The following is a 72,089-nucleotide window of genomic DNA, read 5'->3' on the forward strand; positions in this document are numbered from 1 at the left end:
TGAAATTGGAACGACTGCGAGTGTGAGTTCGCCAGACCCCAATTAAAAACAAAAGAACCAATTAGTAGCGCTTTTTCCATACTCCGCGACGGACATGTTGTAGTACTCTGATACCCATTTTATTGTGCCACCGACCAAGGACAACCAATCGAGAGAAAATCACCCTGATCCCAGCGCTGGATCAACTACCAAACGAGCATAAGATGTCAGTTCTTTTATTTCATCTAGAATACGAGATTCTCCCTGTATTTCGAACGTGTCGGTACCACGTGGTGGCCAATTATTTGAAGACACCTGGTCCTTAAATAATTTAGTTCGCACTGTGGCGAAACCATCGGTCCCACGTGTTTGTTCACACGTGCCAAACAAAGGTCCTTCGAGCTTTCAGCTTGTTTTTTTTTTTAGTTTCGTACTGTGGCGAAACCACATGAATTCCACGTTATATTGGATTGACTCAAAAAACGTTATTCAACGATTAACGTTATACTTTTACAATTTTTTTATTAAAGGTTTATTATTAAGGAGTACGAATTCCTATTCAAATATAAAATAATAGAAAAATTGTTATTCTAAGGTAAAGAATTTTGTTAATTTTCCAAAAGGATGAGTTCATTCGTAATTGAAATTTAATACATTATTAACTTTTGAAATTAGGCGTAGATACATACACAAATATAAATACACTACAGATGATACAAAAATACTCTTTACGTGATATATATGTGTGTATATGATTATGTATACAGATTTGAACATTTAATCCAGATAATCATAACTGTATACAGAGAATATATTTATAATATTTACAGGATTCACACATGCATTTATATTTTCGTATTACAGTATTATTTTTGCCTCATAAAGTGTTAGATATTGATTAGGCATAAAAGATACGGACTGTATTGTCATTTTAAATTCACATTTTAAGTAGATTTTATTTAGTTAAGGTACTGCAAAAAGGTACCCACCAATCGTTTAAAAATTGTCGTTTTTTTAGACACTTTTTTCTTTGAATCATGCTATATGATTATATAAAAAATAATGTATGGCAAGAAAATCGTAAAAGCCTAATCCGAAATTCTTTACACGTAAACGTCAACATGAAATTATAACAACGTTGACCAATTTTACTTTGTATATTTTAAAAATACAATGCTATATATTTTTTTAAAAAAATACTGCGACAAAAAATTTGGCCACTGATATTGATTGTATTTTTTTGTGTAAAGATACTGTTCCTATGATCTAAAATACAAACATTAAATAAACAGGAAAATAAGTTTTGTTCTTGGATGTACTTTGACATTATTGGCTGACCTTTTTATCCTAGAAAATTTATTCAGGCCTCTAGAGGTAAGTGAAAAAATATGGTGATATTAATTTACTCATAAATATTTGTTATCCATCCTTGAAATATTTTGAAAAGTAAAATAAAATGATTATTATAGAATTACAAAATAGGTGACAGAATCTAGTTGAGGCACAGAGTATACGAGTATTAATGATTCACTTGATTGGTGAGAGATTTCCAATATTCGTGATTCAAAATAATTATAACCGTGTCTGAATCGACAAAGGGCCCTTTAACGTCAATAATCCACAACACAGGAAATTGTTCAACGGAAGATCAATCTTTAATAAAGCCCACAATATGTATAAGAGGAACGGTATACGCCGAACTATGTCTAAAGCTCAGAAGTAGCCCGAAAAGGTTATTTGGAAGTGGCAAGCAATGAACTACATAGACAAGTATCTAGTAATGGTGTTGAACTAATTGTTTAACTACCATAAAAATAATCTGAAAAATAAATTCAAAGCTGTCTAATACTCGTCTGTCGAGCTCTTTGCCTTTCTTTCACAAATACTTATTACTACACTTTAGTAACTGTCGGGCAAAATACTGCTATCGAAAACACAATCCAATTATACGCACTTGAAATATTTCTGGAAAATGTGTGATTCAATTCAATATTACCCTCAATTTAAACCAATTTGCATCACCCTTATCATGACTTTACGAAAAAAATGATTGGTTTTGGTATCCAATAGTATTATTGATAAACATAAACACCTGAAAAGACTGGCATACGTAAGTTTACTCAAGCTTATACGACTACGGGTATAACAGAAGCCCTGGTGCCCTAGACATTGCTGCTATTCTTATGTTCATTCATAATCTTTCTTTTTCATTTATCAAATAGCAGCACGAAAGATTAGAAAACGCAAGTTTACTCAAGTTTATACGAGTACGAGCATAAAAGAAGCCCAGTACCCTAGACATTGCTGCTATTCTTATGTTCATTCACACTCTTCCTTTTTCCTTTATCAAATAGCAGCACAAAAGATTACAAAACGCGAGTTTACTCAAGTTTATATGAGTACAAGTATAATAAAAGCCCAGTACCCTAGACGTTGCTGCCATTCTTATGTTCATTCCTACTATTCCTTCTATCTTTACCATAAAGCAGCACAAAAGACTCGCATACGTAAGCTTACTCAAACATGTACGATAACGGGTATATTAGATCCCATAGTGCCGTTGTTGCTGTTATTATTTTCGTTCCTTCTATTATTTTTCGTTCAATCAAATATCAGTTAAATCTTTCACCCTTAATTCCTTCACTTAAGTCATCTGTATTTGATCAAATATGTTATACCCCTGAATCTAAAAATTTCTCGAGCGGGACTGATCACATTGCTTTTATGTAACTGACATTTCAGTGAAGGTCGCGGCGATCCGGTGCGATGCCCTTTGAGCACAAAAAGATATTTAGTTAGTAATATTACGTGGCATTTCATAATTTTCGTGTCATCGTTTGGTAATAACAATTACTTGATGTGATAGCTGCTTCACCTTGCAAGGACATAAACAAACAGACTATGCACTTTCAAAGGGCACATGTCTGATAATTTACTTCAAATAAATTTTCAGTACAAAAAAATCAAATTTTTATTGCGAAATAAGTATGTAAAACTAAGATTTTTGTGCCATTGTACTAAAAAAATGGGCGTTTGAAGGTTAAAAATAAAAACCTTTGTATTTATTGATGTAAGAAATGGCATAAATACTTTAAAATCGTGAATTTATCAGGTATGACGTCATATCTTTTAGAATTTACTAAATTTTTCGAATTACTGAATTGAATGTGCAAACAGGTGGTAATGCAAAAGGTCACCCATTGTCGTTAGTAAAATGTTGTTAAAGAATATTTAGAAAGCGTATGTATATTAAAACCGATGGTGATTCTGAGTGTAAAAATCCTTTTATGGTCAATATTTAAAATAAAAAAATACCACTGTTCCATTAATAAATGGCGATGTTAAACAGAAAGGTCTAGGAATTTGGATTGTTAATTTTTTTGAAGTTTTAAATAAGTAAATAAACAATTTAATCAAAAGGTTTTATTTATTTTAATCACCCTTGTAAGTCTTTTTAAGGAAAAATGTTTTATGTCGTATTCCGTTCGATATAATTTTAATGATAAATAGTATTGATGAAGCAATATAAAAAAAACACACTGATAACCAAATCGATTTCATACAAGAAATGATATTTTAATATTATTTTTAAAAGTAACACCTTGTAAATAATAGATAAAAAAAAAACAAAACTCAAATAAATATTGTTTAAATAGAAGACACGATATACTAGTTTTTGTACTTATTAAATAACAATATCACAGATATTAAAATTGATTTAGTACAAATTAAACCTGGATCTTTCTTGAAAATTAAGTAACGTGGTGATTTGCAGTCGGTACTCACCTGAAACAATGAAAAAAACAAAATTAGTCACACACAAAACTAGTTTTCATTAATCTAATTAAAATAAAATAATTTGGTTAATCCAAAATATGAAATTCAACAATGTTATTAAAATATAATAATATAATCGGTTATCGATCAATTTTGTAAGGAAGTTAATGATACCAAACTGAGAATTAAAAGGTAATTGTTTTTTTACCGAATATAAGTAAGTTATCTACACTACGTAGCTAAAGCGTTATTTCTTTATTTAAATTCTAGGCCTCGGAGGTATTTATCTCTCGTACAGAAACGTCCTTCGGTGCGACAATTTTAATAAATTGGCCAATAACAATTATATTAAGTATAAAATGCAAGCATATAATGAAACAAAATTATAATTAGCCAAACCAAAAAAAGTATTTATATCAATATTTTCAATTTATAACACTAAAACTCAAAATTTAATACTTGAGGGCAGGTACAAGCACTTCCGTCTTAAAAGAGACGAAGTATATTTTCACATAAAAGGGAATATAAAAAACCTAGCATTCACAGGGCTCACGACCTGTTATTGACTGACTTATTATGATTAATTGATACAGTACGTAACCTTCTCTTTCAATCAGCCGATAGAACCGTAAAAGTGAGGTTATATCAAGATGGTATGAAATCATAATACTAAAATAAAGGTGCAATAAAGAGTATTGGAAGAGTATTATGTTAAGACACCAGAAAAACCAAAATTTGATCTGAGAAAACGGATCGTGTAACGTATTAGATACCTTTTTACATTCACATATGTTTTTTTTTTCAACTTATATTTGATCGAACATTTCAAAATAAAATTATCGAGACTAGCTATAATACGTATATCGGGGTAGCAGGAATTATGATCAATTGAAATTTCTCAAATACTAGCTAACGAATTAAGCTAACTAAAGCTAACTAAATTAAGATTGAAAATATTTCGTGCAAAAGATACTGACCGTTTATCGTAAAGATATATTAATATTAATTTTTAAATTTACTTAATACCTTAAAACTTAACAGTATTCATTTAAAATTATTCAAATTCCATAAACAATATTTAAACCTTAAAATTACAACATAAAAATAACTTATGGTGATGTAATTTCAAACTAAAATCGAAAAACACTTTAATTTTGTGAATATTATGGCCAAATTACAAGAGTTCAATTTAACGTTAACTAATTTATAATAAATTCAACCTAAAACCTTTCAGGTGCTAGAATCACGCTAACGATTTAAATTATGTTTTTCGTTTATAAGTGAAATTTAATCTGTTCATTTTACCTATATTATCGCAATAATTTCATAAATTTGCGTATGATGGACTAAACTAGATGTTTAATCTTTATAAGTTATATAAATTTATTACAGTTTTGCAGTGTTTATATCGTTGTTAGTCACTCGTAGGTGCTAACATCGAGTGTCGACAAGGGCATAATTAAATACGTTTTGCCTAGGAAACATAACTGTCTTAACTATATTTAATAAGAAGTATTAAAAGTACACGCAGAATGTTAAAGTGTTGAAGCTGATGGCCTCTGCTCTCTCTAAGTGTGGTTGTGCATGAAGTCAATCGATAAAAAAAATACTTGAAAAGTGAAAAGCGAAAGTCTCCCTAAACTGCATAAAGTAGTAGAAGCAATGCGAATCAATACATACTAGAATAACTTGAATAAAAAATACTCTCCTTATCATCCATTGTTTACTTTGTGTAATACCACTTTTATAAACACTCATTCGTGACTACCTTACCTTAGAGTTTAATAACCATACCACAAATCAATGCTTATCAATGCTTTTAATATACAAAATATAGAAGAAATTGAATTAAAAAAAAAAACACTTAATTCTTCATTCCATCTGACTGTTTAGTTATTAAATTCGAATAAATAACTGAAATGAATCAATGTAACGAAAATATATTAGGTAAATTCCTCAAGATCAGGTTACCCGGTTTCGAAAAAATCATAAGACGAACTCGGTTGAAGGTTTCTGGATTTAATCTTATTAAAATAGCGTTTTAAAAGGACAGATTAGTAAACGTTTTATCATTAAAACGTTTTGCAGATAAAATTTGGTAACCTTTATTACAAAACTTAAGACAAAAATCGTTAAAAATAATTTAATCAGCGTCTTTTCAATTTGAAACCTTTATAGTAAGATTTAAAATTTAAATTAGATCATTTTGATTATTCACTACTTAATTTTTTTAAAATTAAATTTGAAGATCTTAACTAGTTGCATCCAATATCAATATAAAGCAGACACTAGAAGTAAAACTGAAATTGTGCATTTAAATTAACGATTTAAATGTCAAAATAATGTTTGAGTTATAATAATAATAATAGATCATGTAAAATAATAAATCTATTAGTATTCTCGTGCAAGTAAGAAAGCTTCAACGTTATTTGAAATTCTTGAATTTACTAAAAATTCAGAAATGTGACAAAAAAGTAAAATCCCTAATATAAAAGAATACATTTTATATACTAAGAATAAGTAGGTACTCTAAATCACAAAAAAATATTAGTATTAAATCCTTAGTCAGAAAAATGTGTCTCACACGATTTTCCCGTGCCCACGACACATTTTAAAATACTGTTTCAAATTAATTGTGAATGTTTTGTCACTCATGAGTCATGCAATTGTAGATGAAGTGGCCGAACGACTCCACATGTTTTGTATATTAAACATTCCCATTTTCTAATTATAAATAAGTCGTTTGAAAATATTTCGATTGATTAAAGATTTTATATATAATGGCAATGGGTTGAGGATCTTTATTACAAAGCACTCAGTTTTATTGACAAAAATGTGATTTTATGAATGTTGCATGTGTGTTAAGGTTATTTCTTGTAATTTTTGCGAAGAGTAATAATATGTAAAAAGTATCCTTGAAAAAATCCTTCTTGCTTTCGAATTTTATGGCTTTTCGATACTTTATCTGAGTAAAAACCATAAAAAAGCCTTCTCTTCTAGATTTTTTGCAAAATGTAGTTGAAGCTTCTGTTATAATCTCTACCACCCTTTCAACCATTTAAAAGTGATATGAGAGGTGCAAAAATGAGTTATCTTCTCCAAAACGTTATGCTTTGCAAGAACTATTCAGAAACAAATTTCATTTTCAAATTCATTAAAACATTCAAACGTAGAATCTTTATGACAAGAAGTTATCTATTGGGTGTGAGATATTTTGTCTGCTGATTTGTTTCATAAATCCTTTAAAAACCGCTTTTCTGTATAAACATTTTTCTTATGTGAGTGAAACACTTGGGTAACTCTGTTGAATTTGGTAAAAACTGAATTACGGGCTTCTTTTCACGCATTTAGAAATAATTACTGATTGTCTTCCAAAATGTCAAGGGTCCAGATATACTCATCATCACAATTTGTAGAAACCAGTGTCAAAAGGGTATTTTTTAAATACGTAGTAAAGCAAACAATCTGCCGTAATAAATGAAATGTTTAATATTAATTGACTGACAAAGCAAAACTCTTCTAACTTCTTCTATAGTATTGTAGGGTGTGTTTTTAGAGTTTTAAGAAAAATTATAAATAAGAATATTTTTTACTCGTTTATGTTGGATTGTACGAAAAGAATTACTTTATTATTATTTTATTTAATATATATATATATATATATATATATATATATATATATATATATATATATATATATATATATATATATATATATATATATATATATATATATATATATATATATATATATATATATATATATATATATATATATATATATATATATATATATATATATATATATATATATATATATATATATATATATAGTTTTTAATATCACTTTAATTACCAAACGACTGGCATTTTCACTTTGTGCGAGTACGATCTATGTCAAAAATGATGAAAACGGCAGCAACACAATTTCTACTTTTATTAGTCTGAGCTATAGTCGAAACGTGTGCAGGAAGTGTTCGCACGTGTGCTGGTGTTCCTCGACTCGGCCTACCCACCCAGTAAATACCCTTACATTGCATTGGTCTGAAATTATGACGCACGAAATTATGATGTACGAAAAAAGTCATGTTTCATAGATGGTATATAAACTGGAACATACGTTGAAAACCACAAAAAAATTAACCTTGACTTCAATCCGGAGATATAAATCAGATTAAATTAATTATTTACACATATAATTTAAGCGCCATTTGGCATCTTTATTTGCGGTACCTTAAAGAAATAAAAAAAAAATAAAATGGGCGCCTAGTGTAGAGTATGATAATAATTCCTTAAATTAATAGTTAAAAAATGATTTTTAAAAATTATGTAACCCGTTAAAGACTTGTTTATTTCTTGGTCACTGGGTGATATTCTGAGTTATTCAGCTGCGTCCTCTTAGGATAGTTATTGCATGAACATCATGATTCGGTTAACGAATCAAATATCTCGCAGTAGGTATTAAATTCGTCAGCCGAGATAAGCCTATGAACATATTCGTATATCTATATATGTACATACTATTTTACATATACATACATATTAAAACGTATTGTTCGGGAAAATAGTAGACAAGGGAGTTAGTCTCGGGAATATTAATTGCGGAACTCAGAACGGCTTCATTAATGTTCCGTGTATGTATATGATAAAATAACTTTGTATGGGACCTTTGATGTGAAGAACGTTTAAATCTTTCTAAAGAAAATGGCTCAGATGTAGTGGTGTGCTGAGAAAACCGCAGTGGAATGAAATTATCGGAGGAAAATATGTTTATATACTCTTGCCAATTGATTTTAGTCTTTTCATACTAAAATCTATCGTACAATAGTCGTATGTGTGTCGTAAAGATATTGTTATGTTTATTTCAATTTCATGTTTTGAGTTTTTCCATGTCTTTGTCAAATACAGTTAAAATTACAGTTGTTTTATTACTTATTTACTTTAAAATCCCAAATTCTTAATATTCATAAGATATGTTGAATAATTTCATTTGTTGATTTTATCAAAAAAATTGAATAAAGGAAACATCAATTTGTTTACTTTATAAAATAATTCAAGAAAGTTTGGTTTTACTTTATAAAAAAAACGCTGAATTTCAGAGTTCCTTTTTACATACTGTTTAATGGAACTGAACATATCATTTTAAATTATTCACAAAGCTTCTGCTGTACGACGTTTAATATTTTAAAATATTTCAATACATTTGTATTGTATTTTTATCCTATCAATTTGACGAAACCATCGGAGATTTGCCAAGTCAGCTGTGTAAACTCTGAGTCGTTATTCCATCCAATATTGGCATTCTACAGACTACAAGATATTGTATTCAAAATTTTAAGAAAAATTTAGATTTTGTATTTGTAAGAAAAGATATTTAAAATCATAAAATTATTCTATTATTTACTATACATAATTGGGCATAAATATATTCAAGTTTTTTTTTCAACTTTTACATGATTTGATTGAATACAGTTTTTGAAGAATTTATCCGCCTTTATAGAATAGGTAGAGCGTTGTGTTGTTATAAAGGATAGTTAAAAATCGTAGTTTTTTTAAAAAGAATTGCATTCATTTTTTCAAAATATAAACGCACAACATAGGGTATGTTTTTAGAGATTTGGTGTTTACACTTGCAACATTGTTTCTATAGACTGTCAATTTGATAGTCAATAGTTGATTTGTAGTCAGTACGTTTTGAGATTTCACCATGAATAGACTGAATGACCATAATGCACGTCGTAGGTTCGGTGAATGGGCCGAAAAAAATATTCAGCTTGATCATCTTTTTCAACGCAAAATTTTGTTCACCGATGTGGCATATTTTTGGTTAAATGGCTTTTTCAACAGGCAGAATTACCAAATTTGGAGTGGAGTCAACCCAGAAGCCTTTTTCGAGACACCCTTCCATCCATTTAAAGTCACTGTTTGATGAGCAGGCAGAAGATGCCGGCTAGAATGTATGGTCAATAGGGAGCGCTACAGAACCATGATTACTGACTTCTTCGTACCGTAATTGAGTGGAATTTAACAGAGTTGTGGTTTCAACAATATGGTGCAACATGCCACAGGGCAGGTGCTACCATCAATTTTGAAATTTGTATTTGTGTGCCTCTAAGAAAAACACCCTGTTTTTATAAATACATCAACATTATTTTTTTTGCGGAGTCCCACTAAGGCGACGTGACTGCATACCTGTCCTATTAAGTTATATTTGCGAAATTACAAAAAAAAAAATCTTACGAATTTTGATTCCCCCCGTCTGCCGATACGAAACCGCTTATAAAAATGCTCACCCTTTGAAGCAAAACTCAATCGATTCACTCTGATCGAACATTTCTGTCAGGGTGTAAATGTGATCTGTTTCAGTCGTTGATTGACATGAAATGCTTTAGATTTTACTAAATCAGATTAGTTATACGCCGCCACCCTACAATTTTCTACACTAAACCTCGTTTTATATATATACATATATATATATATATATATATATATATATATATATATATATATATATATATATATATATATATATATATATATATATATATATATATATATATATATATATATATATATATATATATATATATATATATATATATATATATATATATATTCGAAACCTTTTAAATTTTCTTTTATACCATAAGCGTATTTTTCTGCTTTTCAGTTTTATGAGATTTGTTTATTTACAATGTAAAAAAATAATGAAAACGCGGTTTTTATATTCAAAGAAGAGTTTTTTCATGTAATGGGTGGTTTTGTTTCCTGCGCATTAAATTAAATTAACAAAAAATAAATAATAAGCACTATCGTAATAATTAATATGTATGAAAATAAAGATAAATTCAAATAAACTTACGAGTATTCTTCAATAACGTCAAAATTACTCACGGGTTGTGATACTGGTAACAATTAGATTCTAGTTACCTACAAATAAGTAGAACTATAGGTAGATATGAAGGGTCCAATATGCTAGTGTGTGTATGTGTAAGACGGAAAACCTTATTGATAAAATTATCAGACTTATAAGACACGAATTTGTAACTCGATACATACGTTACAGTTTCCTGTTTACGAAATGGAATTAGTTTTCAGCGCATTTAATGTGACTGGTAATCATGAAATAATATACCCATCACGGCACTGATATTTCCCTGGTAGGTTTTACATTTTCGGCTAGAATGTGAAAAAATATCACCAATAAGCCAAATTTGTTATTTTTATAATATTTTAACGAACCTGTTTTTTTTTCTTTAAGACTATGACATAAAAAAATATTAGCTTGAAAAAATGACAAATCTAGTACTCCAAATTAAATATTCTGAAACTCGATAGTCAAAAAATCTAAAAACTTCAAGGACCTGCTTTAGTTCACCCTATGGGCTGACCTATAAAGGTGAAAATAAAAGTTTACTCTTGTTATGCCGGAAGGTTTTTTTCTTTTTCAGTCTTCAATTCAATGTAGCCAGTAAATTATAAACCTGTAAATTTAACGTTTTTTTAAAAGTAAAAATGGTAATGATTTCTTAAGATACCTTAGCGGAAAAAGGAAATATTATATTTAATTTCCCTTTTTTTCTTCCAGTTCGTAATTCTACTGAAACCCTTTATGTTTCGGAGGGATAAACTCGCCGATTCAAAGTGACTCTTTAATTCGTAAAATTTTCCACGTCTGTGAATTCAGATTTATCTGACACGTCCTGAAAATTGTAACATTTATTTTTCAGCTCGTGTTATTTTATACACATTTATTTTAGATTCATAAATATAACTCGTAAATGTATTTGTGCTAACTCATAAACATTAATAATTATTCTCAGATTGTTAATACAAAACACTCGTAATTTTCGTGGTTTTTGCCTCTGTAATGAAGTGACTGATGGAACACTCTTTTTTATTTTATCATTACTCAGTTTTTTATTTTTTTTTTATATATATATAATACCATAAATCGCTCACTCCTTTCAAGAACGTCATAAATCGAAAATCGTCAATTTTCACTTGTGCATGTTTTCGGAATGCCCAGAAAATGTGCTATATCCCAGCAAAAGAGGCATATTTTTAACTTAATATTTACCCGCTACAGGGCAGAAAGTGTTGTTTTTTCATTTTGAAGAAAAGGTATTGTTTGATTATTTTTTAAAAATAAAATATTATTTTTCAAATGGAGAAAAAACCTTCAGGTTTAACCTAAAAAGATCTGTTGCACAGTAAAAAGTTTAATAAGTGGCTTGATATTTATTTTTAATAAATTGTTTTATATTTATCAACTTTAAAAACGTTCTCCTGAAAAATCAACTTTTTTGATTTATGACGTTCTTGAAAGGAGTGAGCGAAATATTACTACTCACAGTCATTTGCGACAAATTTTATTTAATTTTTTGTGCTGAATTCCTCTTATATATCGTATAAATCCATATTTTATTTCAGTATTAGAAAACTCATCTAGTCTTAACGCGATTTGAAAATATATTTGGTGAAACTTAAATTAAGTTAAGAATAAAAATATTTTAACGCCATACGATGTCGAGAATTTTTTTATCAGCGTTCATCATTTTTGCGAACAATTTTTATAAAATTTCTAATGACTTTTTCAGTTGTGTAAATAAAATTACATAAATAAGGTGTCTTTTTTTAAATATGGTGATTAGTTGCGAAACCGCAATATTCGTTTATTTAAGATTAGAAAGCGGTCTCTTTCCATCTTACAGTTAAATAAAAATAGTAAAATATATACAAATTATATAAATTTATTTAATTTTATGAAATAAATACGTTTAAATCTGTTTACAAAAATCTTTGATTTCTATATGTGTTCTAGAAATATATATATATATATATATATATATATATATATATATATATATATATATATATATATATATATATATATATATATATATATATATATATATATATATATATATATATATATATATATATATATATATATATATATATATATATATATATTTCTAGAACACATATAGAAATCAAAGATTTTTGTAAACAGATTTAAACGTATTTACTTCATAAAATTAAATAAATTTATATAATTTGTATATATTTTACTATTTTTATTTAACTGTAAGATGGAAAGAGACCGCTTTCTAATCTTAAATAAACGAATATTGCGGTTTCGCAACTAATCACCATATTTAAAAAAAGACACCTTATTTATGTAATTTTATTTACACAACTGAAAAAGTCATTAGAAATTTTATAAAAATTGTTCGCAAAAATGATGAACGCTGATAAAAAAATTCTCGACATCGTATGGCGTTAAAATATTTTTATTCTTAACTTAATTTAAGTTTCACCAAATATATTTTCAAATCGCGTTAAGACTAGATGAGTTTTCTAATACTGAAATAAAATATGGATTTATACGATATATAAGAGGAATTCAGCACAAAAAATTAAATAAAATTTGTCGCAAATGACTGTGAGTAGTAATATTTCGCTCACTCCTTTCAAGAACGTCATAAATCAAAAAAGTTGATTTTTCAGGAGAACGTTTTTAAAGTTGATAAATATAAAACAATTTATTAAAAATAAATATCAAGCCACTTATTAAACTTTTTACTGTGCAACAGATCTTTTTAGGTTAAACCTGAAGGTTTTTTCTCCATTTGAAAAATAATATTTTATTTTTAAAAAATAATCAAACAATACCTTTTCTTCAAAATGAAAAAACAACACTTTCTGCCCTGTAGCGGGTAAATATTAAGTTAAAAATATGCCTCTTTTGCTGGGATATAGCACATTTTCTGGGCATTCCGAAAACATGCACAAGTGAAAATTGACGATTTTCGATTTATGACGTTCTTGAAAGGAGTGAGCGATTTATGGTATTATATATATATAAAAAAAAAATAAAAAACTGAGTAATGATAAAATAAAAAAGAGTGTTCCATCAGTCACTTCATTACAGAGGCAAAAACCACGAAAATTACGAGTGTTTTGTATTAACAATCTGAGAATAATTATTAATGTTTATGAGTTAGCACAAATACATTTACGAGTTATATTTATGAATCTAAAATAAATGTGTATAAAATAACACGAGCTGAAAAATAAATGTTACAATTTTCAGGACGTGTCAGATAAATCTGAATTCACAGACGTGGAAAATTTTACGAATTAAAGAGTCACTTTGAATCGGCGAGTTTATCCCTCCGAAACATAAAGGGTTTCAGTAGAATTACGAACTGGAAGAAAAAAAGGGAAATTAAATATAATATTTCCTTTTTCCGCTAAGGTATCTTAAGAAATCATTACCATTTTTACTTTTAAAAAAACGTTAAATTTACAGGTTTATAATTTACTGGCTACATTGAATTGAAGACTGAAAAAGAAAAAAACCTTCCGGCATAACAAGAGTAAACTTTTATTTTCACCTTTATAGGTCAGCCCATAGGGTGAACTAAAGCAGGTCCTTGAAGTTTTTAGATTTTTTGACTATCGAGTTTCAGAATATTTAATTTGGAGTACTAGATTTGTCATTTTTTCAAGCTAATATTTTTTTATGTCATAGTCTTAAAGAAAAAAAAACAGGTTCGTTAAAATATTATAAAAATAACAAATTTGGCTTATTGGTGATATTTTTTCACATTCTAGCCGAAAATGTAAAACCTACCAGGGAAATATCAGTGCCGTGATGGGTATATTATTTCATGATTACCAGTCACATTAAATGCGCTGAAAACTAATTCCATTTCGTAAACAGGAAACTGTAACGTATGTATCGAGTTACAAATTCGTGTCTTATAAGTCTGATAATTTTATCAATAAGGTTTTCCGTCTTACACATACACACACTAGCATATTGGACCCTTCATATCTACCTATAGTTCTACTTATTTGTAGGTAACTAGAATCTAATTGTTACCAGTATCACAACCCGTGAGTAATTTTGACGTTATTGAAGAATACTCGTAAGTTTATTTGAATTTATCTTTATTTTCATACATATTAATTATTACGATAGTGCTTATTATTTATTTTTTGTTAATTTAATTTAATGCGCAGGAAACAAAACCACCCATTACATGAAAAAACTCTTCTTTGAATATAAAAACCGCGTTTTCATTATTTTTTTACATTGTAAATAAACAAATCTCATAAAACTGAAAAGCAGAAAAATACGCTTATGGTATAAAAGAAAATTTAAAAGGTTTCGAATGGCGTGTATAAAGAGGTTGTAGTATTTTATAAAGTCGACTACATGGTTAAATTATGTCGCTCATATAGAATACTTTTAGCCATTACCCATGTGAAAATAGCATTAAATCTATTATACATGTACATTTATGGCTTTTACCATAGAGTACTTACGCTTAGGTACAACAAGCGAAACAATAAATCTGGCTGATTCCACGGTCACACATATGTAGGTTGAAATTTTATACCGACAAGGCTGTTGATAATGAAGTGCAAGCGAATCTCGGCTCAAAACACGATTGAAATAAACGATCATTTTACAAAACCCTTTTTACAGATTTTAAATCAAGGTTTCATCCTCATCGATACAAATATCACTTTGTGAAAAGTATAGATTTTGAGAGATTCCGCTTTGAAAATTGTAGTGTGTATGATAAATCAGACGTTGTCCATTAATTTTAAAATTTTGATTAAAATTTTTAAAGACATTTATTGATTGATTTGGTCAAAATTATTTCTGGTAGAAATTTGAGAGAATATATACTGATTTATTGTATTATTATTGTTGGCTTCAAATAATTGAAGTTTCACAAGGTATGTTTGGCAATAATAGTTAAGGGAGTTAAAGGATGTTATTTTTTATATGTTTCGATTACTGCGCAATGTGATCTTGAAACTATGCGGAACATTGGCTTGGTGCGCTTTACCTTTCCTGACAGAAAGCGACGGCAAAGGGGGTTTCACATTTCGATATACAGGAATAACCTGCCTACGGTGATAGCTGTTGGAAGAACTACCGCACTGGTAAGCAATATCATTCTATTCCATTAGTAAAAATCTGTTTCGTGCTCGTATATATTTTTTCAAATAAGCATACGAATTAAAATTAATGCAATCTTTAAAGTTTTATTTTTTCCTCTGCTCAACTGAAAAAATACATTTTGGAAGGAGTGTGACATTTGGTTTAATGAGAATTATATTAATTAATTTCCATGATGTTCCAGTTCTCATTAATTTCTCATTCTTTTATTAAACTTCTGTTCGCTTTAATTGCTGTAGGCGTGATGTTCATTGTTTTTAGTGCAAACATTATCACTATTTACGTGAAACCCTTCTAATCAGCATTTTCATTCAGAAGTTATTCAAGTCTAATATATTTATTAACTTATAAAAATTGCCTTATTTCTATCTGGACCGAACGCATTGTAGCAATCGTTATATAATTTTCATTGCACAGGTTAAAATAATGAAGTTATTTTTTTTAATTATCTTAATTTGTATAAAAATAATATTGGATAAGAAGAAAAGAACTATTACAGGACTGGTAAAGTACCTCAACCGCTTTGTCCGTCGCATTATATTAACCATAGTATTGCATAAAACCTTTGCACTGTCGAGTATTACGTACGTTATTTATTTATTGTCTTACAATATATTTTTTTTTAGTATAGACAATATTTCTGTTATGCATTAATTTTGAATTGTTGAGTGAGACCATTATTTTACTGCTAATATTATGTGAAAAAGATCGCAAGGTTAGTGTTTCAGGAAAGTGTTATTTATTTGGATCATCATTTTTGTGCTTAATTTTACTAGTTATTCTATTGTATTTGTATATTTAACAACATTTAAAAAAAAAATTAACTTTTATCCTTTAGTTTACACGGATTATGGAAAAAACACTACGAGTAAAAAAAATGCAGGTCGGTTTTTAGTAAATTAATATAATGCAATAATTTTAAAATCACAGTCAACATATTATTAAAAGTATGTCAACCTATTCAACCCAGTGATCCATAGGGCACCGCGTTGGATCAACGCGGTGTTAACTTGATCGTCAAAAACATGAAGACAAGATCAGTCAGTCAATGAATATGTAATTCAAAGTTGAGAATATAACTGGTATATAGTTAAGGAAATTGTGGAGAGTAATGATATTATGCAGGCAAATAGGAATGTAGCAACTTCAATGGGGCGCCATATATCTGCAACTTTTTTTTATGATATGTAATAATATTCATTTAATCCTATTTTTATTGATTTGGCATTAACTTTGTGGAATAATATGATGCTTTAAATAAAAAAAAAGGCCACTTCCTTGGGTTTATTTAATACGAATAGTTTCGAGACCATATGTACCTACATAGTTCTCGAAACATATTAATAAGCTCAAAAAGTTAAAGAACTTTAACCCTTTAAGTGTTTAATTTATGATATTTAAACTACCTTTAATCAATTCGTAATAAGAAGTCCCTTTATAAATGATAATTTTGATAAACGTTTGAGAGTAAGAATAGGTAATGTATCTCTTTTATTAAAGATAATACGAGAACATTGCGTCGTTCGTGTCTCGTTGGGTATTGTGTCTATAGGAGGATAAAGATTTTTATTCGGAATACTGAAATTGGAAATGGTAAACATAATAATATATTTACAGTCGATGTTTCGCAACATACGTACGGCAATCGAATCAAAAATTCTCTGAACGATTTGCTTGCATAAATTATAACGCAAAACTGACTCTCTTCTACAAATGGGATATTGATTTGCAAATTACGTATGCATGGTATTTTTATTTTAGTGTATATTGTTTATTCAAAATTTTAATTTTTCCATAAAAAAAACATACATGAAACAAAGATTTGTTTATAATAAAAGACATTTAAAATCAGGTATTTATCCTTACCACCCAATAGCTTCGTCTCGAAAATCGACGTAATACTGTTTTGTGCCTATTGTAAGCTCTACGCTTAAAAGCACTGTGGGTCTTTGCTTCTGAGAAAACCAATTACTTGTTTTTTCTTAAATAAACACTGACATCGTCTTTCTATTAATATCACTTTTTGACTATTTATGAGATTCTCCCAAAATCATCTTAAATTAAAGTACAATCCCCTATTTTTAACGTTAGAAGACTAAACTATCGTAAAAATTACGACGGCAAATTGACGATTCCGGGAAAAAAAACATTGTTCGCATTATTTCCGCGCCCCCTTCTCCACAGTGGATTCTTAATAAAACTTTATTTTTTCTTCATTATTAAGTGATCTCCCAAACCCAACGATTGTCACTATTACTTCTTGATTTATTATTAGATTAAAACCAATATTTTTACTACTACTACTACTACTACCATCACGCCGTTTCCCCGCAGGGGTAGGCAGAGAGGATGGAACGCCACACTCTTCTGTCCTGACATACACTCCTAGCCTCCTTCACATCCATACATCTAGTCATACATGCCCTCCGATTACGCAGACTTTTGACACCGCCAGATTTTAGGTTCTGATTGATCTGATCGTGCCAAGTCTTTTTCGGTCGTCCACGTTCTGTTTTCCCTCTCACATTCGCCACATATATTTTCTTAGTCATTCTCTCGCTATCCATTCGCTCCACATGTCCATACCACCGCAAAGAGCTCTTTCTAATCTTTTCAATTATTCCTCGTTCAGCCTTACATTCCTTTCTTATATCATCGTTTTTAATTCTGTCATACAATGATTTTCCACACATTCGTCTGAGGGAGCGCATTTCAACAGCATTCACTCTGCTTTCATCCTTCCTTTGCCAGTTCCATGTTTCGCTTCCATACATTAGAGTCGGTACTAGCACGCCGTTGTGAACCGCTAGCTTGGCTTCCATGGACATACTCTTATTCCCAATCACTCTGTTAAAAGCACCATTTATTCTATTCCCTGCATTCACTCTTCTCTCAATATCCTTATCCACTTTTCCATCCCTTGTGAACATGCTTCCTAGATATAAAAATTCTTGCACCTGTTCTAGGGATTCATTTTTAGCTTTCCACTTTTTTATTTGACCAATATTTTTAGCTTTCCACTTTTTTATTTTACCAGCGACCGGGTTTCGTCGTTACCGACATCATCAGACTGGTGAGAGGCTATACAAATTTATACAATTTGTATAGCCTCTCACCAGTCTGATGATGTCGGTAACGACGAAACCCGGTCGCTGGTCAAATAAAAAAGTGGAAAAGCTAAAAATATTGGTTTTAATCTAATAATAAATTAAAAATGCAATTCCATCACGAAGTGTCAGTGGATAGTATAAATCTATTAAAAAATTACTTCTTGAGTTGTATATGGGTTTTATTTAGAATAATGAAATAAACGTTTTTGATGGAAATTAGTCATATTTCTTTCAAATTGAATTAGCCAATATTTCACAAATTTGTGGTAACTAGGGTTTATTGAATCTTGAGATTGTACGTTTGTAGATATTTTGTTTTCCCTTTATCTTCTTTTACAAGATATTTTTGTAAATAATGCAGTTAGTTTTTTTTGTAATTTTCACATTTCACTTAAATGACACTAAACACATTGGACTTAAAACATGTATTTTCTTAATCATTCTTGTATGAAATAAATAATAAAATAAATAAATATAAGTTAATGTAAAAATAGTTTAAAAAATCCATTGTATTTTATAAGATTTTTAATATAGAGAGTTAAAATTAGACACGTGTACCTAAAGCGTATATCACAGATTTATTGTTGAATCTACATGTGCTTTTTTGTTAGTACTGTACTCTTGAATGATGTAGTATGTATGTAGTTACGTTCGGTATCTGATAACAATAGATATTAGGAAAATTTGGATTTCGTTTGATAAATGATTTAAGGCTTTAAACTTTAGATGGCTTTAAGCAAGGGGGCTTTAAAATAGTATCACATTTATGCTAACTTTATTCACTCGGTTTCGTAATCCGAAGTAAAATATAGTTATGGGTTTATACAAGATCTACTCATAGGGCACAGCGGATAGTTATGCTGTAATAAATAATGTTTTGGTTCCAAGCATTCGATTTCCTGTTTGATAAACATTATATATTTATGACAGACGCCATAGCGTAGTTGGGGAGACGCTCGACTGCAAAACTGCCGACGCGGGTTTGATTCCCATTTATTGCAAAATAAATTCAAGAAATATTTATTTTCAATTGATCTGGGTGTTAATGATGTATTTTTCACATTATCCTTTATTATCCTTACTATCCTAACTGCAAACAAACCTCGTAAAGTAGAGGCTTTGCGGGTTACTTTTTTATAGCAAAATGGTAATTAAATATTTAACAGAATTTGTTTTTCGCTAACATTCGAACATTTTTAAAATAAATTTTATGTTGCAGGTGAAATATTACTATGTATATTATAAATAATCTATTCCCAGCCCCTTGTTGCTGTGGCTCAATCTGATTTGGTTTTGTTAAGTAACACCAGCCATGCTGTCCGATATATCGCTCACTCCTTTCAAGAACGTCATAAATCAAAAATCGTCAATTTTCAGTTGTGCATGTTTTCGGAATGCCCAAAAAATGTACTATATCCCAGCAAAAGAGGCATATTTTTATCTTAATATTTACCCGCCACAGGGCAGAAAGTGTTGTTTTTGCATTTTGAAGAAAAGGTATTTTAAAATTATTTTTTGAAATAAACTAAATATTTTTCAAATGGAGAAAAAACCTTCAGGTTTTACCTAAAATGATCTGTTGCACAGTAAAAAGTTCAATAAGTAGCTTGATATTTATTTTTAATACAATGCATTATATTTTTAAACTTTAAAAACGTTCTTCTGAAAAATCAAGTTTTTTGATTTATGACGTTCTTGAAAGGAGTGAGCGATATTGGCAATATTTATTATTGCATGCCTAGCTATTACGCTCAACAGATGGAGATGCAATTGCTACCAAAAAAATGTTTTAAGTGTCACAAGTAAAAACACCAGTCACAGGTATATAAAAGAACGCGCGTACTCGACTTAAACAGTAGTTCTACTGACTAAAACAGTAAAATGTATGTAAACTATTTCTGACAAAAATAACTCAAATTACCTATAAATTACATAATGCGTTTTAATATAATATGTTCAGAAACATATTTAAACAAGGGTATCAGAAGCTATCACAATTAAGTTTCAGAATCAAAAAAAAAAATTTTGACATCAAAATTAAGTGCTAAAAAATCATCTTTTAGTAACTCAAAAATATATATTAATTTTCAACAGCATCTATCTAACTTTATAAGTTTTTTTGTGAATATTTCACAGGCCACTTTACTAAAAAATGTTTAGTGAAAACAATATTGATGGATTTGAGTGAGTTTTGTAAATAATATGGACAAAAATATTTCCCGAAGTATATTTCGTTCATAGTTTATTAAAACATATGTGAATGTTCCTCTAATTCATTTTGGGAGTTGTCGAAACAAACATCCTTTAATATACGAGAACGTAGACATTTATTAAGTCTATATTCTATATGATGACGATTTACTTGCCTCCAAGGAGTTTAAGATGCCGAGTAATAGTTTCACATGGACTTTAAAGTAAGTAATTTCGAACATGCGTAATTAAATAATGAGTTCTCTTAACTAAACCCTGGTTTTCGTTTTACGGAGTCAACTTTACGATGGAAAACTTTACCGTAGAGAAATCAAAATAAGGTACATAAACTTTACGTGTAATTATTTGTAAATGGATATCGTTAAAAATTATAAAGAGATTTTTTTGTCAAGTCCATTAAATATATTTATTAAAAAAAATCACAACTTGAAAGTTTGGTTTCGAAAGCTATTATTTTTTTATAAATTGGAAATATTAAATAATATGATGCAGATAAGGTATATAATATGTAGATGATTTATATTATAGTATTATATTATTTGATATTAAATAATATTATTACTCTGCGGTAAGTGCTGAAAAATTAATTCTTTTTCCTGAATCACATACCTCTATATTATTTTAAACTGTACTACTTAAACTATTAAAAACATGATATATAAAGGAAAAAAACCTTTAGATTTTAACTTTTCTCTTTTTCGAACCTGCTCTATTCACCGCATTAACTACATCTTTGAATTTATTAAGCTCGAATTGAAAAGATAAATAGTAAGAGGATTTTTTTTGGCCAATCAAAAGAATAATAAAAAAAAGAATAATAAGTATAAAAAATGGTCGTTATTGCTTGTTTTAATTACTTATTTATTTTTAGAAGTACACAAGCTCGTATGATTGAAGCACACACAATTGTACAATACATATGTTAATATGTTAGATTGTGTACCTTGGCTAGAAAATGTGCATGATACTACGTTTCAATAAATATCGCTATAGGGAACGTAAAATAATAGATTCAGCTCATTCAAATGGAAATGATCATCCTAAGTATTGAAATTTTATGTTGAACGTGTATTTTAAAAATTAAACAATAACCTTTATTTTTATTTTATAAAAAAATGTGCGTATTGAAGCAAAATAAATAACAATTATCAAACAAGTATTGGAATACAACAAAATATTTACATCGACTTAAAAATAATGAAAAAAAAATCTCTCGCGAAAATCTAAAAATAATAAACAATGTTTGTTAGTTGTGTAGTCATAAAAAATGTACTCACTCTAAAAATCGATGATCGAAGAAGACTTCTGATGCTTCAGAGTCACTCCTAGGAAGAATCAGTTTTGGAAGCACTATTCCTTTCTTTTTTCTGCCTTTAATACTCATAGAAGGCTGGGAGAAATTAAGCAGATCAGGAGTCGTGTGCGGACTATGCGGACTGAGAATCATAAGTTTTCTTGAGCTGTCTTGAGAAGTTCCCATTCCAAAGAATGGCCCGCCAGTCGGAGGAAGACTCAAATGCTGAGGAGTCAATCTTCTCTCCAAACCAGCGAACAATCCTCTTCTTCTTTCAGCTGTTATTTGACCTTCTTCAACATTCAGAGAGCCACCCATCTCTTCACCCGATAAAGCTCTTCTTTTCAATCTCATATCGCGATCATAGCTTTCGAAACTTCTATTTTCAGTGTGAGTTGTCAATATTTTACGAACATCTCTTTCACTCGATGTCAAAAATGATCCTCTGTGAGAATGTAATGTTTTTTCAGAATTAACGCTTAATTGATTGGAGGAACTTTCTTTCGCTACTCTGAGACTTTCCATAGATTTGGCAGTTTCCACCCGATCGGCCGTGAGATACTGAGCTGTAGAAGAACCCGTTTTCTGACCGAATAATTTTATTTCAGGTTCATATTCTTCTTGACTCGAACTAGAGGTACCACTTCTTGAAAATAATCCTAATTTAGCTGAAAATCTATTATCCGAAAATCTAGACGAAGAAATTCGTCCGTCAGATTCTTTAAGAAACGCCGACTGCTTTTGACCTCCTACTGAACCTTCGTAAAGTACTTGAGTTATTTTTTTGCCATTTATATCGGTTTCGGAAATAGTTTCAGCGGATTCTTCCGATTCGTTTGAAGCTTGATGAGTTATAATTTGACATTTTGGAATGACTTTTGATGTCTCATCGTCATTTTGAGTAGTTAATCTAGATATTGACGTCGATAATTCTCTGGAAACATTTTCTAATAAGCTCGACTTTTGGGAAGCTTGGCTGGTCTGCGTTGAAAAACTCATCCGTGATTTGAGCAAATCGTTTTCGATAGCTCCTCGTGTTTCGTTTCCTTCGTTTATTAGAGATTGGAGAGATCGCTTCATGGAAGAAAAACTTGTTGAGCTTTTTTGAGATGTGCTACTTGAAAAGGAAGTAACATGAGCTTGTACTTTCGTAGAGCGCTGTTTTATTACGCTATGTGAAGTAACCTGTCCTTCCAAAACTTGAGAATCGTCTTCTTCCTCCATTTTTACAATTTAATTTTGTTTGTTTTTCTCTGATTTTGAAAATACCTAAAGAAACTAGCAACTTTTTTAATATTTTAAATACTCAATATCACTTTAAATGGTTTAATTCGTTTATTATTTATTGCTTAGATTGATGATTTTTAGTAATCGTATCTTCCTGAAATATAAAAAACACAATTTTAGATTCACATTGCAGATATACACGTTGGAACACACTGAAAGCCAAGACGTTATTGCGAGTGCACAATATTTTTCACGGCGATATCACATCACTTTTTAGTTGTTATTTTAATATTATCGATTTTTATAAACTACCGATGGTAAGAAAACTACTCAATATTTAATGTTAAAAGCGTTAAACAGAGCGCTAGGAAAGTAAATTGTGAATAGGAAAAAGAAAAAAGAAAACACATTCATTATACAGTTTATATACATACATATATACAAAAGCCATCGAATCAAGTTGTTGGAGTAGTGGAATTTTTATATGAACGTATTTATATATACAATATTAAAGATAAATGTTAGTGTCGTGGTTTTGTGTTTAAGTGTAATCGTTTGTTAAATAGTTTCTAATAGTATTTAATAATAAGTGATGTTATATTTTAAATAAATGATCTTGAAAAATATGTAACCCTTCGATTGTCGCAGTTATATTTGAAATATGTATATGTAGACTCGAAGAGGTGAAACAGTGATCGGAATTCTATGATACATATGTTACTGTTAGAATTTTCAAAATATCACTTGTTATTGTATTGTTATTTCACATGGACTCGAATATAAAAAGTTAAGTGTATTTACGTACTCGGAGGAAACATGCAACTGGGAGTGAACACGTAACGACAAATGAAAAAGGAAATTTACTGTCTAAACGTCTTGAGTAATAGAAAGCTAGAGTGTCACTCCGACTTGTCCTGCAGAGCGAGGGTCTGGCCGAGCTCGTTAGACGCCTGAGTCAGAGCTTGCACCTGCTCTTCATTGAGTCCGGATGCTTTGACCTGAACTTTAGCGCTCTTGCTGGACTCTTGCGACTCGCTGGACTGTTCCTTTCGGACGGTCGACTCGTTACCGAACTGGTCTATGTGAGTTTCTTCTTCCCATTCTTCTTCGTAACTACTCTGAAACGTCTGCTTGAACTCTTGTCGAGCTTCGATACAGACTCTCTTCTGTTCCGTTTGTGTTTGCATCACCGTATCCATCGTCCTCTGGACCAAGTCCGTAGAAGAAGAGATTTTGTCAGACATTTTCCTTCTGATTTTATTTAAGATCTTTTGAAATATACTCGGTTTATTATCTAGAAAGTGTAAAATTAGCAAAATATTACATACAAATATAAACAAGGAGCGTTAATTACACTTTTTGATGAAGTAGGCGGTGGAAATGTTTGAATGTGTATATATGTAGATGGGTTGTGTGTGTTCGTGTTTTGTTGAAATTTAAACCTGCTACGAATTGCGTACTGTAAGATATCATTGTTTTATAAGTGACACCATTATCTGGGTAGATAGCTATGCGAGTTGAGAAATTCGTTTGATTTATTTGCGCGTATAATTAAGTATTTAATTGTTGACAGTAAACCTACACCGAGATCATGATTTAATACAATGGCATACAATATTTATTTATCACTGAAAACGAAACCGACTGAAATTTAATATTAATACATCTCATAAAGATTATGTTCCTGACCGTTTTCATGTATTTGAAATATTTGATCATGCCATGTTTTCTTCAGTCTGCCTCTATTTCTATTACCAACCACATTTGTGTAGTTAATTTATTTTACTATTCTTTCTTCACTCATTTGATTCAGATGCCTTAACCATCTCAACTCACCTTTTTTTAACTTTATCGATAATTCTTGCCTCAACCTTGCAATATTTCCTTATATTACCACTTGAACATCAACACAACGTTTTCATCACTGCATAAAGCAAAAAATTCATCGACACACCCTTTCCGATTCGTAAATTCACTCTGAACTTCCCACACTTAGTCTTTTGTTATGCTTTTACCCTTCTTATGAGAATTCCTCAATATATCTCACCAACAGCATTCAACGGTTTCATGACGGTTTGAATAAAGATTTCAATTGTAAAATAATATGCAAAAAAAAACTATACATTAAAATATCGGAAGGTAGTCATTTAAGATAAGTACGCTTACTTCAGTCGTAGAAAATTCTGAATAAATTACCGTAGTAATATGTAATAATTTAGTCGGTGATCTGTCATGCGTTCATTATTTATGAGCAGGTATTAACCGATTTTACACAAATCATTCGCCTCAGGAAATCTCCTAAATCATCAAAAATCAACGAGTTAAAATGAGTACACTATACATAGGTAAATTAAATAACAGATTTAAATATTTTTAAAGGTTTAATATTTAAAAAAAAATAACCAGAAATAGAGTCGCCCTCACATTCCGTATTTTTTATGAAATTGTAATTTTTATTTTATTTATTTTTCATAATACATAGATATATTCAAATGTACATATTCATTTCATATATATATTTATTATATGTATTACGGCTCTTTAGTTAATTATCTGATTATGTTTGCTTAAGCGGAATCAAGTTGTAAAAGAGTGGGGAATCAAACCACCAAACTTACACCACAATTATTCGTACTACTACGGAATAAAAACCTGCTTCAAATACCGCGTATTTATTTTTAAATATTTGGTTTAATAATTTATTAATTTTTTGTTTTTAAAACAAAATCAAAAATCTAATGTATAAAAACAACTCCATTCAAAAATCATTTGATGAAAGTCCCTACTTCGAAAAATTCTATCCCTGGTGATTAATTTGAAAATCCCATTCAAAACGTTAAACGGAAATTTTATATACCCAGCCATTTAATAATTTTCTCGTATAAACCAATATTTCAGATCTGCAGAAAATATATTCGAAGAAAATATTACATTAATCCTTTCGCCTTAACTGATATTCTTTTTCGTATAAATAAATTAACCCTCAGTGCCAGATCTAGCAACATATAGCTGGGTAAATTAACGTAAGCCATTCAATCATGAAATAAAACATTTACCCACCAGAAAGCAGTTCGTGAGTGGATTTGTAGACACGGTTTTTAATATAACTCAAATAACTTACGATTTCATATTTTTATTTTTCAAATACGATTTGGATGACTTATTTTTATTTATTGATTTGGCGTTTAATTTGTAGAACTCTATTTTAATTTATGTATTAATTTTAAATCAACTTAGTAGACTCAAAAAATCTGTGTTTGATTTAAAATTAACACATAGACTTATTTTTATTTCAATATAATAAATTTATACATGAGTACCTAAAAATATTGAAACAGAGAAAATCATGAAGTTGTTTTTATGATTTTTCTTTAAAAATATTCAAACTGAATATTGACTTTCTTTAGGATTCAATTAGTGTTCTAAGAATAAAAGTAACGTTGACTTATTTTATTTATTCAAGTAAAGTTAAATTTATTTAAATTAAACGTCTTGAAATAATAAAAGTTTTTTCGTTCTTTTTATACTCTTGTCTCGGCAAGATATCCTTGAGGAACAAGTACCTAATTTTCATGCAAAAGGACAAAGGAATATTAACCCTCTCGTTCTCTCGGTGGAATTAATGATTAATTTTAACTACGTAAATAACAAATTCGCTACCTTACATTTGCAATGTGATAAAAGTGTGAATTTAGTAAAATACAATTCTTCATAAATATTTATTACTTAGCCACATACATGAATTTAAATAAATTTAAACGATAGGAATTTTGAAGAAAATAAATAAATTTATATACTATCTATTATAATCTTTGATCATTGTGAGTGTGTTTTTTATAAGTAATAAAATGAAAATGTAAAATAATGATATGCAGTACATTTTATTTATTGTAAATAACAAAATGTAAGGCAAAAATTAAGTTTAACAATATTAATCAGACCCGCTGTTAAAAAATCAATGTACTAGTTTTAACAAAATACAATACAAACACACATATTTATATGTGCGAGGTACAATTTTTTCCCTGTACAAAGGTCATTTGAATGTACAATTTTTATCATGTTCAATAATAATAACTGTCAATTGAATAATAAAATGTTTAAGATTGGACCGCGATATAGAAATGTTTTCTTTTTTATGAAATGTTTCTGCAAAAGAGCCCCAAGCAAGAGCTGTAATTTTAGGGTAAAAGGGTAAATCTGGTACCCACACTTCTAACCATATCGCCAACCACTTCAAGAGACTGAATTCATATTTAATAACAAAAAGTTCTTCTTTATAAACATATATATATATATATATATATATATATATATATATATATATATATATATATATATATATATATATATATATATATATATATATATATATATATTTATATATATATATATATATATATATATATATATATATATATATATATATATATATATATATATATATATATATATATATATAAATATATATTATATATATATATATATATATATATATATTTATATATATATATATATATATAATATATATATATATATATATATATATATATATATATATATATATATATATATATATATATATATATGTATATATTTATATATATATATATATATATATATATATATATATATATATATATATATATATATATATACATATAAATAAACGTGTGTTTTTAATATGTTATATTAGCGAAAAAGTTTAAACTTAAACCAACACCTTATTAATTCATGTGAATATATCACAGTCTCTCTAGATAAGATTTGATATCAAGCATCCAAGTATTGGAATTCGACGGTATCCTAGCAACCCATCTCAACTTTATTCCATTTGTGACTTGGTCCAGCCAATGCTACTCCAACAAAGTGTCCGCTGGTCTAGTGTCTTTGGCCTACTACTGTCTGGGAGTCTACTCGGTATGTATTAAGGGGATTTTTTACTCAGAAAAAGAATTTAACGTTCTCTTTTAACGACAAAACACGTAATATTCAGTTGTTTTTATACTTGCACAAATGAAGTCATCCGTGGTGCTTATATAAGAGAAATGAATAAATTGGATTACCTACTGCGTATCCTGATAAGTACTTGTTAAATACTATTTTGTAAACGTTAATGAGTATTGATCTAATATTGTTCATTATAAACATTAGTCAAATGCTTAATATTTTATCAAATTGGCTTTAAAGCCGAAATATTTAACAACATTATATAAATATTTTCTAAATTATATGCCACGTTTAACAAAACCTTATGTAGTAACTTGTTTATTCTTACACTTAGGTACATAATAGTTATGTATTGTTCGTTATCGGTAAAATCGTGATTTATTAATGATGTTTAAGTTTAAAATAATGGCGGCCGCATTGTCGGTAGGTGATAATACTTACAATGTCGTACAAAAAATATGAGTTTCATTGTCAGCTGGGACCGTAAAAATATGCGTTTAGAAAAAAACTCTAATCCACAAAATCTCACCTGAACCCCTATATTATTTCATCACACTTCACAGCAAAAATTTCACAAAAATTTCATAAAAATGAGTCAAATGGACGTATCCATATTTAACTTTCCTCATATAAGCTGAAATGTGAATTTAAATATTGAAACTTTAACTGAAAAGGGAAAGAGGGAATTGAGTTGAGGTGAGTTCCTGACTTGTTTGCCCAAAGGGTATTGTATGTTTAGTGCAATAAACATTTATATCATACTATGTCAATGTAATCAAGTATATAATTTATCCATGAATATTACACAAAATTAGTTTTACATCTTACGTACGGGGAGAAGTTTTGAGCCATATTTTCATTACTCTAGTCGTGAGCCCGGCTCCATATAGGCCAGGACTCCGTGTATGTATATTTATATTTTTATAAATAGGAGATTTTATTGAATATTTTTCAAATCAAATAAAATCTTACTTCAAACTGATTTAAAATACAGTAAAAAGTATCAGGCGTTTAGCTTATTTTATTTAATAAAGATTGGAAATAAAATTAAAAACCATTTAGAGCAGATAGATTTCGGGAACTACAAAAATCTAGGACCACTCAAAATATTAACATTGTCTTTTTTGAGCAGTATTCGCACCCAAAGAGTGTAAAAAACGAACTATTATTAAATCTTCTATTTCATATAAGCGATGCCATCAATCCTGTTACCAAACTTTTGGGTAAATAAATGGAATTTATTTGATTGCAAACAGATAATTATATAAAAAAGTGGGTATAAAAAATTGCAGCTAAATGGAAAAAAATAGAGGAGGAATAGTAGGCTGGAAAAGGATAGTAGTGGTAATGGCTAGGGTACTTCTGATACTCGCTAGCTTGTGTGATTAATGCTTTACTTCACGAGTACTTTTAATATAAAATTTATTTAGAAAGGTACTTATTTATAAAAGTATAATTGTATTAATTTGTTCAATTTCAAAACATATCGGTTGCTGAATAAACAAAAGTATTGCTTAATAAAACATTGCAACTCAAATTTTATGTAGAAATAAAATTGGAGCACAAAGGCTGAAGTAAAATAACATTTTTTTTCAAGGAAAAGCATTGAAAAACGGCATAATATGGGTCCGAACGTTTATACAGCCGGCTCTGTGTAGTATATTCATAAATGATCTCTTGAGTTAATTAACCTAAAGTATAAATAATAAACCTTTGAACATTGTAACGGACTTCATTAGTTAATATCAATAAATTAATTAATAATCTAAGCGATTTATTATAATTGGTAAGTATATGACGATACGATAAGTATATGTAGATATATACGATAAGTTACTAACCGCAATTTAAACCACAAACCCGAATCAAACAGATTACATTTAACGTGATAACGACTTGTATTCATTAATAAATAAGGTAACATTCAGAAGGAAATTTAATGATTAATGATGGGTTAACATCATATAAACACGCAAATATTACACGTATGTATAATCAACCTAAAATTAAAACACGAGTTCAGAATAAGCTAAAAATGAAAGAATATATTCAATTATTGACATTACATAAAACAAATAAAAATGATTTATTTCAGTAAATCGTAGGATATACTGAATATGTGATGTATTTGATGGCAAAAAGCGAGAATAAATATTTTAGGATTTCAGATTTTATTTGTAGGTACTGATACAATATAAGGTGCGATCGTAAAAATAAAATGATGTTTCGAAGAAAAATCATAAATATGTGCTGGAAAGAACACTCATATTAAACGTAGATTTAAACAGATGGTGCGCACGAATTTCTCGGCGTGTGACGTAACAATGTTTGTTTAAGAAATATTTTTAATTGATGTTGATAAGAAGTTTCTTTATATTTCGGCAAGTCTTATCAATATTTATTTAATTATTTTCAATACACATGATTAAACTAAACATTTAATGACATTCAGAATCTTTCGATGCTCTGACGATTGGTACAATGAACCAATTTAAAACCGATGAATTAAATAATTAATTTGTGAATAGGATTACACCAAAGTTATTAAACATTTATGGAAATATAAGAAGGAAAAACCTATTGTATTTGATCGTCATTTTAAAATTAACATAATATATAATGTTGATTTATGGTCCCGTGGTAAGTGTCGCGACACACACACATACATTTATATATATATATATATATATATATATATATATATATATATATATATATATATATATATATATATATATATATATTTAAATTTGTCGAAATCCCAATCAAGTAAATTCAATTGAAATAGATTAACCTCATTTTTTCGTTTAAAAATGTCATATATTTCAAAGCGCTTACGTTGTGAATAGCTATTTGCTAGAGTCAACACAATTTAAGCGCAACTAACGAAAAAAAAAAAAAAATAAATAAATATATATATATATATATATATATATATATATATATATATATATATATATATATATATATATATATATATATATATATATATATATATATATATATATATATATATATATATATATATATATATATATATATATATATATATATATATACATATATATATATATATATATATATATATATATATATATATATATATATATATATATATATATATATATATATATATATATATATATATATATATATATATATATATATATTATATATATATATATATATATATATATATATATATATATATATATATATATATGTATATATATATATATATTTATATATATATATATATATATATATATATATATATATATATATATATATATATATATATATATATATTATATATATATATATATATATATATATATATATATATATATATATTATATATATATATATATATATATATATATATATATATATTATATATTTTTTTTCAGATAAAAGGGTTTTTGTAGATTGATAATAAAGCGCGTTTTAATGTTGAGGTAAATATTATATTTAATTGAATTTCTTAAGTCATCAAAACAAGAAAATCAGGAAAATAATGAAAAAGACAGACCGTGAAAATAGTGATGATTGATTATAAAAGATGCATTGTTGAGTGTAATCAAAAATATCTAAATATTTCATCACTGCTCTATTTACGACGTTCATGAAAATATATGAACATATTTAATACACCCATAATACAACCTCTTAAATTTATGTATAATAATACCTTACCGGATATAAAAAAGAGCCATCTGAAGAGGGCAATATCCAATGACAAATCATTTTCGCGATTAAAATATCATTTTCTTTGCAATAAGTTACTACTTTGCTGAATTGCTATTCTTGTAACGAGTTATTATAGTTACTTTGTAGAAAAATGAATTAATACAATAATAATTTGATTGTTGTTCTACCCTGACAGATCAGCTCACTGTTAACAGATCACGCTCGGGGGGTGCAATGTACGGTCCGATAATCTTTGGGAAGCAGTGATTTACACGAAAACATTACATTAGCCCAATAATGGACCCAGCACTACGGCCACCAATCGTGCTAATGACTCTTTGCGTTACAAACAAGTCATTAGTTAATTGGATTACTTTAAAACAAGATTAAAATACATTATAATAAAAAATGTATCTAACTAACTAACCATCACGCCGCTAGGGGTGCATCATCCCTACAGGGATGGGCAGAGAAAATAGAACGCCACGCCACACCATTCTGTCTTTGTAAGCTTTTTTCACTTCTTCCACATTTATGCATCTTCTCATACATAACCGCCGATTCAAGTATTTGTCATACTTGATCATGCCAAGTTTTTCTCGTATGAATTTGTTTAACCGTTAATTCTTCATTCGTTCTACATGTCCAAAAAATATTATCGCGTAATGAAAACAAAAATAAAAATATGCAAGTAGATTGTAGTAGAATAAATACCATAGTTTGCGGTTACTTTTAAATTTACATTACATAACTATTAGAATGTTAAATTGTATCTCAATATTATTGTTAACAGATTTGTCTACCATTAATAAGGCCCTAGCTTTCACTCCAAATAAAATTTAAACGTTTTAAATTTAAATATTTTTTTTGTACGTGAACATATGATACTTTACAAAATCATTAAGTTGATTCTAGTGTACCGTAGAACGGGGCTACTTGAACTTTGATGTGTTACGTGAGCCCAATACAATTTTTATTATTAAGATCTGTATTTGGTATATAATAATGAACGTATTGACATGATTCATTGTTTCCCTGACAGGTGACACTTATTGTCGCGATACGTTCATTATTGTAGACCAAATACAGATTTTTTTTGTACTGGGCTCAGTAAAACATCAAAGTTCAAGTAGCCCCGTTCTACGGTACCTAATGTGACTATCTTTGAAAAAAAAATTTTTCACTTAAAGTTAGATAAAGATAAAAATAAGATTTTTGAGTTTTTTTATGTGGCCCGCCGGCGTACCCAAAATACCTTATGCGGGCATTGGTGCCTTTTGAGTTTGACACCTTTGAACTAGACTAAATTTATAAAATAGACTATGTATATTCGATGTTAAGCTAGACTTACACTAAAATTATATAAAATGATGACTCATCGCTTGGCTTTGTATAAATAACGATCAAGATAACGCAACAGTGTCTTCTTCGAGTAGAGTTAGAGTTGGTAGATTTTCAAACAAAATTTGTAAGAGCTTGAATAATCGTTTTTGCTCAAATATTAATGAGAGACAAATTTCCATCTGACCGCAAAACATTTTGCGAAAGTTTTAAGGAATGAAAAATAAACGAGACAATTTCTTGACCCGAGTAATCAGTTAAAAGGCAGAGAAAATTTATTCATAAATAAACCAACGAGAATATCCAGTGAATTTAAGTATAAACAATATTATTTTAGACATCTCAACAAAGATAAAGAAAAATATAAATGTCTGGGCATTTACAGGGATAACGACCGATACTTTACACACGTATAACATTCACTATTTCTACCCATGATTGACAAAACCATACTACTCAAATTCTCGAAAATCCTATATAAATTGATCAAACTCGAAACACAGTTTGCGAGAGACATCTATGGTGGAATGAGAAAGCGTTTTATTAAGCAGAGACTGTTTCATTTGTGTGTGAGATCCGAATCCTGTATTATATTCACATACAGCAGAAACGCTAGACAACATAATTTGTTTTTTTATTTTTTATTTCAGCTTATTATTTGACCAGTAAATTTATTTACAATATTTTAAGTTTGTCCAAATTCATAAATCTGAATTATCTCCTAATTGGAGATAATACTATATGTATGAATAATACAATTAATATATTAATATAATTATTAGGTTTATTTAAAGTATTATCACTTTTGCTTAAAAACTAATTTCTCATTAACGGGAATATTGTTTATAAGTAGGTGGGTACGTGCCTTCGTTTATAATTTCCTTTGTATATAAAGCATAATGAAGTAAAGAGATTCTTGCCCTCAGGCGTACTGAAAAGCCTGTTTTTGCTTAAAATGTTTTTTCTTTACCTTCATTTTGGCAAGTTCTAGAGACTTTGCACTCTCTGCCATCGATATTAAACGATTTTTAAAGTTAATTTTTAAACAGTTATTGAAAGAAATAATAAAATTATTTTGATTTAAAGGACTAAATATGTTGGAAATCGTCATTTTAAAATTTTCACTAGCTCAAAACAAAAACAAATTGGAAATTATGATAAGTCGTTAGTCCTGACTTCCATATTCTTCTTCATCTTTATTAAGATATCAATATTCTTCTCGAGACTTACGTTCAACAAAAAAATAAGTTAGTGCTTTAAAAACTGATTAAAATAGATACTGTTTTGAAAATGACATATTCGTATTTTCCAATTCTTCGATAAAGCACAGGGCACTGTGCATTGTGTTTTCATTAAAGATAATGATTATACAAAATAATGATTCAAAACAGTTTTAAAAAAAATATGTTTAAGTTAACGCTTCAGTTGTCAATTCACTTTCAGGGTAGCGAATTGAATAGTAAAAATATACATTATATTTAATACATATTATATTTATGTACGTAAAATAAGTTAAGTGTAAATTTAAGTTATTATAATTGAACGGCCAGCGCTTGCATTACGTTTCGTATGATAAGGAAATTTATCGAACATTTTAATAGATATAGTCTTTAATTACACAAGTTCACCTTGAGTTTGTTATAATTTTCTTAATTGAGATTATCCATTTTATAACTCGATGAAGGAAACCGATGACTTTAATACGATACTTATTGAGGTCAACTGTTAGGGTATTTTTTTTACTTCTTCTTGTCTTGTCAATTTACCATACATAAGAGTATCCGGGCATCAAACTTAACACTATTTACTTGGCAGCTCATTTCTACGGAAGTGGAAAAGTTATCTTAATATTAATTTCTATACGGCACTCTAGCTCACAAAGTTTGCGGACGCTTCAACGGTTACGCTTATCATTATTAAACTAATTTATGTTTACGCGAATAGCCTGTCGTCATAAAACATCCAGTTATCGCGGTTATAAATAATGATAAATTATCATCGGTGCGCTCGATCTCCCGAGTACAAGAAAAGCGGGATATTTAGGGATCGCGATGACCGCAGCTGCGCCGAGTGAAGTAAAAGGTAATGGCGTTTGAGGAAATAAGTTTAGACTGAGTTGCATGCATATTGTTCTCCCCGCATAGCGTACAATAATAGAACGGAATGCCGCTCCTGGCAGAGAAACTTGGTGCCATGGAAAACAGAGACACACGACCAACAGTCAGCGGTATTTCTGGAAACCGTTTCCCGCAAATTACTCGTTTCGGCAGCGGGCGGCGCGCGCCGGCGGCACTGGAGCTGTACATTCATTTACAACCCTAAACTTTTGACAAATAATAATCCAGGCAGTGAGTTTAGCGCGAAAAATTAATATTCCTGAACGACAAATATGTTCTTGCTAAGTTTGCAAATAAGAACATAATTAAGTGAGAGTTGCCTTCCGAATGTTGAAAACTTATTCGCGATATAAATTGTATATTTTATGATCAAACAAACTAAACATAGATGTTTTCACCGCGCGAGTATCATTTAGAAGATTTAGTTTTATATCTCCTAAACCCGGACTGGATTTATGTATTTGTATTTAAATCCAACAAGGCATTTTCAAAAACAATTTTCAAAAACAATGTTCAAATCTAATTTTATTCCTGTTTGCAATGTGACTTAAAAAAGGAGGAAAAATACTTTTGCATATACTTAATCGGAATTTAGCGAAATTAAAAATGTGAATATAAATATTACATGAGTACTTAATTTCTACGTTCCTTCCTTTTATCTACACAAAGGTAAATATTTTATTAAAAAGTTACTTTTGCTGTTAAACCGTTTTACTTAATACATACAAATATTTATTTTCCAACCAAAGTTACGACCACTCGAATAATAAACAATTGGAATAATAAATAAGTCATTATACTACCAAATAAGTCAATTTAGCAAATTGTGTGATCCACGAGTATTGATAAAACATTCTCAGTAATAAATAGGTGAAAATTAGGGAAATGTGAAACTTGCATATTTATGTAGACAAACACGTAGCGTGTGGTTCCGCATGTTCAATTATTAATATGTATAGCTGCCACATACTCAACACGTATGTACAGGACTTAGGGTAAACTTCGTAATTCATTTCATTTCTTTTATAGTATTTACCTATTAAAACTAATCTGGTGTCACCTATAAGACTGAATCAAACAACATAACCGTTCCTGAATTACATTAAAAAAATATTAAATAAAATAAATGTATTATTTTCTTCATTTTCCTATTTTTTACAATTAAAAATTAAATATTTGAATTTTCCTTAACACTCTGTTACGTTTTAAAAACTTTATTTAAGCGTACATATTTAAGAACACTCTGATGGGTTTTTAAATGTGTTTCTTAGATGTTTAATCCGGTGTAAATGGATTCAACCAGCTGAATACCAATGAACTTGCACACGCGTATACTACTACACTACCTACGTTCTTCACTGATATTCGGTTACGAACGATTTCGCGTGAAATTACTCGGACAAGCGAAATGCGTTCGCTTCAGACGAGATCGTCCATAGTCACTGACTTAGCCATCTATATCGGTAACACTTAAAAAAAACGACGAAGTTGACATCTACTTTAAAATATACCAATCGTAAAAGAGAGAAGAAAACACTTTTCCACCTACTTCAAAAATTTCAAAAATGAAACAACATGAAGTTTGCCTTACTTTTGGCGGGACGGGCAACGATTCACGACTATGTTCGGGTTGAATGCGTAGCTTGTGAAATGTGAATTGTGAAATTTGTGTGAAAAGCGATCCGGCAGCGCGTGGTGGCCGTTGGGTACAGACTGGCGTGACGTTGGCCCCCGCGCACGGAGCTACCTCTACCAATCTGCCGGAAAACTGCGATGATGCACGAATATTTACGACTTTCCCGTTCGGGGAATTCTTGAATAAATACAATCTAATATTCTCTTTGATAAACTTTCAATTAAGTGTAAGAAAATACCGTATGAACGTTACATATATCAGTACCTCTAGATTTTGAAAATGGAATAAAAATATACTGATATTTACTGTAGGTTACATGTTTACGTGCCGTAAAATGTATTTACAGGTAACTGTCTGCCATGAAATGAAAAATAACATTTAATTTAGAATGCATTATTCTGGAAGCTATTTAACTATAAATTTTAATTTTAACTGATCTTAAATATGATACGTCATTATAAATTCAATCATAATTGCCAATCAAAATATTAAAAATAAAATAAGTATCTTATTTGTGATTGTAACCGTTAGAGTCACGATGGATTTCAATCGATTTTATTTTCGAATTTAAACTCTTTGAATGTAATTTTTCTAGTAACTGACATGTAATAAGAAAATTCATATTTGGTGTATTTGCTGGCATTAGATATGCACTAGGGTATCATTCGGTACTTAGGGGTAGCATTACCGGATGTTAATACACCGGTATACCAGTAAATATGGAAAAATTTACTAAATTACCGGTTACATAAATGTATAATCACGGGTATTTCTGTTGATTTTCGCTTTTTTATGTATTTATTTAAATAAGATGCTGTGGTATAAATGTTAGTATATAACCGATGTTTGTATAATGTTAGTCGCAGCAATATGATGCATGTAGGATTTTAGATTTGAAAATTTTGTGCCAACGAGTGAATCAAAACATATCTTCGATTCTACAGTAAGAAATTTAATATAAACGTAAATCTGTTTTTTTTTTAGATGCAGATGTGACAACGCCATTGCAAAGCAAAAGAGTTATCACAAAAGTGGCAGAACTACAAATTTACGTACATTCGTAACTCTAATTTTACTTTGTCCAGTCAATTTTTTTCTCTCAGTAGTTTTAACATTCCCAAATGGTGGGAAAAGAGGGAATAAAAATACAAGTATTTGGTAATAATAATCTCTATCTTACAAAAAGTTAGTTAATTTGATGAATAATTAGTAAACAGCTATTTCAAATCAAAACATTCTTAACTGATTTGTAATCATAATTTCCTTAAGTTTTTTTTTTTATTCAAAATTCATTCGATGATAACAGCGGACAAATCTGAAAATTAAACAATGTGCAAAATTAAAAATACTCGCATTAATTACAATAACTGAAGTATTTCAACATGCAAATAATGTTTTCATTTAAACCTTTAGCGTAAAAGTACAGGTTGAACCTAATTAATGTGTGTTAAATTGTGCACCTATATCTTTGAATTTGCTAAACAGCTTACATCGAAGAGCTGCAGGCTAAATGTGTAGAGTATTGATTTTTGAGGAGACGTAACGAGACCTGGTTAGCAGAGATAATAATACTCCTCATAACGGTTTGAATAATAGTACAACTTTTAATGAGTAAAAAAAAGGATTGCAAAGATAAAAAATATTTAATAATAAAAAAAAAACAAAGAACTTATTAATATAGAGGGAAATCAATGCATGTTTTCACTGATTTCTTGACTGATACTCATTAATCCTGATATTACCACGTTTGTATATTTAATGTGCAGAAGCGCAAAAAATTAAGATATTACTTAAAATACCACATTATTTATTCTACAAATAAAAAAAGTATAAGTATTTTACAAATAAAAAATGGTTTTATAATATCAACATTTATACTTAAAAAGTATTTTTTTACATGATAATGTAAAATATAACTGACGCGTGGCAAATGCATACTACAAGTATTTACATCGAACTACAAAGGAAGATGAGGTTGAAGGGTAATAGGTTTATTATTATTTAATTATTCTCCTGTTCCAAAGGAAACTCCAAAACTTAAATAATAGATAATACAAAGGGGATCGTAATGTTGATAAACGATGGAGGTTCCATCAAAATATACGAGTTGATAAAACAACCGGTTTATACCTACATATTATACAATCGGGACCAGTAATTGTAATCATATTAGTCCTCTGTGATTTTGGAAATACATTATACCAAAACTATGTTAAAAATTTCACAGCAAGGTGATAAACATATCCTTTTATGCATTTGCTGGAAGCATTTATGCTTCCAGCAATTGCATAATAAGATTTAAGCACATATTACTTGCCCACCGGTTTTCAGTTAAAGTAAGCCAGGTTGTAGTTCCGTTAGTATCGCAAAATCTGAGTAAGCGTTTTTGGGTTCAAACCCATTCGCCCACTATTTGATACCTATCTATAATCAACCTACAAAAATATAATGAAATCGTAATATTTGCATATATATTGTAAAAAACGTTAATATTTTCTTTTGAAAAAAAGCGATTTCTAGTGCATCATTTTAAGAAAGAAATAAAAATAAGATGAAATTTATAAAGACTACGATAGTAATTTTTTTAGTATAGATAAAGAGCTCATTCGGTGTGTTAAAGAAAGGGTGTAGAAATTATTGAAACCTCTAATTCGTGTTAATCAGGAAAATTATAAATGTACTGGGATAAATGAGAATTTAGTATTGTAACATCGAAATTACAATACAAACTCGAAAACATATAACTTTAATGCACTGACAATACTACATATATGTCTCATAGAATGAAAACTATGGGACAAGGATCAATAAAATACTTACGATTTAAAAAAAAGGATTGGTTATTATGTGCTAAGTATTATGTTTAAAAGAAAAAAGTAATTTATCAATTATTGTTCAAAAAAATATTTGGTTTTTACTTGATTGGAAAGAAAAACCCTGGAAACTAAATGTTATGTTGATTTTAATATATAAATAAGCAAATGTACATTTTTCTGATGTTTTTTGAATGTATGGTTTATCTTTACCGAATAAAAAAAACTTTTTGATATTCCGAATTACCCCAATAAAACGAGAAAAATTAAATTAACGAGGTGTATTTAAAATCTGTTCGTGTATTTTATTACCGCATTTATATAATTGATTAAACTATTACCAACAACAACAAAATTGTTTTTCTGAATTTGCAAAAAGTATGTAAAATGATATGGTTATTAGAATATAGTGTAAAGGAGAATATTTTAATATTTTTCTGATAACGGTTTAAACAGTAAACTAATCCAAGATATTATGAGTGACTTAATCATCTCGGCGGTGGCGCGAGATCATAGCTTCAAACCTCTAAAAGTGCAAAACCAAGATATGTTATGTTTCATCACTATTTTTTAAACACAAGAATGAATAAGTGTGTAAAGTGACGATGCCATTATGAAAGGGGGTTTCATTCATGGTTGATAATTTTTTTTATAATTCATTTAATATCAAACTATGTTAAACGATACATACTATTTTTGGAAAGTAGTTATCAATATCTCGTATTTCAACATTGGCAAATAAATCATCGTGCTCGTTTTGCACATACATTAATAATAATTTAAGAATATTGTTATTAAAAAAGATCTTAAAAAATACAGGTTGTCATATCAAGCCTTAAATAAATAGTATAATATAATGTGTATTTATAACATCACACACAATCATCAAAAAAATTATAATACAAATTGTTCCTAAAATTTGCGTATAGGCAACAAATTGAAAAAAACAATCTTTCAATTTGGAATAAAACATTATTTATGAATGTGAGAAGTAGAGAAAATATGACATATGAAAGAAAATTAAAATTTGTAATAAAATACATTAAACACCCCAATTACGTTGAGACAGGCACCGCCTTATCGGAGAAAATGTTAGAGGAAGTAATGTATTTTATGTTGTACTTTAATTTAATAATGACTTGTTTTAGTCGTATATATATGCATTTATATTATATTTATCATAAGTAAGTACTCCGAATTTGAAAAAAAGATTCCCATGGATATTTACCATATTTAGGTAATTTAAGAATAATAACACTGCAATTAGAATGCCATTGGCGTTCATAGGACAATTTGATATCATAAATAAGTTAAAAGGATATGTATATCACAAAATGGGACTAGGTTAAAAATTTCTTTACTCGTTAAAAATTTCTTTCACAAAAAATCAATTCGTGATTTTATAAAACCATTTTAATATTTTGCTTTTGGTTTGAATTTATTTTACCATGATTTTCTAAAGTACCTATGTACCGATCGTTTTCTCGTTACCATGGTAAGTATTTAAATATGTACATGTACTTACTAAGCTATTAAGTAATATTTTAACACCTCTTTAACTAATTTGTATGTTAAATATAAATTGATATCTGATACAAGCCAGATATTATTCATCATTAAATTATCTTTAATATTCCAAAATCCTTTTAATAATACGAATTTCGTATTCATATTTTATAAAATTTAACTTAAATTCGCATGCACTCGTATTCAATCATTCTGTTCAAATTAAAAGTTCTTTGTTATTTTTTCGTTTATCTTTTCTTATCATTCACCATTTACTTTGTATAATATCTCTTAGAACACTACTTCATGACTACCGGTTTTGGAATAATCATTCCTTCACAAGGTCAAGTGTAGACTACGACTACTTACTAGAAGTGAAATTTCCACGGTCTCCTATTTAAAAAAAAATTATATTTGAAAAAGAAATACATAAGATAAAAGAACCACAGTGAGAATATTTTCATAAGCGGACTTGAAGTTAAATTTATTTGGTTATTTATTATTTGAGCCTTAGTTTTTGCTTTACTTATTTTTAAGTCTATAAGTCTATATTGATTGTTCAAGTATGTACTATTTTACTGAAGGCATATTACTCCACGCATGTGCGGCCTATTATCTCGTGTAAGACATGGAAGTGCGGCATATTACCAATGAAGTTAAATCCCTTAGTATACCTCAATGAAATGTGGTTTGTAATAAATAAGGAAACATAGAATGGAATAGAATTAAAATTCTCGTTTCATAAGGCGATTTGGGAAAATCGTGTTTTCAATTATTTGAAAAATAACCTATTATCTTATCGAGTCGAGTTTATGGTTTTATGAAGCATTTATAAATAAGTTTTCTATGTTTGTTCAAAGCAATAAAAAATAAAAGATGTACAGTAATGAATCTCTTTAGTTAAAAAACTTTCCATAGGTCTGTTGAATGTTAAACTAATTAATGAAATTTGTAGGTACTTATTTATTTTAATTTTTTGGTAATCATTAAATTCGCTTTGGTCTAGTCTTAATCTGGTAGTCAAATTTAAAATTAAAAGGTGATACAAGCGTTTTTTAGTAAATATAAAACGAAAAACAAAGATACTTTATTGAAATTCATTTGAATTAAGATTTTCATATATATTAATCTGAAAGATTTTATATTTGATATTTATCACAATGATAGAAAAGAGAGAAAATATTTATTAAATCTATTTTAATTAATCCTGGAAACCTACCGATGAATAGGTGATTCGGATAATTAAATTTAAATGTTCAGTGGGCCGAGATTAATCTAGATCATTCCAAATAAACATTCAGACATCTCGAATATACACTAGACAATTCGTTAGATATAAATATTTTTGAAGAATATACGAATCCAGCATCGGCTGGTGCAACCAACTCACTCTGACGAATTGTGAACTTTGCCAACAACCATTTCGCCTCCCACAGAAATTTCACGAATCACCATTTATGAGAATATTTACTCATTTTAATATTATTATTATTAAATATGATCTTTATTTGATTCATCATAAGGATTGAGGAATCATCCGATAATTTAAATATAAAAATATAAATAATCAAATTATTAATAAAAACACGAGCAGTTTCGAAAACTACATTTGCAGTGAAATACAAATTGTCAAGTATTTGAGTTCTTTTTTTCTCCTGTTGATGAAGATATTTTTATTTCTCGAAACTAGTTGCGTTTACATTAATTAACTCAAAAGTGGTGTTCAACAAGTAATTCAACTTTATATTTAAGATTTCGTAAGTAAACTCACGGAGTAAATCTTTATTACCTGTGCGCGAACTAATCTGAAGTTACATCAAGTAGAAATTCAAATCGAGAAATTGAAGCAGAAAAACAACAAAGGCAATGTTAACATTCAGAAAAAAGTTTTTTTTTATTAACTGTAATAAAAATGTTGTAACGAACCATCAACTAAAAAGTATTTTAAAAAACCGTCATTAACACTTCTCAATTGTTAATTAATTCATATACATAATAGGTAATCATTTCGTTGGAGTATTGACATACATTTTTATTTATAATCCTTTAATTTTATAATATATCAAAAGTTTGTTATAAAGATTTATTAATCGTTGATTAATTTTCTTGAAACGGAGACTGTAAATATGATTCAATATTTCAACCTGTATTTACCGAAAAGTATAAGTGTTATATGTACACCTTGTATAGTACGTCAGACCTCGGAACAGTTTATAAAAAAAAAAAAAAACCTCCCGAAATATTCAAAGCAGAAAGCCGTCTTATCTCAGATACATGACACGAAGCAACAATGCTAATAAAATCCCAAATAGGTCATGAAAGGGGATGTGGAAGGCCGAAATACTTTAGAAATACGAAAAACATACCGGGTGGGCAATGTTAGATGTGAAAGTTCGATGGAAGAGCTTTTCTACGGTCTATTTGATAGACTGTAACTAGAATTTCTCAAATAATTCGATGTATTGGATGAAAAGAAAAAGTGTAAATTCTGGAATTACTCACCTTTATCGACAAAAAAAAATGCGACAAACTTTTAATTGACGACAGAGAAGATTTCGCAAAATTTGAAATACTTTCAGGAACTCATATACATATTTTTTTTGTGTAAATTATTGTTCTTGCGTGAAAAACAAATTGACTGTTTCGTCGCATATCAGACGTTATATGGGACAACAGAATACTGCACTTAATATTGGCCATATCGCTCACTCCATTTCAACAACGTTATATATATAAAAAAACTTGATTTTTCAGGAGAAATACGTATATATACGTATAATACGTATATATATATATATATATATATATATATATATATATATATATATATAATATATATATATATATATATATATATATATATATATATATATATATATATATATATATATATAATTGTATATATATACATATATATATATATATATATGTGTACATGTGTATTTCCACAGTCGAAAATATTCGTTACACAGTAGTTGACAAACATTTAGTTTGTCGGTTTTGGGGCCATCGTAAAGCCCAGGGTGGCTTTGCTTACTGACACATGAGCTGGCATGGCTTAAGCGAATAACACAGGAGTATATTCCCTAATATAGGGATACGTCGTTAAGACCATAGTAACGAGCAGTTATTATGATCTTTTTATAATTAGGGATACTTTCAAAATATATTAAATATTTAAGGTGCATTTAAAATTTCTAATGTTCTTGTAAAAATGTTGTTATGTTTTCGTTTTTAAAAACGGCTCGCGAATAATGACCGTTCGCGAATAGACTGATCTGCAACGAAAGTACAGGTATCACGTCTTTCAGTAAAGCTTTTTTAAATGAAAATTTAAATTATGATTCCATAGATATGTAACCTGCATATGTAGTTAAATTAAAATATCTAATTTTCATTTTGAGAATATCAATGAATTGCACATGTATTTATTTTTACACATTTAAATTGTAAATATATTAAAAGTCAATCCGATACGGAATACCGTATTAAATAACGAATAAATCATGTGAATGTGAGAAGATGTGTTGATTTATATAAAATGACATCACAGAACTAGATTTGGACCGAGTTGCAGGTTGATAGATATTTAATGCTATTAATAATCTCACGTTGATTTCTCATTTTCAGGAAATTAGAAAATACGATAATCTAAATGAGTCATGTTTCTACACCAAATGTATTTAAGGATGCTTGACGCAAAATGCATTCAAAGCACATCTCACCCCATCGGAATTATTAACAAAAACTATTTCAATATGTAGACAAAGTCGTTAAGGGGCTGGATTTGATATTATTAATACTATTTTTTTTTTCTTTTGAGGATAATGTATATTAACACTATAAATTATAATAAAATCTTAAGAAGGCACACTGTGATGTGACAGTTTACGGTCCCTTGGTTAGTGTCGTAAGCTTTGAACAGAGCTTATGGGTTCGAACTGACTTTACCACAGTTTGATCTTGTTTTTAACAATGAGCCACTTAGGCTTACAAAAACATTGTGAAATTTAATATTTGAGTACATGATAAAAAAATATAAATTTTTATTAAAAAACGACGCTTTCAAGATACGAAAAATGGTCGTAGAATATGATTCGTTAAAAAAAAAAAACCAGCCCATTACACACGGAAAATAATTTGATTACGCAAAAACGGTTTAAATAAAACGTATTTATTAAAATGATAAATTATGTAGTACTGTAGTAGTTAGCGTATATGACTACGGTGCCTGGGTTCGATTTTCAGGGGAATCAATATTAAAGTGATTTATCACTGTTAAAATTATTCAACATATCTCCCTGGACTTGTACGAGAAGAGTAGGATTGATTACCTCTTCATTCACATAAAAACCAATAAAAATAACACAGATTAAGCATTTTATACACTATCAATAGAAATTTACCAAGAATAAAAAAGATAATTAAATATGAAGAGCATTTATCTGATACCCGCATTCAAAAAAAGATATTCACACATTTTTAAGTTTCATATTTATACATAAAAATGAATCTTTTTAACCTTAGTACCCATAAAAATATAATGTATTTTATTTATATTATAATAATAAGTATTTAGCTCATCAGTTTTTTTTATAAATATTTAGGGAAAAAAATTGTGATGTGAGGCAATAACACATGTTTCTTTAGGAAAGGTTTCTTGCTGTTACGTGCTCCATAAAATTTCAGCGACCGTCTGATAATTCTATTTTGTGTCACGTCTTTATACCTTTTTCAGATTACGGAAAAAAACCAAAAACTAAATAACCATCACGCCGCTTCTCCACAGGGGTAAGCAGAGAGAACAGAACGCCACACCAATCTGTCTTTGAAAACAATCTTCGACTCTCTGCATTTGCATCTCCTCATACATACTCATTCCGACTTCTTACCTAACAACCGCATTAAAATATTTCAAATACTTTATCATCATTAAAAATATACCATTGGACCAAATTTTAATAAACCTTTTTTTAAATGGTAGGAATAGTCGCAATTTAGCAATAAGACCACAAATAAATATTATTATGGGGCAAGAAGTCATATTTTTAATTATATTATTAAGTACCTACATTGATATATTTTTAAAGGTCCTGCGATTAAAGGATTTTAAAAAATATATAATTTCATAAAATAAAGGTTCCTAAATTTAAAGTGCACTTATTGGCTTCTAAGTACTTACTGGCTGGCAGATTTGTCATATCTTCTACAATATTAACCAATTCGAAGTAATTTTATCATCATTAAAAATATACCATTGGACCAAATTTTAATAAACCTTTTTTTAAATGGTAGGAATAGTCGCAATTTGGCAATAAGCCCACAAATAAATATTATTATGGGGCAAGAAGTCATATTTTAAATTATATTATTAAGTACCTACATTGATATATTTTTAAAGGTCCTGCGATTAAAGGATTTAAAAAAAATATATAATTTCATAAAATAAAGGTTCCTAAATTTAAAGTGCACTTATTGGCTTCTAAGTACTTACTGGCTGGCAGATTTGTCATATCTTTTACAATATTAACCAATTCGAAGTAATTTTTCTTTTATTAAAATAAATTATATATCCGTTTAAAACTAAGCGGTCATGAAAAATTATCACTATCCAAATAAACAGAAAAACTGTTTGCACGTGTTAATCCAATTTACAAAATATTGCACAAAATCTTAATATTAATTTGTCTAAAAAATGGTTCACAAGGTTTTTTTCAAATATTAAATAATATTTATTTATGAATTCAGTAAGGCCGATAACTATCGCTCATACACAAATAATTAAAAATAGAAAAACTAGCGATGGATTAACTTACCTACCATGGTACCATAGGCCTAATTGAAAATAATAGTATATTGACCAAAAATTAATGAAACAACTCAAAAGAGGGTTGAGTCCTTATCAGAAATCAGATTATAAAAAATTATTTTGACTACGCACTTAATTCCAGTTTAAGAAAAGCAAAAATATGGAAGAAAAGTGAAAATTTGAATTATACAAATAATTTCGATATGTACAATGTAAAAATATCAGTAATTCTATTTTTATTTTTCGTATTAACTACTCAGACAATTTTGATAATATTATTTTCATCCTCTTTCATGATGTTCAGTAAAAAAATGTACATCAATAGATCTAGCACTGTAGCCAAACGCACTCACAACTACACTACACTGCGATGCAGTGCGCTTTGTACCGTTGAGTGGGAACAAGCGTTAGAAGAAGAAAAATGCTGCTAGATATATTTCATTGAAGTAAACCCAGAGAAAGCGAATAAAAATATCGTTCATTTCTTTTCTTTTTACGAGTATCTAGCAGATAACGAACCTTTGAAACCATTTTTGCTGTCAAACACAAGATTTAAACTGACTGCCCAAATTCCTCCAATGACGTGGAATTTACTTTATATTTGAGAAAAAGAACCACTTGAAATAAATCATTAGAGTAAAACAGAGGGTAAATTTCACAATACAATGAAGAAAAAAAATTGAATGTAAAAAAATTTACTCCTAGCGAAATATATTATTATTACTAATTATTTCAAATCGATACAAATGCAGAATAGGATAGTATTTTATGTTACAAAATTTACAACGGTGTAAACTTTGATTATTGTCAAAAAATCGTTGTAACATTGTTATATCAAATACAATGATAATTCTCGTGTACATGAATAGCAATTCAGATTTGTATAGTCGCACTAAAACACCGGTTCCCAAACTATTTTAGTTCAACCGGTTAAGCAGTCGGTGTCACGTGCGTCGGTGTTCGAGCTGGCAGAATGGGCATTCAGGAGATTCAGAACACTAACGTATGAGATTTTTGTATTGCACACAAAATTTGCAATATTTGTAACAAATTGGCCAACCGCAGCATCTAGAAGCGTTCGAGATAAAAATAATCTAATGTTATTCGAGTTGATCGGTTATTATATCGATTTTTTTAATGATCTTTTGATTATGTATCCGACGACTATTGTAAAAATGTTGGAGGCAAAAAAAAAGTTCACTACTCTAAAGCTTTGCCCCCTGCTGAAATTATTGCGCGGTAATATTATTGTCTTTAAGCCCCCTTTTTCTGCCCTGAAGGTTGTCCAGTGCGCTCCCCGAACCCTTTGATGCCGCTTGGAAATCACTGCACTTAGCGTTAAACTAGGGCAATACAGGTCAGGATTTACAGAGTACATGGCGGAATAATACAATTCCCAGATCGCGTGCGACACAAGTCGATGTGATGCCTATCTCTGGAATATTTAGACACGACCTCACAGCTAATCTACGTGCTACGTTAAACTAGCTTGCTAAACAATGTACCATGAACGTTTGTTCGTCAGTTACCTAAAAACTATTTTTGATGGATTGAAATAGGATGGAAAAAAATTGTGTTTATTTTTTTTCAATTCACCTAATTTTTGCAGAAATATCTTATTGGTGAAATTACAGAAACCAGTTTAAAAAACGTGAATATTGAAAGTCATTATGGTAATATAAATTCGTAAGACTTTAAGAAAAATAGCATACACATAAAAGCAAAATATTTTTCACATTCAAGTTTTTTTTTTATTATTATAATTTTAATGTATTTTTTTGTAAAAAAAAATATATTTACTTTTTATTTTAAAATTAAATTAATATAGTATTTTCAGAGCAAACAATAACATTTAAAATGTAATAATGAGCCCTTTGACACTTTAACTTACAAAATATATTACTTAAAAAAACACATGCTTATGTTTTTCAGATAAATGCTAATATTTTAAAAAATTTCTCGAGAGCCGGGTTAGAAAAGAGAATCAGAAAATAAATTCTACAAATTAAACACTGTTAATCGATCAGATATAAAGATTGCTTCTCAATGTGTTCACGTACTCTGATACATTATTTCGAACAAGATGAATAACTCAGATAAACGATATTATTGCAATTTATTTAATGATAAATTAATACTTTTTGTCGTATAATTTTTTTCCACTTATTGATCAATCATCTCTTCTAAAATACAAAGGATTTAAGGACAATGAATTAACAAAACTCAATACTAATTAGAAAACTCAATGTGAAATAATGGCAAGAAAATACAAAGGAAATAATTAAATTAAGACTTAATTCCCCGGCATAAATGACGCACGAATTAAAGGCCCATCAGAAATAAATAAAAACTGTATAGACCACTGCTTCATTAAAAAAAATAAGATTAAAAAACAAAGTTTTATAGAAGGACAGTGAAATATTTATAAATATAGAAAGAATAAAATAAATCATAAGTTAAAATTTTTTGAAAACATCGAATACATGAAAGGTTGATAATGTCGGACCATTCTAATTATGTGTAATAATTATATTATTTTTAACTTTTCAATCTTCTTCTTCTTATTATTATAGGCCTTGCGGGCTGTTTTTAAGAGGGATTAGCCTCCTGCCACGTCGATTCCCAGCTATCGGCCCATCTCTTTGGTGGTCTGCCCGGGAGTCGTCTACCATGGGGTTGGCCGTACAGTGCGATGTGGGGGGAGTCTAGATGGTTCCGTTCTCCTCACATGCGCATACCATTGTCTTCTTCGTTGCCTTCCCCACCTAACGACATCTTCAATCTCGCATATTTCCCTGATCTTGGCATTTCTCAATCTATCTCGAAGACTCTTGCCTGTTATGCTTCTCAGAGTCTTCATTTCTGACACTCTAAGCGCGTTTTTTGTGGCAGCGGTGTCTGCTCTACTTTCGATTCCATACGTCATGATGGGTCGGACACAAGTTTTGTATATCTTGATCTTGCTGCCGATCTTCATCTCAGGGTTTTTCCATATAGCATTTTTCAGGCATCCTGAGATGGCTGCAGCTTTGTTCACTTGCCCCATCACACCCCTGTTTGAGCACACAGGTCCACACCCAGGTATTTAAACTTTTCCACCTGCTCTACCAAGACGCCATCCACAGTCACGCTACATCCCACTTGGGTGCGAGAGAACACCATGCTCTTGGTCTTTGTAGCGGATAACTTTTCAATGAGTTTTGTTATATCAGTGTATTAGAGATATTTGTATGTAGTACATTATGTCAATTAAGATTATATTATTCAACCCTTTGGACTAGAAATTGTATTCTGCATTTGCAATACTACTGGGAGATTCTGTAGCGGCTGAAATGGTTGCTATTTACTCAATAAAGTCATTTAATTACCTTAATAGACTCTCATGATAGGCACCGTATCGTAGTCGGGTAAACGCACGACTGCGAAACCGGCGTTGCCATTCGATTTCCGCCAATCGAAAAATTAATTTAAGAAATATTAATTTTAAGTTTGTGGGTACATGTAATGTATTTTTAACATTAAGTTTACCTTCCATTTCAAAACTATCCATTAAAATATATGCTTTGCGGTTATTCCTTGTCATTCCCCTCGTATAGTGTAGGTGTGGTTGGTTTTTGTGAATGTGTATAATAAGAATGGTGTAAGAGTTGTATTAAATCCATAACTTTACATTCGTTAAGATGCGATGAAAATATTAAAATCTTGAGTGTCATTTAAAGTGAGGATTAATCCGAACGTCAGTTACACTGTTTATTATCAGATCAGCATTATTTTCATTAGCCGTTTAAACTTCAAGTTGTTACTCAATTAGACGATTAAACTTTTCTACGGGGTTTGCCGCTGGAATCTTCTATTAAAGTTTTCCTGAAGAAAATCACGACGTCAGAGCTTTTATGTACTAACTTGCTAGGCAGTTGGTGAAATCACCTATTTTGACCATTTTATTTAGCAATTCAGTAAGTAATTTAGTAAAACGATTATTACTTATTTTTTAAGCGTTTGAAATTATAGATTTATGTTTTATGTTAGGTAACTGATATGTGTGATGTAACAGAATCGGAAGTATTAAATGAATTATTAAATGTTATGCCTAGTAACGTGTGTTATTTATTGAGAATTTACACAACATTATGAGAAATTAAACGGTTCAATTAAGGCGATATATGGTAACGCACTGATGTGGAGCCGGTCAGTTGCCTAAAGGATGAAAGTAAGAGGAAGAGGATTAATAGATGCTGTGAAGGTGTTTGTTTACATTTCATCTGAACATAACCGAGACCTCTGTTGTCATACATATTTTATTCGGCTGTAACGCTATCTCTAATCGGCAGGAATACATTTTATATTCCTATTATTTATGTTTTGTTATTCTCTCATTCCTCGAATTTAATTTTTTTTTCTTCTTAAAATGGATACTTAAGTAGTATAATTTAATTTATTCTGTTCTTTTAGCATAAAAATGATTGCAGTTAAATTTTACTTGTAATTCCGAGTTAATTTATATTTTCTTTATGTCATCCAAAAAAATATATTGAAGCGGGATACGAAAAAAGGAGAGCTCTCAAATGATACGAAAAACTCAACCTTCTAAAAGTGAGAACTTACTTTACGAAGATATCGCCAGAAGGATTTCCGGGAACCCTTCAAGGTGATCCGTTTTAGCTAGTGAGATTTTATGTCATTTTTTAAAGATATTTAAATTAACATTTAAGAAGAAAAAATGTGAATCAAATTTGAAATTCAGATAATTCATATTAATTTATCTAGTTCAATTTTTTTAAGGTTTAAAATATTTGCAAAGAATAAAATTACTTCTTCCATTTTGATCAGGATTTATCAGAAATATTTTTTCTTCATAAATGGTACATTTCAACAAAATAGCAATCAAGATAAAAATTGCAATATAAATTCATTACGATTAATATAATTCACCTTGCACCAGATACGGTGGTTTTTATCAAGAAAAATAGTAATTTATTTTCTAAACTTCTTGTACGGAATAAATGTACATTAACGGTCTAAAAAGCTGTATCGTCCAGCCAACCGAGATAAGAAAAGTTGAAAAAAATAACACATTAATTATAGAAAGGGAAATAATCACAACAACAGACAAAATGTGGAATGTTCAGAACGAATATATGAATGGAAAAGGGGGTACAGAATTAATGTTTTCTTTTCGCAATTTCAGATATTTTTTTGCAAAATACTTATCTGCGCTATTGTAGATTTGCAGAAAGCGAATGATCGAGTTGATTAAGAACATTTAAAAAAACTTGTTTAACTACAACGTTTTTAAATATTAAATATTTTTATATAAGGAAATTCGTATAAACTAATGGATATATATTGCTCACTCCTTTCAACGACGTCCCATATCAAAAATCGTTAATTTTCAGTTGTGCATGTTCTCGGAATGTCCAGAAAATGTACTTTATCCTAGCAAAAGTGCCATACTCTTAGCTTAATATTTACCCACTACTTTTTACTTACGTTGTTTTTGCATTTTGCAGAAAATGTATTGTTTAATTATTTTTTTAAATATACTGAATCATTTTCAAATGGAGAAAAAACCTTCAGGTTTTAACTAAAAAGATCTGTTGCACACTAAAAAGTTCAATAAATATATTGATATTTATATTAATAGTATTTTATTATACTCTTTAACTTCTCATAATATAAATTATATTTTTAAAACCTCCCGAAAAATCAAGTTTTTTGATATGTGACGTTGTTGAAAGGAATGAGCGATATGTGATTTGAATTTGGCCAGCATTCAATGTGAATACATTTTTTCTTCGACTCCGTAAAGTGATATGTCCTGGATTCTTGTTTTCTGGATATGTTGGATATTTCCAGTTCTATGATGGAAATATGTTTGATACGGAAGACGCAAGTGCAAAAGCTTATACTGAAGACTCTTGATTCTATTTATAATAATAAACGATGGTGAAATGGAAGGTAGGAATGTCATAATTTGCAGAAATCACAATCATACAAATGTGTGATTATAACAATTAATAAAACACAAATATTGAAAACACCCTTAAGAAAGTTACTTTCCGAAAATGGCGCTTATATAAACATGCAAAATTACAATTATTATATCTTCGTAGTAGAACTAATTAAGTATTTTTTGATGTTTTTAAAAAAAAATATTAAATTAATATTTTTATTAAATGGCATTTTTTTAATGTTTGCATTTGGTGCAGATACCCAATGAAGTGGGATAAGAAATTTTCAGCATTATTAGGTGGGTGGGAAGATATCTGCTTAATACATACTTTCAGCGCGCAGCTGGAAACGGGAGTCAAACGCCCTACAGATCGATCATCACCCCTCTTATTATTAACTGCTCTGCTCTTGGCACTTACCTGAAAAGAAGAGACATATTATAATTGAATATTTAGTATAAAGTAATCTTTCAAAACTTAATTACAAACTTTGTTAACTCTCTTTTCAATGATAATATAATGAAATCTTTAAAATTTCATCGTAAAAATGGAATAAAAAAATCTTAATTTATTATTCTGACTCCTGGCATGATCACTTTCAAGTATTTGAAATACTCGATCGTGTCAAGTTTTTCTCCGTCTTCTTTTACTTCTATACTGTATGAATTTTCACTTTTTTAGTTGTACTACTCGATAAAAAGTTTTTTTTTAATAAAAGAGAAATATTTGTGTTTTTATTATTTACACAAATATTTCAATTTTTCACTATTTCCGTGAACCTAATCGGCTCATTAATAGAAATAGGTATCAAATTGTGGTAAAGTGGGTTCGAACAGAAAAATTCTGACCTAAGAGTCCGCGATACAAACCTAACGTAACCTATAGTACCGAAAATGTAAAACAACAAATATAACCCCTGAATTCCAGTCTTCCTTACTCAAAATCTTATCATTCATGAGCAACGAGTCAGTAGATTCAAGATTGCTGTTGTTGCGATCGTCATATATTTTTCGGAATCTTTTTGAGACGTTTTAAAGGACGACCGCAAGAAGGATTTCGTTTTCCGAAATTTCATTTGAAGTTTTTAAGGACCCCAATATTTTTTTCCGCGGGAGGGAAAAAATTACTTTTTTTTTTACATTTAAGGACTAGGAAAAGGCATGCTCCTGAATTTTAAGATTTTAAAAATCTTTCAGGTTTTCAGAGATGTTATTTCTAATCTTCTTTTTACATATGTGTTAATTAATTACAAATAGGGATTTCCTTTTATTTCTAAGTAAACAATTTATACAACAAATACAAAATTGAATTACTGAATACCTTAATTTAGACGAAACTCCTAGTTCACTCAAGTTGTTTGGAGAAACAAAAATTTGAAGTGAATGAAAACAAAACCTAATAAATGTTCAAATAAGAAGCAATAACATGTTTCGAAAGTAACAAATGGATGAAGAAAATGTTTTATTTTATTTATGTCATCCGCTTTAGTAACAAACTATACAAATAATTGAAAAACAGACCGGAAAAACATTCGGGCCAAGAAAACGGAAATCACTAAGGGCCAAGAAAACTGAGTGGGTAACAACTTATTGGGTTGATGCAAAAGTAATGACCGTTTTTTATGATCCCAGGTAAAAAAAATTTTTTTTCTTAAATTGTGAAAAATATCTTCTTTTTTATGATTCCATTGCATAAAGGATGCTTTTCCTCTACTTTCTATTCAGTTTTGGCCTAGCCAGAGTATAGTAATGACCCCTTGTACTTTTTCAAAATGTCGCTTGATAAAGTGCATTTACGTCATTGTTTACTTTATGAATTCCGTAAAGACAATACCGCGAGTGTGGCAACCAAAAACATTTGTGAAGTGTATGGAGCAGATGTCATCAAAGATCGACAGGTACGAAGATGGTTTACAAAATTCCGATCTGGAGATTTTTCACTCATTGATAAACCACGTACCGGGCGGCCATTGAAGTCTGATGACGACAAGTTAAAAGTCATAATTGACACCAATCCACGTCAAATCATCAGGGAGATTGTGTCGATGACGGGAGTCAACCAAACAACCGTTTTAAAACATTTGAAGCGTATGGAAATGGTTTCGCGGTACGACGTTTGGATACCTCATCAATTGTTGGCTGCCAATTTATTGGATCGTGTTTCAACGTGCGTTGCTTTGAGTGCGAGACAAAAACATAAACCTTTTTTGGATCGTTTGGTGACGGGAGATGAGAAGTGGGTCGTGTACAACAACGTGACAAGAAAAAGACATTGGGCTATACCTGGACAAGCCCCATTAACAACTTCGAAGGCCGAAATCCATAAAGAAAGTTAAACTTTGTGTTTGGTGGGATGATAAGGGTATTGTGTATTTTGAACTCTTGGAATACGTTCAAACAAGTACAGCAGAACGATATTGTCAGAAATTATCCAAATTGAACATGGACCTTCAAAAGGATAGACCAAAATTGGTAAAAAGAAAAAGGGGTAGTGTTTCATCACGACAACGCGCGACCACATGTGGCTATGATGATCCAACACAAGCTAAATGAGCTAAATTGGGATGTTATCAAGCATCCACCGTATTCTTCAGATCTTGTTCTTTCTGATTTTTAATTATTCCGATCACTGCAAAAAAAATTAAATGATGAAAAAAATTATACAATAGAGCAGGTAAAATCATCCCTTACATCATTTTTCGCATCAAAATCCACAGAGTTTTTTACTACTGGTATTAATAAGCTGATAGAAAGATGGGAGAAGGTTATAAGAACTGATGGAAATTACATAATTTTTTAAATAAATAATACATATTAAAAAAAATTAAAATAAAATTATATGTAAAAAACGGTCAAAACTTTTGCATCAACCCAATAGTATCAAGATAAAAAATAAACGCTCTCAATGTGTATTTTTAGGTAATTACACCGATGAGTAACTAACTTTTAATATAACGTTTTGAAAATATGAAAATATGGTACGTAAACAAACTCCTGTTTTATTAATTAATTTAAATAAAAAATACTCACTATTGAATTAATTAACTAAACTTATAAGATTAAAAGTAATGGAAGTGTTACAAAGGTAATTCAGTTACCAAATACCTTATTATATATATATATATATATATATATATATATATATATATATATATATATATATATATATATATATATATATATATATATATATATATATATATATTATATATATATATATATATATATGACCTTAAAGCTCTTAAAAATATAAATACATACTTAAAAACAATTTTAGAATCTCCGTATAGTTTAATAACATGGATAACTGGTAAATTACTTACTCTTTTATTGTATGATCTATTAACACGAAAAAACAGGAAGTGATTAGTAGTAGTGAAACCGAATGTCAGATTTCAATGAACGCAACTAGTCGTTTGGATTTAGCCAACTAGTCGTATTAATTATTCGAAAAACTTCTGAGAAGAATTTATCAACTGAACAAAAAAATCCATATTTGTTTAAAAAATTGTACATTTTTATGCAAAAAGTATGAAATTTCAAAAATATTCCGACCTTATCAATATATTCTTGTTAGAAGGTAGCGAATGGATAGGTGGTTAACATCATTTTTAACAAGGAAAATAAAATGAAAAATGGAAAACGTGAAAACTCGTATATTTTAGCATGTTTAAAAAACCTGTCAGATGACAGATTTAACGCTTAACAAGATGACGAATAGTACTTCTGATGTTCCAATGTATAAATTATATAAGACCATATTTGTTCAAGCATGGCTTAAATTATATTTTTCTTACCGAAAATAGTATTCGATTTATGATAACCCTACAAACATGTATGTATCTACAAGGAAATCCAAAAAAAAAAACAAGTAGTTGAAGCGTTTTCAGATATTTGCCATTAATGAGTCAACTTATTTTTGGACTAGTCCGGCTTATATTCCTTACTGTAATGATAGGCGTTTTAAATATAATTCAAGAGGTTCGATTCAAAGGGGTGTCAAATTTAATTTGTGATTTTCACTGTTGCATTTATTTATTTTTGCTCTGGAATAGTACCTGAAGTCCAGAACGTATCACCCTGCCTTTATGCAGTAAATGGTAAGTTAATACTTCACTGATGCGGTGCACGATTAACCATTGGGTGCGATAAAGGTCAGTGGCTTCTAGACTAGATTATTTATGAACGTGGATGCTACGAGTCCATAGTCGTACATTTATGCTAACTTCAACATGTAATTTTCAATGAAAATAATAAAAGTGTTTTTACTAAAAGTCATATCAATAACCTATACTTTCAATATCAAGTTATGAAAACAAATAAGAAATCAAATTTCAAAATAAGAAATAAAAATATAAAATGTAAATTAAAATTGAAAAATCAAACAACTTAAATACTAAAAATCCAAACCTCTAGTACTGCCAGGTAAATAAACTATTGCGTTACCTTGCATAGGTTTTACAAAATAATTAAGAGTTACATTTAAAATGTTTGCGTAAAGCTTATAAAAAATAAGGACATTTTTTACGAAGCAGCCATTGATCAAATATTGTTTTCTTAATAAATAAGGTCAAAATAAAAGAAAAAGAAAAATTTAATTTTTTATGGTAAATTATGTCAGTGCCATAACAAAGTTCAAAGAAGCTGGAATAATTGAGCTTTCACGAAATGTTACAATATTACAAAACTTTATCCCATGACTATGAAATCGGTTTGTAATTGTAAAAAAATACACACAAAAGTAACACTCCTCAAACTGATTTTCCCATTTCGTTTTACAAGGGTTTGTTTTCTTTCAGGAATGATATATAAAGGGACATACCATATGTATAATCAAGTAGGCATATAGTCATTCATTAGGTAGTCCGGATCATAAATACAAGACCCCAGACAAGGCAGCGTGACTCGGCGACTCGGGTGCACGGCTACACGGCTACACGGCTACACGACTGTTTAGCGGAAACATTAAATCACGAGTCATGCATTTTATTTGCATTCCAGTGTATGCTATTTTAGGTGATAACAGTATTTAAAAAAAATATATACTGAGGGTATGATAATGAAGACAAATTATTTACAAATTATTTTTGAAGTATAAAAATTACGATAAACCTCGAATTCAGATAAAACACTTTACTTTTCCCAAGCATTGAATAGAACCGATTTTATTATTTTATTGGAACAAGTTTAAATCGCGTTTTAATCAAAATATGTTTTCATAAATATGAAAAATCTCACCAATCTACACATATTTAAAAAAAAATATTCTCGCTTCCTGTAGTTGAAAATAGCTTTTGAATTGCGTGTTTTCAAATTTATTAATAACAAGGAAAACGGTTTTAAAACAATTAATTACATAAATGTGTTTTGTTCAATATATAAGAAGAAAAAAACATTGTCGTAATCATTATTCACCTCCATAGTGAAGTGGTTTGGCGTCCACATCGGAGGCCCAGTTTCGATTACCAGGGGGCTCAAAATAAATGTTAGTGGTTTTCCATTCTAATATTTATTTCATTTCCTTGGACTCGTGAATGAAGCGCAGGACTGATCACCTTGGCTTCATGTATTTAACGATCAAGATAACAAACACGCTTCCATACTATGCACCGCCTTAGACATCATTGAGTGTGAATAAAGATTAGATGAATAGTAACAATTTACTCATTATATTATACATGAAAAAAATCTGGTATTTTTTATTGTTGAATATATTTGATGAAATTTCAGTTCTTTTCTGTTTTGATCTATAATGCATTAATATTTATAAAGTTAACTTGCGTATTTCATTCAATTATATTTAAAAAAATATTCTCTCATATAACGAAAAACTTTCGAACCCATTTTTAATGTGAATAAAATGTACTGAACGAACTTCAGGTTCCGACAAAGGTCAAATGTGATTTCAATCTCTATGGAACTTTGTTGCGAATATTTTTCATTTAAAATCATTTGCGATCTCCTTTGTAAGTCAACTTTTAAACCATACGATGCTTGAAATAGTAAAATAATGAGCGTCATCAACTGCGGTTATTGCCAAAATATATTTTCTACGAAATGAAAAATACACATTTTAATTGAATAAAATAAAATATGAAAGAACAATTTTCAAAAACGATCTCCAAATGAGAGTATAAATGATAAGAGAGTACCAATTATTCGGATAATACCTGATTCGTCAACGACGAAATGAAACTTTAGGAACCATTTTTCCCCGACCTCTCTTATTTTCTCGGTATTGAAATCTAATTAAACCTCAAAAAATATGGTTCAAGCATTTTTGTAAACGAATGAATTTAAATTTGTGCTTAACGAGATTTTTAAGGATTCCGAAAATCAGATATATACCATTATGAGACTTAATTCAGACGTAATCCAAAAATCTTTTAAGACCTTGATCTAATACTAAGTATTTTCTTGCCGCAAAATTTTCGTATAAACCAAGTGGAAAACAATTATTTACATAAATTGAACATCACATAAATAAACAATAAACCAAACATTCCCTGATAGTATAAAACTAGCATTCTACACAAAAAAATTAATAATTTTTTTAAAACACAAAATAATTATGGAAATATATTGGACAACAATGGCATATATTAATTAAACTGCTACTTCATAAATTTATAAATATTTTATGACTTTCAGTAAATTTTAAACAAAAATCAGGGAACATGAATTATGTTTAAGAAATAACAGTACATATTTTTAAATTCGCTAATCATTTTAATAGATAATGATCACAAATTTAACAAAAATAATGTGGAAATTGTAAAAATAATTCATGCGAAAAGTCATAAACTGTATCATTTTGAAATAATAGAAATTCATAAAAACATAAATAATAATAAACCCATATTTAACCATATGACAATGACTCTGTATATTGTCTAAGCTCCCACTGATAAGAAATAAAAAATAATTATAAATAAGAAACAGCTCCCCTCTTCAAACTTCAACGTCCTAAGGACCCAACTCTAAAATTTAGAATTAGCTTGAAATACGGTGTTTAAAAGTGATGCGGAATGCTTTGAAACACGTATCGTAATAGATTTTAAGAAATAGTGGTATGTACCAAGTAAAACTTAAATTAAAATGAAAACGTTTTTCAAAATATTTTGAATGTGTTTAAATAATCCAATCATAGATAAATATTGTGAACTCAATCACGTAACGTTACAAGGTCGTTTGGTTGCTAGCCTATGATAGGTCCTGAACTCTGAAAATCCCCAGACTTTCATATACTTGCTGACGACCCTCAAAGGCTTGTTTAAGTGATTACTTTATAATTCCACCCATTATTACATTATTGAATGTAACACGTGTGTAAAGAGATCTTTAAACCAGGCTATGAAGGTCGTCAGCACCGTAAATGCCCAGACATCCATATTCTTCTTCATCTTTGATGAGATGTCAAAAAATAATATGAAAAATAACTAAATTGTGAACAAGTGTTTGGACACACTCAAAATGTTATAATTTAAATGATATTGTATTTTAAACTTATTTTATTTAAACAAATACATTCTCGTATTTAATTTTCGTTTCATTTCTTCATAAATTTCAATTGATGTATTTATATGCAAGCAGATTTTGTGATTGATTTTTTTTCTTTCATCTTCTTCTTCATCTATGCTGATATGTCAAAATGAATCCGTTATTATTTAAATAAATAAAAAAATCTACAATCCAATTCAATTTAATTATAAGATTTTCTCACTGAAAATTAATGTTTCACCCTTCACAAAACATAGAATTAAAGAGTGATTTACTTATACTAATTATTAAAGAGCACTAACCTTATAACGAAGTATCAGAAATTAAAAAAAATGTTATTTCGTGTATCCATTTAATATCTAATAGACCATAGATGTTAAGGAAAATATTCAATTTAATTTTTCGTGTATTTCATCGAGTTAATTGTCATTATTTTGTTTCTTCACATCAATTTTTATTTTCAATATAAAAGATTTTTAGAAACACTCTATTACGATTTAAATTGTCCGTGCCAGCAAGGAATAAAACAGTCATCAGCATACTATTTATATCATCATCAGCATAGTACTTAACATTTTGATGTCGTTAGTCACGACTGAAAATAAAATTTGCAAGTGTAACTTGATGCATCAGAAGTCTGCTTTGTGGGCTACAATATATGTGATGATTGTTTTTCTTCTTTCATGGTCAGTCTCCACCCGTCTTTATTTTCTGCTCGTTTTTTCGGCGTACCCGCTATAGCGCATGTCCGAGATAATTTGGTCCAATTAGTTCATGCGGTGTTATCCTCTATAATAAGTGCCTTCGCACATGCCCTCCATAACTGTAAGGAGCAATCCTGGGTGTTTTATATTATAACCTATCCATTTGGCTCACTGTTGTATTATTTTATTAAGTAAATAGCTCTCCAGGCTCCCCAGCCCTGCTTAGTACTTTGTTGTTCCTTACATGTTCCGACCAATGAATCCCCAACATGCGCCCATAGCACCACATCTTAAACGCCTCCAGCCACCTTTATTCTGTCTGGTCCAAGTTTAGCTTCCATGCAATAGTATGCTCCAGACTGGTGCTTTAATTAAGGTTTTCTTGTTTTTAAACCTACATTATTCAATTTTTTTATATTCGTTGTTAAATACTATTCCTAGCTTGTTTTATCCAGCTGACTTCTTCTGATTTTGATCAACCATCCTAATTAATTTTGCTGCTCGAATAAAGAATACATTACTCGTGTGATATTTTAACTATCTAGAATAATGTTTTTCTTTGATTCCTCTCTTTTTACGACCTTGCATTTGGTTTTTTCTTGATTTATGGTCATGTTATATTTTCTTATCAGTAAGTATCAGTAAGTTTTTATTCTACTGAACGCTTTATTGAATTCATTTTCACTGTCGGCAATCAGTGCTTTACCGTCTGCATACCTTATCGTGTCTATCTTCTGTCCTGGTATTTTCACCCCCGGCCAATTCGCAAGCGAGCCTTCTCTTCCCCTTCCCGCACCGCATTCCAATCTCCCATCAATATCACATTGTCTTCTGACTTAGCTCCTGACTTAATTTTATGTATAGCTTCTGCCTACTGCGAGTCTTTACTAGAAGAAGGCATATACATTTGTATCGATGTCGTATCTGTTGGCTTAGTATCTTATTTAACTAGAATAATTTTGCCATCATATTGCAAATACCCGTTGGCTCTTTTCCCTAATTCTTTTTACATTACAATGCCAACACCTCCCTGTCCAAGCTTATTATCTATGGTATCACTGTGTATCAGTTTGTAGTCTCTAGTCCATATAGTAAGTAAAACTTATTTTTCTTTCATCAGTAGTAGGTATAATATATTTCTAAGCTCGATTTTAAAAGTACAGATTTGTAAATAAGGTTAAACAATAAAACAAGCATTATAAGACTTGGTATTAAATAAGGTTATAGAAAGTTCCCGAAAAATGACTAAGTATTTAATGTCAGTATCATCGATTAACTTAAAACTGTTGATTTCTTAAAAATAAAACTGTAAAATAATCATAATTAATATAATGATGCAATCCTTTAAAACCTTTGTCTTTTAATTATTTTCTGCATTATTCGACTGATAAGACACCCGTTAATTTTAGTACGTATTTGACTCGGTATCAGTTAAAATATATAAATTATATCACAAATGTATTTTTTATAAATATTGTGTATCAAAAATCAAGAAATGTTAACACTGATTTTCAATTTCATGAAAATTATCCAATTTGAGGAAAAAAAGCAAAGGTAAAATATGAGACATCTTGTGGTTAAATTTTGGAAATACCATTATAAAGAATCTTAGCACAAGAAAACAATTAACTTTCTATAAGGCCGCATACTGCAGATGTTATTCTGGATACTTTTTGAAAATCCTACGTTTATTAATAATATTGACCAAAATTACCGGAAGCTATAAACTTAAAAAAAAAACAGTAATCCGTGCCTTATTCGACACCACTGCCACTTTCGATATGAATTTTCTATAAAACGGATTAAATTGATTATATCCAATTAGGTACATAATGTAAATATAAGTAGCAAACCAGTTTTAAGTCATTACCGATTTCGCTAGCATTTGGTTACATTAATCATTAACGTAAAGGTCATATTTCACGTCAACACGTCACGCTCGTTCAGTCTCAATACCCTTTTCAGCATTAGGCGTATTCCTACAAGAATTTTATTTAAGGCAGTAAAAAATATTTAGGTCTATCGGTAAATGCTTCAAAGAAATATTTGAATATCTCCTAGTTTAACTTTTCACATCCAATTCATTTTCATCAGTATTTTGACGTGATGTAAGAAATAATCTTAATGTAATAAGAAGAATCCTAATAATAATAATCGTTGATATTTTACTGGATCGATGTTGTGTATTGAATCACAATGCAGATATAATTAATATTAAAATAATCAATATATAAGTATCTAATTAAAACTGAAAATAATATATTCTCCATTTTTAAACAAAGAACATGTTTAATTCTTAATGCAGATACAAGTATAAATAAGATATGTACATTAATTTTATTATACATACTTATATGGTATATTATATTCTTTGTGTATAATTTTAAGTCAAACAAATTCATTTTCAAAATAAAATTCGGACATCTTTCAAAAATTTATTTCTTTGAAAATCCTCTGTAATGATTTTCTCGGAATAATAAAAGGACTGACTCAGACGTTTTCAAAATAACCAAAACACAATTTGATCGTTCTTTGATCTGCGTATCTCAATACATTAACCTTTATTTAATGCTCGACACGAAAGGCCATGATCATGATAACCCAACTTTCTTACTCATATTATAATGAAATGGCGTCACAGCACGAAATGTAGAAAGCGTAATGGTAAAACACAATACAATTTTGTACCTTGTAAGAATATGCTAACAGCCTTACGACTCGTTATTTGTATTGTACGTAGAAAATCTATTGTAATTAGGCATTATCTCGAGAATTTTTAATAGTCACGTCAGTATTATATTAAAGATCGTTACACAGAAGGTGTACCGTTTTTATAAATGTTCAAATTCAGAAAACAAAGAACTCATACCTTGCCATTTATTTATTTAAAACATACATATTTTAAAGTGAAAATGATTTTTAGCTAGTCTTAAGAAATTCAAAATGTTAAAAAAAAACTTTTGTTTCGTTTAATAAAAAGTAGATTTATGCTTTTTCTTGTTTGTTTTTGTTTTCCCTTTACTTTTGAAAGTGTTTTGCGATAGAAGTTATTAGATCAGGAAACGAAAAAGACCTGTCACAATTTATAAAAAAATTCACGCGACATTACTGTTTGTGTCCTGAAAAACGGTGGCTCAATTCAAAATTTTCAATTCAATCCAAAATTCTATCTCTTGAAACGAATTTACTATATTTTATCTCTTTTGTTATTTGTCATTATAAAACGTCATTAAATTTGATTCGTCTATGTTCCCAATTTATCCCACAGAGCTTCTTTGAATTATAAACACAATAAAAAAAATCAAAGCTAAATTAAAAATAATTTTCTTTAAACAGGTGATATCTAATATTGTCGTGAATTAAGATACATGACGCTTCCATAACAAGAATAAACCATATAAACATGTTTACAATATTTTATGATATGTTTCGTGAACCGTAAAACGTGACAATAATAAGGATAGTAATACATTTGAAGAAAATCAACTTTGTACTCAAATTATTGTATATAAATGATAATGATGACGTTCGTCAATCTAAAGTTATTTTTTTCATCATTGATAAATATGATTGTTTAATATCATTTATTTTAAAATAATTTTACTTTTTAAGTAATAATATATTAAAATGCTTATGTTGAAACAAAAGAAAAATTTAACGTTTAATTAATGACGTTTTCACTTACCGTTAAGAGGTGCCGTCGATTAAAAAAATTGGAATATTCTTCAACTACATAGTTGTTCATACAAAATGTGAATATTCTTCAAATACACCTAGAAATGTCAGAAGAAAACTTAGATCTAACAAGTAATTAAAAAAAAAATTATTCTTAGATTGCAACATTTAAAACTGAATTTGTGTACATTAACGTGTCCATTCATTATTTATATAAGGAATGTACATGCGTGCAATAAGTTACTTAGAATTGTCCAATGAAATAGAGCTATTGATAGTTGAAATATTAATAAACATTAAAAAGCGTTTTAAAAACGTATTTAATTCATATGGAGCCGAAATTTTCCAGTGCTTTTATAAAATTTGATCGATAAATTTCATGAATGTACTTAAATCTTAATCACTCTAGCAAAAGGACTAATATTTAAGCGAGTTACGAATAAAAAATTCTGTAAAAATACCAGAATATGCATATATGCATAAATTATATGTTTATCGACTTCAATTCGGTTTACAAATAATAATAATACGTGTAATCTTATAATTACTTCTTTACATACAACTTCATTGTGTCATTAATATTACAAATTTAATTAAGAATGTAAATGAAGCGAAATAATTAAGGCAACATAAAAGAAGACCATTCATGTTATAATTCGATTTGAAATTAATCAGAATTAACTCTATTCTAAAGGGTGAGTGTTAGTTATAGTCCCTTATTCTATACGTGCGTATATAATTCGGGAACTGAATAAGACCAATGGCAGAATTCAATAATGCTATTACAATTTGACCTTGTAATAAACAGACTACCCAAAATAAAGATATTAACTATTTTATTAATGTATTGAATTACGCCGCTTTAAGTATGACTAAACCATAATTGTTATGAAAGTTATTTACTTCTATTTATTTATCGTTTTTCTATCCTAAAAAATAATTTATGTAAAAATATTGCTTTATAAATGTTATTTTATAAATTAGTCCCTGAGCGTGTTTTGAGAATTGGCCTACACAGGAGCTATTAACATCTGTTAAAATTATAGTTGCTGTTAAAAATTCATAAGTTAAATCATTATGATTATCTTATACACACCGATAAACAACGGAGTTAATTTTAACTCTAGCCTACATTAAAGTTGCTTCATCTCTTTAAAAGACACAAAATTAAGCGCTAAGAATATTAGGTAGATTAAAAGGAGTTTTTTTTTTACATAATGATGCAAAAAGAAAATCTAAGAAGAAGATGAAAGAAAAAAATCAATCACAAAATCTGCTTGCATATAATAAATCAATTGAAATTTATGAAGAAATGAAACGAAAATAAAATGCGAGAATGTATTTGTTTAAATAAAATAAGTTTAAAATATAATATCATTTTAATTACAACATTGAGTGTGTCCAAATACTTGTTCACAATTAAGCTATTTTTCATATTATTTTTTGACATCTCATCAAAGATGAAGAAGAATATGAAAGTCTGGGCATTTACGGGGCTGACGACCTTCATAGACTGGTTTAAGTGATCACTTTACACACGTGTTACATTCAATAATGTAATAATGGGTGGAATTGCAAAGTGATCACTTAAACAAGCCTATGACGGTCGTCAGCCCCGTAAATGCCCAGACTTCCATATACTTCTTTATCTTTGGTGAGATGTCAAAAAAATCAATTAAATTATGTGAAAAATAAAATATTACTGTAAAAATGTAGATTTCAAAATATAATATGAATGTGATTATTAGATTAATGTGAATACTCAATTGTATAACTTTAAACTTGTATAAAATCAATCGTTATTTTATATTTATATATATTAAACATGATCTCGGTAAAAAATTCGTTAACCGTATGATCTGCTTTGTAGATCTTAATTGAATTTTATGACTTCTTCTCCGTCTTATTCCTCATTACTCAGGTTGTGGAAGCAATGACTCTTCTCCAGTTATCCTTTGACTGCGGTGCACCTAGCGTTCCGACCACCGAGGTGCCTGCTGCTGCCTTAATTTGACCGGTCCATCGTATGGGGATCTTCTTCTCCCTTTTTTCCCCTCCAGGCTGCCGATCACAACCAGTCGTTCCAGACTATCCTCGTTGCCACGCGCAACGTGTCAAAAGAACTGGAGAATCCGTCGGGTACCGACATTGGCCAGAGTCAAGCCATCCAATCGTAGTTTCTGGCGAGTGGAATTGTTGGTGCGTCTAACTGTCCATAGAATTCGGAGCATGCGCCTCAAACACCACATTTCGAAAGCGTCAATTTTTCTCCTTTCTGCTGCTTTTATGATCCATGTTTTAGCAACATAGAGAAAAATGGATTGGACCAACCACCTGACAAGCTTTATCTTGGAGTTGTTGCTCACACCCCTCTCTTTTCATATTTGTCTAGTTTAGATATGGCACTTTTGGTGATGGTGATACGACATCTGATCTCTCCTTCGCAAGTTCCTTCATTGCTGATTTCAGATCCAAGGAACTGAAACTCGTTTAATCACTTAGTGAATGTTGAGAATCTATTCTCTTGTTCCTCTTCCTTTCACAAAACTTTATGACAGTATATGTAAAAGGTAGCCTATTAATGAATTTTAACTCGATCTTAAATAGTCATAAGTTTTGCCTTTCAATATTTCGTATGTTTGAGTTGTACAATAATGTATATTTAGAATTGAAGTATCAAATATCGAAGTGTCATGAAGATTGTATCACAGTTTTTCGGAATAAAAACTGGGTTAATGACTTAAGAATACAAAGACGACTATTCTAAACTGTATGTCTAGCATTAAAAAGAATATATTCAAAGGTGCTCAACATTTCTAGTGGAAAACGAGTGTAAGGTCAAAACGGTAAATCGATAGTTGTGCGCGGAGTAAGGAAATGGCGAGCGATGCCAAAATAACCGCCTAGGAGACTTGGCTAACAGACAAGAATTTCTCGGAAAGCACCTGTCCCTTATACTGAGATCTGGCATCGTTTAATGTGTATCAACTCTGCGATTTCGGTAAAAATAATTAAAATTCATAAGCATAAAAATATCAGCTCATAAATTTAATAATGGCCTCTTGAGATCGTGATTTCCACAACATGTAGAAATTTGTTTTTAATCATATCTGAACTGATCTCAATCACATGGTGATGACTAACGCCAACCGAATCCAACCGACGCTGACGCCGACGCTGACGCCGACGCTGATCTACGCTAAATGACGTTATATCCAATTTACTAGAAAAGATTTCTACTGGCAATTAGCGTTTCCATTTTAATAATCAACCAATGTAATTTAAAAATTTGTCCGCCTCTGTTGTAAAGCGTTCAGCATATTTGGCTGCTAGAGGTCTCGGATACTATTCCCAGGAGGTTCAAAATAAATGTAAGTGCATTTTCATTTCAATGTTTATCGTATATTATCCTGCGCTTACCTTCATGTAATAAATGATCGAATCAACATTTTATAAATCTGATACGGTACCCTATGCACCATTGTGTGCAGATAAAGGCCAGTAGTAATGTAATAATAATTATTTTGATATATGTATTATACTCGCCCTTCAGCAACGTGGTGAATATTTAAAAAATGTTCTCCTCAATGATACTCATCCTCATAGAGTAGATAGTAAAAGGGCTTCGATTCAACTGATTTTCATTTATTTCAACTTTAATTGACATATACACATGATATTTGGTAAGAACAAAAAGAGGTTGGGGTTATTTCAAGCAAACCTAACGACTTTGTTTATTTGTCCCGAAATGTGAGATGGGGAAGTGACCGATACCCATGTACTAGTACTTAATTAACATTAACAAAGTATGCCCGTTTATTTTGATAACAAAAATGCTATATCGAGCTATTGAAAATGCCTGAATACTGTCACCGACATTCCTTTATGAAAAATGAAAGTAGAATGTGAAATTGTCGTAGTTCACGTATTTCCAGATGAAAACAAAAATTTTATTACTACAGAAGTAGTTTTAATGTTTTTTTCGATTTTCTTTTGGAAAAGGGATAAAAATAATCGTATGAATCACCCTATATATTGATTTTCAAAGGAGGTTGAGAAAATAATGGCATTGTGAGATAAACGCTCAAAAGATTTTCCGGAACTGATAAGTGAATATCGGATTCCGAAGCGTATCACGGTACTCATATTAAAAATAGTAGAATTCCACGCAGCTTTCGTGAAGGAAACAATGGTACAATAAGGATCTTATTTCAAAAAGCGGAAGAGCTTATCTTGTAAATAACTCATAAAATCGAAGGTCGTTAAATATTTAAAAATTATTAAACATTTCTTAAAATAAAGCTGTAGTGGTGAAATTCCTGGAAACTGACTATGCCTTTTTAAAAAATTATTTGATATGAAGCGAAAATTTTTAGATAAATAATAGAAAAAGTTAAAATTTTAAACCTATACAAAACTTAATGCCTTCCTTATAAGAAGAAAAAAAACAAGGGATTTCCAAAAAAAGTTTTCAACTTTAGAGAAAATTCTTCATTGAATAGTAATTTGATACATATTTTACTGAAGTAAAAGGATTGATGTTCTGTTTGTTTACTTATTTTCTTTGTTATGAGAAAATCGCAAAGCAATATTAAGTACTTTACAGATAAATATAAGTAGACGAACAATATAGATTTTTTTGTTTTTGTTAAGAAAAACCAAAATATGATGAGTACATAAATGAATCTCCTAAATAGTAAATTAGTTAAGGTTTGTATTTTTCCAAACTTTGTTTCGCTGTTTATCTAGTTTAGTGCAAGAAAACTTTATTTTCGACTGATAATGTTTACTAAAAAAAATCCTAAAAAACTAGAAGGAAATTATGATTATTTAAAAATGTATGTACAATGTAATTTACGTATAAAGTAGGAATTAGCGGTGACTAACGCCAATGAGGTGAGTCACAAATTCTCGCTATTTATTTGCGTTTCAAGTACGGATCAAGAGACATTAATTTATATTATTTTTGAAGCGCATGAGTGTTACTAAAGAAGAATTCACATGTATGTATGTACTCACAATTATTTTATGTATGTATTTTATGTAATGTATTTTATGAACTTTTAAATCAAATATGAAAGAAAAACGGCAAATTAAAAGCAATTTCAATTAAAATATTGAAATTTGAAAGCTAAGTGTAAAAATGTAAAAAGAATATCTAGTTTGTGATATTCTGCTTTGAATATTAAAGGACGTGAGAAAGTACACGAGGTTCCACGGTGTAGTTGGGAAACGCTCAACTGCAAAACTGGCATGGCGTCGGCGTCGCGGGTTCAATACTCTCCGATTTCAAATTGAATTCACGACAGATTTATTTTCAAATGGTGTTAGTGTTTAATATGTCTTTTCACATTTTACCCTCTCAATTTTCTATCTTGTTTGAACAAAGAAGGCTAAAACAGATGTTTTGCAAGTTACTCTTTAAAAAAAAATAACGCGTAAGATCTCACAATCTTACGCGTTCTGGGGTGGATTTCTCAAAAAAGGTTTGTTATTGTGTGAATTGTATACTTGAAATCATATTTACTTGTGTTTATTTCTTTATTCCGAGTCGTAGGTCCAAGTTTACCGTTACTGATACTGAAATAAGAATGATGTTATAGCGGAGTAGGTACTGTGGCAGTTTTACAAAACACAACAAAAAATCCTTTCCGCATATTGATTTTAGTTGTAAAAAGTAGCATAAGAATCGTAAAATTTTAGTTGTTATTTTATTTTTAACTAATGGCCGTTCAAAAACATATTTTGATTTGTATTTTGTATTATTTCATAACTTATTATACCTTCAAACGTATGTTGCATTGCGTGTATCTAAATATTCAAATTTTGCATTGAGTGCATTAAGACAGAACGGAAGCGGTATGTAATATGCATGATTTGAGTAGAATACAGATATGTCTGTGAACGTTATAAAATCATAGGTAAAAAAGCACAATAAGCCATTGCGCAATTTTGTCATTTAATATGTAAGTATATTGCAAAATCTATGACGCGTTTGAAATCCCTATTCAACCTTCCGAGCTCGGTACAGTAGTAAGACACGGAGCGCCTGCTGGGGTCTGACAGAGGGTCGGTAATAATTATGTAAGTAAATATATGCAATTTAATATACAAGATGTGTGTGTATTTAATAACATTATTATTAGTATTATGCAAACAAATACATATACGCACAAAAACAAAGTAAAAATAATTATGGTTGTAGAATTAAACTATCTTATAATACTGAATAATTATCACATATTTACGGTATCATTTTTACTTTATCTCAAAAAATATTCACAGACTAAAATTTTTTAGTTATATTGCTACCTGAAATCATAGATTACATATAACACTTTACATTTTTAGTGATTTAAATGGGAATGGAGTATTTTATCTCTACGCATATACGAGTATGCAGATTTTTGGGTACTCGCTTAAGGAGGACATTTAAAAAATTCCATTATTGTTACTTCTAACAAATTTATATAATTATTCAATTTAAAATTTTTAAAAAAATTTCGAAACATTTCATTCTCAAATAAAATTATCATAAATAATACACCTTTTCATTTTTATTCAACTAATTAAAACGGTAATTGTTTTAACATACTGTACGTAAAAGCATTTAATACAAATTTAATGGGACAAACAAAATGTGAAAACAGTCAATGGGAAGTTTTTAAAGGTAGATAATAATGAAACGAAAAATGTGAAAAATAAAATACTTTGTATAATATTATGTCCTTCTCCATTCCTAATATTTTTTAAGGTCCCGCGACTCATAAATGTTTCTGATATTTAATTCCTGCGAATCCAAAGTAAACAATTA

At 29.3% G+C, this 72,089-nt stretch overlaps 1 protein-coding gene across 7 annotated transcripts; it reads right to left on the minus strand.

The window, feature by feature from the left end:
* Nucleotides 1-3,387: 3,387 nt before the first annotated feature.
* LOC148299764 (uncharacterized) lies at nucleotides 3,388-37,397 on the minus strand. 7 transcript variants are annotated; one of them, XM_088275709.1, is made up of 4 exons: nucleotides 37,274-37,397; nucleotides 24,449-24,878; nucleotides 22,341-23,738; nucleotides 3,388-3,765 (listed from the first exon to the last, which is right to left on the minus strand). In XM_088275709.1, the coding sequence occupies exons 3-4, from the start codon at nucleotides 23,579-23,581 to the stop codon at nucleotides 3,762-3,764; spliced, it is 1,245 nt and encodes a 414-aa protein (XP_088131835.1). In that variant the 5' UTR covers nucleotides 23,582-23,738; nucleotides 24,449-24,878; nucleotides 37,274-37,397; the 3' UTR covers nucleotides 3,388-3,761. The 7 variants fall into 7 exon arrangements, with proteins under 7 accessions (XP_088131835.1, XP_088131836.1, XP_088131838.1 ...); XM_088275710.1 differs by lacking the exon at nucleotides 24,449-24,878; XM_088275712.1 differs by lacking the exon at nucleotides 22,341-23,738.
* Nucleotides 37,398-72,089: the final 34,692 nt, after the last annotated feature.

This window comes from Brachycentrus maculatus, unplaced genomic scaffold (assembly GCF_059751285.1).
Source record: "Brachycentrus maculatus isolate JH-2025_06_01 unplaced genomic scaffold, ASM5975128v1 h1tg000963l, whole genome shotgun sequence".
NCBI lineage: Eukaryota > Metazoa > Arthropoda > Insecta > Trichoptera > Brachycentridae > Brachycentrus > Brachycentrus maculatus.

Coding starts and splice junctions, on each gene's coding strand:
- LOC148299764 (XM_088275710.1), bottom strand. CDS start 23,581: ATGGAGGAAGAAGACGATTCTCAAGTTTTGGAAGGACAGGTTACTTCA.